At 41.4% G+C, this 71,039-nt stretch overlaps 3 protein-coding genes, 1 long non-coding RNA gene and 4 other non-coding genes across 10 annotated transcripts; 4 read left to right on the forward strand and 4 right to left on the reverse strand.

The window, feature by feature from the left end:
* Nucleotides 1-17,825: 17,825 nt before the first annotated feature.
* On the forward strand, nucleotides 17,826-27,357 carry ctps1a (CTP synthase 1a). 2 transcript variants are annotated; one of them, XM_085395201.1, is made up of 18 exons: nucleotides 17,826-18,016; nucleotides 20,588-20,770; nucleotides 20,849-21,019; nucleotides 21,111-21,211; nucleotides 22,482-22,598; nucleotides 22,881-22,964; nucleotides 23,878-23,958; nucleotides 24,042-24,193; nucleotides 24,293-24,425; nucleotides 24,746-24,834; nucleotides 24,938-25,032; nucleotides 25,145-25,207; nucleotides 26,083-26,126; nucleotides 26,216-26,312; nucleotides 26,392-26,447; nucleotides 26,635-26,731; nucleotides 26,830-26,974; nucleotides 27,053-27,357. In XM_085395201.1, the coding sequence occupies exons 2-18, from the start codon at nucleotides 20,602-20,604 to the stop codon at nucleotides 27,135-27,137; spliced, it is 1,779 nt and encodes a 592-aa protein (XP_085251327.1). In that variant the 5' UTR covers nucleotides 17,826-18,016; nucleotides 20,588-20,601; the 3' UTR covers nucleotides 27,138-27,357. The 2 variants fall into 2 exon arrangements, with proteins under 2 accessions (XP_085251327.1, XP_085251328.1); XM_085395202.1 differs by lacking the exon at nucleotides 17,826-18,016 and adding an exon at nucleotides 18,350-20,503.
* A 575-nt stretch (nucleotides 27,358-27,932) lies between these two features.
* Nucleotides 27,933-30,007, reverse strand: LOC146644213 (uncharacterized). The gene is made up of 6 exons (XR_014909212.1): nucleotides 29,918-30,007; nucleotides 29,230-29,280; nucleotides 28,924-28,982; nucleotides 28,705-28,748; nucleotides 28,378-28,446; nucleotides 27,933-28,211 (listed from the first exon to the last, which is right to left on the reverse strand). It is a non-coding gene; the product is annotated as an uncharacterized LOC146644213 (long non-coding RNA).
* On the reverse strand, nucleotides 28,274-28,345 carry LOC146644214 (small nucleolar RNA SNORD99). Its single transcript, XR_014909459.1, has one exon. It is a non-coding gene; the product is annotated as a small nucleolar RNA SNORD99 (small nucleolar RNA).
* Nucleotides 28,516-28,646, reverse strand: LOC146644215 (small nucleolar RNA SNORA44). Its single transcript, XR_014909461.1, has one exon. It is a non-coding gene; the product is annotated as a small nucleolar RNA SNORA44 (small nucleolar RNA).
* On the reverse strand, nucleotides 29,055-29,192 carry LOC146644216 (small nucleolar RNA SNORA16B/SNORA16A family). Its single transcript, XR_014909454.1, has one exon. It is a non-coding gene; the product is annotated as a small nucleolar RNA SNORA16B/SNORA16A family (small nucleolar RNA).
* Nucleotides 30,008-30,442: 435 nt separating the features above from the next.
* rab42a (RAB42, member RAS oncogene family a) lies at nucleotides 30,443-38,074 on the forward strand. The gene is made up of 2 exons (XM_085395203.1): nucleotides 30,443-30,898; nucleotides 32,748-38,074. The coding sequence occupies exons 1-2, from the start codon at nucleotides 30,540-30,542 to the stop codon at nucleotides 33,184-33,186; spliced, it is 798 nt and encodes a 265-aa protein (XP_085251329.1). The 5' UTR covers nucleotides 30,443-30,539; the 3' UTR covers nucleotides 33,187-38,074.
* An 882-nt stretch (nucleotides 38,075-38,956) lies between these two features.
* LOC146644218 (U11 spliceosomal RNA) lies at nucleotides 38,957-39,089 on the forward strand. The gene has a single exon (XR_014909467.1). It is a non-coding gene; the product is annotated as a U11 spliceosomal RNA (small nuclear RNA).
* A 254-nt stretch (nucleotides 39,090-39,343) lies between these two features.
* gmeb1 (glucocorticoid modulatory element binding protein 1) lies at nucleotides 39,344-55,128 on the forward strand. Of its 2 annotated transcripts, none has more exons than XM_085395797.1 (10): nucleotides 39,344-39,480; nucleotides 42,744-42,943; nucleotides 43,083-43,135; nucleotides 44,178-44,293; nucleotides 45,035-45,138; nucleotides 47,962-48,110; nucleotides 49,320-49,451; nucleotides 49,587-49,724; nucleotides 50,004-50,141; nucleotides 53,074-55,128. In XM_085395797.1, exons 2-10 carry the CDS (start codon nucleotides 42,804-42,806, stop codon nucleotides 53,928-53,930), a joined length of 1,827 nt encoding a protein of 608 aa, XP_085251923.1. In that variant the 5' UTR covers nucleotides 39,344-39,480; nucleotides 42,744-42,803; the 3' UTR covers nucleotides 53,931-55,128. The 2 variants fall into 2 exon arrangements, with proteins under 2 accessions (XP_085251923.1, XP_085251924.1); XM_085395798.1 differs by having other exon boundaries at nucleotides 49,326-49,451.
* Nucleotides 55,129-71,039: the final 15,911 nt, after the last annotated feature.

A 71,039-nucleotide genomic window follows, 5' to 3' on the forward strand; every position in this document is an offset into this window, starting at 1 on the left:
TTCAGAGTACCCAGCCTTCTTGAAGTCATTCAGTGTGGTGCTCAAGGGTGCTCCATTTAGTGACTTCTTCTGGAACACTTCAGTGCTCATGTGGGCAATAACAGGAATAGAATAGCCTTTTATTGTCATTGTACAGAGTACAACGAAATTGGAGTGCCACTCCCTTGGTGCAAGTTTCAATAATAAATATAAATGTAAAATATAAAAAGTACAAAAAAAACAATCGTAAGTACTCAAACAATAGTATGTACAATATATACAGGATAGCAGCATTAATATGATGACAGTATGAATAGCAGCATAATATAATGACAGTGACGGTATGGAATAGGTTCAGTTGTTTTTGTGCTTATTTACTACGGTGATAGCTCTGGGAAAGAAGCTATCCCTGAATCTGTTTGTCCTGGTTTTATGTGACCTGTACCGTCGGCCTGACGGTAATAGTTCAAACAGTTGGTTGCTGGGGTGAGAGTGGTCCTTGATGATATTGCCAGCTCTGCTGAGGTACCGAGAGTTTGCAGTGACCTCCAGGCTGGGCAGAGAGCAGCCAGTGATCTTCTGGGCTGTGTTGATGACCCTCTGAAGACCTGGAGAGACTGGATTGGGAATAACGGCCTGCCTGATCTGAAGTGGTGTTCTACTATTGGACTTCTGTGCAAAACAACTTATCAATAACAAATGCCATGTTCGAATATAAGGATATTCATAAGCAGAGATGGGCAGTAACGCGTTACTGTAATCTGATTACTTTTTTCGAGTAACGAGTAAAGTAAGGGATTACTATTGCAAAAACGGTAATTAGATTACCGTTACTTTCCCGTAGGAACGCTGCGTTACTGCGTTACTAAAACCGTGATTTTTTGCGAGAATGGCTCACGACAGTGACGTAAGCGAGTGCGCCGTTAGTGACAACAGCTGTGTGCAGATCAACAATGGATCACATATCGATTGTGGGAGAGAGTATGAGCGAAGTACTGACCTTACTTTGAGTTTGATTCCATAAAAAGTGACAAAAACATTAGCGTCCATCGTGCGTGGGAAGAAAACTTCTTTTTACAGCGAAAAAAAACCCTAAACTTCCAAGCAAGCACCGAGTGCGCAACGACGTAATGGGAAACTCACAGAGACACTGCCGTATCCTTCCACTGACCGCTGCACACCTGCACCAGGGTAAACCTCCGCCTACCGCAGTCCTGCTTTACAGGTGAAAATAGAGCAACAGGACCGCTGAGTCTTTGACTTTATTTATTTTCTGCTGTGTTTTACTTGCATCTATTTGAAAGAGTGAGTGTAAACACAAAAAATATTTTATTTTATGTGCTGGAATGTGCAGAAAATAGGTTTAAATGTTAAACTCATTTATTCAACTCAGAGAATGTTGCATATAATTAAATTTTTGCTTGATGCATAAAGTTAAAAGATTAAAACTGATAAAACAAGTTAAAAAAAAGAGACTTTTCCATTTGATTACATTTTGTATGATGGATTATGTAGAATTGGGCTGAAAGATCTATCGCTTTATCACCTCTTCAGGTTGTAAATCGTGTTTTTAAAAAGTAACTAAGTAACTAAGTAATTAATTACTTTTGAAAATAAGTAATCAGTAAACTAACGGGATTACTTTTTTGGGGAAGTAATCAGTAATTAGTTACTGATTACTTTTTTCAAGTAACTTGACCAAGTGCATGTTGCACCAGGAGACCCTATATCACAGGTCAGAGATCGATTTTGTAGTCATATCAGGTGATCTATGCAACCCATTTCTATTTTATTTATCCAGCGCCAAATCACAACAACAGTCGCCTCAAGGTGCTTTATATTGTAAGGTAGACCCTACAATAATAATAATGATCAATAAAAATGATCTGCAGCCATATGTTATGTTCTGGACCCTCAAGTGCATACAGGAGCTGAGCTATCAACTGATCACCGCCTGGTTAAGTGTTGAATCATTTGATAGGAGAAGATACTGGATAGACCTGGCACATCTAAATGTATTCTGACTATGCGCTGTGAATGCCTGGCAGAGGCCCTGGTCAGTTAGATCTTTATCTCCCACCATGACAGGGCTTCAACAGCATTCCAAGAGAGGCTTGGGACATTGAGTCCAAATGGACCATGTTTCACATCTCCATTGCTAAAGCTGCTGCAAGAAGCTGCAGCTGCAAGGTGGTTGGTGCCTGTTATAGTGTTAATCCCTGAACCAGGGAGTTGAAGGGAGATATCAAGCTGAAGAAGGTGTCCTTTCCAGCTTCTTTGGCCTGTTGTACTTTGAAAGCAGCTGATGTGTACCACGAGGCCAAGCACTATGCAGCCCTGGTGGTAGTTAAAGCAAAAACTGTGGTGTGGGAGCAGATAGGTGACATAGTTATTCAGTGTAAGGAATACTTCAAGGACCTCTGTTGGATGCCAGGGCGATCTGGGTACAACATCTGTCACTCAATTGATCACGAGGGCTGATTTGGCTAACTATGCGGATGTTCCCTTCTGAATCCCACTGACACATCTTCTGTAGAGGAAACAGGATCTAGGGACGAGGGGGGCAGCTTGCCCATCAGTGGGGTGAGGTCACCTGTTTGCTCTTTAAGAAGAGGTGCTGGAGGTTTATTCCAACTACCGAGCGATCGCACTTCACAGGCCAGGTAGCCAGGTGGAAGAAGGCTTCCACTTCAGGGAAAATGTGGAGGGCCTACTCCAGGTCAGGGGTCTGTACATGAGTGAGGAGAGAAAAATGGAGCTGCATCAGTCTGTTGTGGTAAAAGGAGAGCTGAGCATTAAAGCAAAGCTTTCAATTTACTGGTTGATGTATGTTCCTGCCCTGACCTATGGTCACAAGCTCTGGAATAACCTTGTGTTTTTAACTGATGTGTAGTTACAGCCTGTTGTTTTATGGTAAGATTTGATATGTTATAATCAGTATCATTATTCATCTTGCTGTGGATAAACAAGTACAATATTTCAATTAATATTAGCATTTTGCTATTTTTTATATCAGTAAAAACATTACTGTCCAGTTGATCTTTGCATGAATTTCCACATTGTATCGATATTAACCAAGGGTTAAAAAATAATCAAGGATCAATATCAAGAAATCAAGATACATAGCAGGATACATACAGGTCACCAATATCTTAAAGGCTAACACATGGAGTCGGATAATGTCTAATTCAGCTATCCATTCACATTGACAGCTACATTTTGTTTCAGTTTTGAGCATAAAAGCTGTTTATTTGTTTATCAAACAGCTAACTGATCATCTGCAGAGGAATGGTTTATTTGAAGAATTTCAGTCAGGTTTCAGAGCTCATCACAGCACAGAAACAGCTTTAGTGAAGGTTACAAATGATCTTCTTATGGCCTCTGACAGTGGACTCATCTCTGTGCTTGTCCTGCTAGACCTCAGTGCAGCGTTCGATACTGTCGACCATAATATCCTATTAGAGCGATTAGAACATGCTGTAGGTATTACAGGTACTGTGCTGCAGTGGTTTGTATCATATCTATCTAATAGACTCCAATTTGTACATGTAAATGGAGATTCATCTTCACCCACTAAAGTTAATTATGGAGTTCCACAGGGTTCAGTGCTAGGACCAATTCTGTTTACACTATACATGCTTCCCCTAGGCAGCATCATTAGAAGACATAGCATACATTTTCACTGCTATGCAGATGACACGCAGCTCTATCTGTCCATGAAGCCAGATAACACACACCAATTAGTTAAACTGCAGGAATGTCTTAAAGACATAAAGACCTGAATGGCCGCTAACTTACTGCTTCTTAATTCAGATAAAACTGAGGTTATTGTATTCGGCCCTGAAAATCTTAGAAATATGGTATCTAACCAGATTCTTACTCTGGATGGCATTACCTTGGCCTCCAGTAACGCTGTGAGGAACCTTGGAGTCATTTTTGACCAGGATATGTCCTTCAACGCACATATTAAACAAATTTGTAAGACTGCTTTCTTCCATTTGCGCAACATCTCTAAAATTAGAAATATTAGCAGTCTCAGAGTGATGCTGAAAAACTAGTTCATGCATTTATTACTTCAAGGCTGGACTACTGCAATTCATTATTATCAGGATGTCCAAAAAACTCACTGAAAAGCCTTCAGCTAATCCAAAATGCTGCAGCAAGAGTCCTGACAGGGACTAGAAAGAGAGAGCATATTTCTCCTGTTTTGGCTTCCCTTCATTGGCTTCCTGTTAAATTCAGAATTGAATTCAAAATCCTGCTCCTCACATACAAGGTCTTAAATAATCAGGCCCCATCTTATCTTAATGACCTTGTAGTACCATATCGCCCTATTAGAGCACTTCGCTCTCGCTCTGCAGAACTACTTATTGTTCCTAGAGTATTTAAAAATAGAATGGGAGAGAGCGCATTGAATCATATCTGTTATTAACCTCTGTCTCTCTTCCACAGCATGTCTTTTATCCTGTCTTCCTTCTATCACCCCAAGCGATCCTAGCAGATTGCCGCCCCTCCCTGAGCCTGGTTCTGCCGGAGGTTTCTTCCTGTTAAAAGGGAGTTTTTCCTTCCCACTGTCGCCAAAGTGCTTGCTTAAAAGGGGTCATATGATTGTTGGGTTTTCCTCTGTATCTATGAAGCGCCTTGAGGCGACTTTTGTTGTGATTTGACGCTATATAAATAAAATTGAATTGAATTGAATTATTTTGCAATATGTATGAATCTCACAAACAACAACACTAATAACATATGATTTTAGAGAATATAATTGTAGATTAAACATAATATATAGTTTTGGGGGGTTTTTTTGTTTGGTTTTTTTGCCTGTCCCATTTGGTTCTTTAGCCGTCAGAATTGTTGTCTGAAGGCCAACAAGGATACCCAATGGATTAGTGATGGGATTTCCGGCTCTTTTTAGAAAACCGGCTCTTTCGGCTCGGCTCACTAAAAAGAGCCGGCTCTTCAGGTTGTTTTGTTGCTTTAATTAATTTATTATTAACAATAATATAAAATTATGCACAAAAGGAATCAGTAATGTAAAAAAAAGACGTGGTTTTATTTATATATGCTTATATATAAACATATGCGGTGGCCCCTAGAGACAAAGCACGTACAAACTCCAAAACACATTCCTAGAGTTAACTGAACTTCCAAAACAGAGCTACCTAGATCACTTAAATTACACAACTGAAAGCATATGTGTATTGTTTGTGTATTTATACACAAGCACTCATATATATTCAAATAATTAAAAAAAAATGTTCATTTACCTGTTACTACCACACACCAAATCTGGTCGTTGGTACTTGCTGGCTTGTGTAGCCACTAGGTAACAAAAGCTCAACACTGCGCCCTAGCATCCTGGAGCACTTCTGTTGTGTTTTGGAGTTTGTACGTGCTTTGTCTCTAGGGGCCACCGTAAATATACTTTTATTTATTCACTCCACATAAAATGTAATAAATAAATCATATAATACAAAAACCAACTATTCACATTTCAACTTTTAACTATTTAAATTTTCAGCTTTTTCCTTTTAAACAAATTTAAAGTGAAACAACACAAAACACTGCAAACCACAACACAATTAAATATAAATTCCATCCATCCATCCATCTTCATCCGCTTTATCCGAGGCCGGGTCGCGGGGGCAGCAGCCTAAGCAAAGAGGCCCAGACCTCCCTCTCCCCAGCCACCTCCTCCAGCTTATCCGGGGGAACACCAAGGCGTTCCCAGGCCAGCCGAGAGATATAATCTCTCCAGCGTGTCCTGGGTCTGCCCCGGGGCCTCCTCCCGGTGGGACATGCCTGGAACACCTCACCCAGGAGGCGCCCAGGAGGCATCCTTGTCAGATGCCCGAACCACCTCAGCTGGCTCCTTTCGATGTGGAGCAGCAGCTGCTCTACTCTGAGCCCCTCCCGGATGGCCGAACTTCTCACCCTATCTCTAAGGGAGAGGCCAGCCACCCTTCGGAGGAAGCTCATTTCTGCCGCTTGTATCCGCAATCTCGTTCTTTCGGTCACTACCCACAGCTCATGGCCATAGGTGAGGGTAGGGACGTAGATCGACCGGTAAATTGAGAGCTTCACTTTTACACTCAGCTCCCTCTTCACCACGACGGACCGGTGCAGCGTCTGCATTACTGCAGCTGCAGCCCCAATCCGTCTGTCGATCTCCGGCTCCCTTCTCCCATCACTCGCGAACAAGACCCCGAGATATTTGAACTCCTCCACTTGGGGCAGGAACTCATCCCCGACCCGGAGTGGGCACTCCACCCTTTTCCGACTGAGAACCATGGCCTCAGATTTGGAGGTGCTGATCCTCAGTCCCGCTGCTTCACACTCGGCTGCGAACCGTTCCAGTGCAAGCTGGAGGCCCTCACCCGATGAAGCCAACAGAACCACATCATCCGCAAAAATCAGAGATGAGATTCTGAGGCCACCAAAGCGAAAGCCCTCTGCCACTTGGCTGCACCTAGAAATCCTGTCCATAAAAATTATGAACAGAACCAGAGACAAAGGGCAGCCCTGGCGGAGCCCATCACCCACCAGGAATGAGTCCGACTTATTGCCGGCAATGCGAACCAAGCTCTTACAATGGTTGTATAGGGATCGAATGGCCCGTAGTAATGGGCCAGATACCCCATACTCCCGCAACACTTCCCACAGGACACCCCGAGGGACACGGTCGAATGCCTTCTCCAAGTCCACAAAACACATGTAGACTGGTTGGGCAAACTCCCATGCACCCTCAAGTATCCTCGAGAGGATAAAGAGCTGGTCCAGTGTTCCGCAACCAGGACGAAAACCGCATTGTTCCTCCTGTATCCGAGGTTCGACTAGCGGACGAACTCTCCTTTCCAGCACCCTGGCATAGACTTTCCCAGGGAGGCTGAGGAGTGTGATCCCCCTGTAGTTGGAACACACCCTCCGGTCCCCCTTCTTAAAGATGGGGACCACCACCCCGGTCTGCCAGTCCACAGGTACTGCCCCTGATCTCCACGCAACATTGCAGAGACGTGTCAACCAGGACAGCCCTACAACGTCCAGAGCCTTCAGGAACTCGGGGCGGACCTCATCAACACCAGGGGCTCTGCCACCAAGGAGTTGTTTAACTGCCTCAGTGACCTCGCCCCCGGAAATTGGCGGGTCATTCCCCTCATCCCCAGACTCTGCTTCCTCCTCGGAAGACGTGTCAGTGGGATTAAGGAGGTCCTCGAAGTATTCCTTCCACCACCTGACAATTTTCTCAGTCGACGTCAGCAGCGCTCCGCCAGCACTATACACAGTGCAGGTAGAGCACCGCTTTCCCCTCCTGAGACGCCTGACGGTTTGCCAGAATCTTTTCGAGGCAGTCCGAAGGTCTTTTTCCATGGCCTCTCCGAACTCCTCCCACACCCGAGTTTTTGCTTCAGCCACTGCCCGAGCCGCATTTCGCTTGGCCTGTCGATACCTGTCGGCTGCCTCCGGAGTCCCACAGGCTAACCAAGCCCGATAGGACTCCTTCTTCAGCTTGGTGGCTCCCTTCACCTCTGGTGTCCACCATTTGGTTCGGGGATTACCACCACGGCAGGCACCAACCACCTTGCGGCCGCATAAATATAAATATAAATTAAAATATGAAAACAAAAAGAAGATGCATATTCTCTGTCATATGGGCATAATGATTTCCCCGTCCCCCAGGGCATGAAGCAGGCATGGAGGAGATCCAGGCCCCAGACATCCAGAGGCCCCAGAGTGCGAGAGCCCAAGGAGGACCCCCGGAGGGGCATCCGTGCCACCCTCCTGGGAAGCCTGACTGAGCAACAGGCGCCAGGCCCTGCCAAGTAGCCACCGGGAGTGAGCTGGTACATACATGAGCGCCCAGCCCTGGACACCAAGAACCACAAACGCACCGACCCCTGAGGGCATCAGCCACCGGCAGGGAGTGTGGTGAGGGGAGATAGGCCTCCATACTTTGGAGGGCCTGGGAGTTCCCAGAGAGGTGGAGTCTAAGACCCGACCTGACATATAGACACATACAAACAGGCACACACAGACACAAACATGCATTCCCACCCTCATGCACACATATACAAATACTCAGCACTCACCCAACGTAAAGATAGACACAAATGGACATTGTACACACAATCACGCTCCCCAAACATACTCTATACCCCGGGTCCAGTTACCCTCTCCTCCAGAGGGGGAAACGGCACCTAGACCCAGGAGATGTTACCCTTTCCCCCGGGGTGGAGGCAAGCAGACCGCCCTGGCTCCACAGCAGAAGGGAGGCCCCGCATCCCAGATCCCAATCGGACGGCCAACACCTCCTCCCAGCCCCCCCGCCCTGATGGCCAGCAGAGAACGGGGGTGTGTGAAGACCCCATACCTCTTATTGGTATGGGAGCTTAGTTAAAATATATAGTATTTTAAATAAGCTCAACCTTAAACACCTACAGCAGTAATATTAATCGACTTAACACTGGCGGAGAACATTTTTTTCATAATAATTACTTTTTGTTTTATTGATTTATGTAAAATTAGTGGGGTCTTTTCAAAATGATTTACTGGCACTTTTGCTAAAGCATTATTTTATTATTCCTCTACTACTCGTCATAGTCAGGAAGGAGTTTAAAAAGGTGTAGAAGATAAAGGACTAACACACAAGCAGCACAAAATGGTACGTTTTAATCTGCTCCGATCTGTCTTGAACACATTTAAGATTATTTTTAGGATGGCTTCAGATCGGAACAGGCAGTTTTGCATTTGTCAGCCCTGATTCCTGTTATTACACTGGAACCACCACTTGTGTTTCCAGGTAATCATCACATTACTTGAAGTTTGCTGTAATAGGTTATTTGCATCGAGCATGACTTTGATGTAGTTTTCACTTAGCTAGCCCTTGTATATTTCAAAATAATATGGTCTCAAATTATATATATATTTAAATCAATTTCTTAAGAGTAATAGTATGAGTGTAAAATTTGCATGACTTCATTAACTATGCTAAAGTCTGTTCATTCTTAGCAGACTGTAAACCTATCATCAGTGAGTCAAAGACAATACAGTATATTATCAAGACACAAATGTTGCTGCATTGGCGGCTTATTTTTAAGCATAGTGAAAAGTTCAGCAACATTATCCCTTTTTTTCAGCCTCAGCTTAACTGAGCTCCTCTCCTTTATTCTAATGGCTATGTGCTTCCTGCTGCTCATCCACAACAGAGCCGAACATTCCAGGGACCATGTGATTTTCCCCTCTGCTTCCCTCCCCCAATCTCTCAAAACCACCAAGCTATGTGACCACAGGGCTATGTCTCCCAGGGAAAATATAACAAACAGGCACTTAGGTGGTCTGCAGCAGCAGGAAGAACAACTCAGTGTGTTAAACAAGGGCCCGATTATACCTGCCGCATCACTTGTGATATCAGCAGGCACCTGCTGCACTTTTCTCCTGAATGATAGGTGTTGACACCCAGACAAAACCTCCACATCAGCAAGGGTACAGGAGGAAAAGAAGAAGTCCAGAAGCAAAGAATTCGTTTTTTCAACAAAGTCTCATCTTTACAAACTGTTTTTTTTTTCTCCAAGTAGATGTGTTAGAAGCAGGAAAAATGGGTGCGTGTGACTCACTTACCTGGGGAACACCTGACACCTGGTCACTTTATACACTCTGGGCTTACTGATGTGCAAGTTTATGCTCTGAAGTGTAAATATTTTCTCAACATCCAGAGTCCTAACTGAAGTGTGAATTTGCCAAGAAGAAAGTATCTAATATCCTTTAAAACAATACAGTTTATTCTGAACCAGTAAAAATCTCTACACCTTTGCCAACTTGTCTTTTTATTACATGGAAGACCTGTGTGTGCTGCTACATACAAGAAAGTCCTGTTTTTCCGTAAATGACTTGGATTGAGCTAATAAACAGTGGTTTATGGAATATGGCTTGATGATTTCTGGCTTTTGCTTTTTAATGGTCAATAATGCTGGCACTGAACACTACACTGAGTATCTTCCCATTGCTTTCTCAGCACGCTATGATGCTAACAAGTGGGAACATAGCTCAACAGCTCAAATGGTACTGATCTTATTCTGATTGGCATACCATGGTCATCATCATTCCTGTCCTCACAACTATAATACTTGATGACAAAATTCTTGAATTTTACTTTTTTCGGTTATGCCTAAGCCAGGTGTACATATGTGTATGTGCTCAATTCATGCACTGGCTACTAAGAAAGTCATAAGGGCAGTTCATAGAATAAAGACTGCTGGTTTTCTGACCAAGCATTGTGTAAAAAGATATAAAAGGCACAATTTATGCCACAAGACTTTATTGTAATTGATGAACAAGACTGATCCAATTTTGTGAGACAAATTAAAAAGTTCGCATTCATAAGTAAATAACAGTTCTTGTCAGGTGTTGTCAGGGCTGGACTAGGACAAACAATCCACCAAACAGACAAGCAAACAGGTTTTAATCAGGTTGGTAGTCGCTGATGGGTTAATCTTTAGTGTAGCATTTGACGAATATTAAAAGCTAAACTTTTGCTATCATCACTGGATCATGGTCAAAGCAGCTATTCATTTTACCTGAATCCTTGAATTTGTGACTTCCTAATTACTTCTTGTACTTGTATTTTCTTACCAAGTGAATTTCCCCTTCTTAGTTTCTTCCTCTCTTCTCCGCAGCTGGTGCCAGCAGCAACAGCCTCCTGTGACTGGGAGGCCCGGTTACTAATTGCTGCTGGTACTACTGTTCACAGTGCAGGAGCACTGACAGCTAACCTGTCGGTTAATTTTGTACATTTTGCTACATCTATTATTAGTTTCTTTTTATTGCTTTCTCTCAGCTTTCCAGCTCCACCTTTTCACCACTTCTTCCACACTAAACTTTTTCCCCAATCTACATGACGCACAACAAAGATAGGGTAGGGGCCAATCTCATTAAGAGATCTGATTGGGAAATCCAGCATCAGTCATGAAAATGAATGAAGGGGCTGCTGTCAGTGCTTGCACACCCCGTTTGCAGTGGCCCTTCAGGCTGGCCCGTCAGTCCAAAAGTGTGTCAACCCACCAGAAAATTGCCCGGTATGCCAGATTATCAGTCCAGCCCTGAGTGCTGTGCTGGATCTGGTACCTTTGTTGTCTAAACAATGATATGACCAAATGTAGTATAAAATGGTCACAGTCAGGAGAGTCAAAATGAGATGTGATTAATAGACACTAACCCTTCTCTAAGCCAAGTTAAAAAAAAAAAAAAAAAGTAATAAGACAATCAAGGACAGCATGTATGACTTGTTAACTATTCTCTCAATTTCTTTGAGGTCCTAAAATATAAGAAAAGATAACAAGAGGAGTGCTCACTTTTCCCTTCCCTGGGTCTTAGTTGATGGCAGCAGGAGAGGTTTTGATTTATGATTCCTAGGATTGGTGCTCTAGGAACAACCCCAGCTGTTTCATTGACACAGCTGAGGCCAGGAGAGAGATGAGTAATGTAATTAACAAGTGAATGAACGGAGGAAGATGGAGAAAGATCAGTCTGCATGAGAGGGGGGTATCGTTGCCCACTGATGTTCCCACACGACAGAGCTATATCTCAGTGTGTACTAATGTCCCACTCTGATGTCATCCTCTCAGCATAATTAAATGAGATAAATGTGAAAGAGAAGCAATAAGCCTTAAAGGGCAACAACCGCATCAGTGTGGTGCTGCTCTGTGGCTGGGCTTGTGTTTTCGTGGTACAAATATATTCTGTTACATCTCTGCTAGAGCAGCTCCACAGATTATGCGCATATTAAAGACAGGGATGGAGGAAGAAGAACATCTATATCTCCTTTTACCATGACTCTGGTCACCGTTTCATTTACAGTACTTAAATAAATTAAAGCTGACACAAACATGAAGGTGCAAGCTATGAGACGGACACTGCAAGCCCACGTGTAGCTACACCACAAAATAGCATAAATAAATCTAGTGGAATGACTGAATTTTATTCTCATAGACAGTATAGAATTATTGTGACTTTTAAGCTCAACGTTTCTAGGTTTAACTTTCACACTAGTTTAGATATAACAGTGGATTGTCTTCCAATTTGAAATAACCAGAATGACTAAACTCTGAGAACTTTAACAGCTGATAAATGTAATCACAACTGTTTCTTTACATAGCAATGAAACCGTGATTTTATATAGATAGATAGATAGTAGGGGTGCAACGATACACAAAATTCACGGTTCGGTTCGGTTCGATACTCTGGTGTCACGGTTCGATATTTTTTCGATACAAAAAAAATGTTCATGCCTTTTTAATTTGTCATTTATGAAATTTTCACGGCACATTCCGCACCACATCTCTGTGCGTTCATCATTTGTTTGAAGCCAGCTCACCTCCTGCAACTACTTTTCCGAGAATACGCGCTTCTTTTGTGGTTCGGACTCCTTCTAACATTTCTTTGGAGGTGGAGGAACACCAAAGTAATTGCTTAAAGGAGCTTCTTCGACATCTTTAAGAGTTCTAAACAAATGTCTGTCCTCCTCCTGAAAATCTTATGTACGCAAACACGCGTTGCAACTTCTTATCTTGTGCGCATTTTTTATTTTGACAGCGAATGCGCACCTGCGGACCACTTATGTGCAGCCCCGGTTATATAGCTCGTCATATTGCAGCCACAGAAATTCTTTTGTCCATGAAACCATAAAGATGCACTTTCTTTTTGCCTTATAGTCTGATTTGTCATAACTTTTCTGTTTTGTGGTAAGCTTTTCTTTGGCTGTCACTTCTTCACCCTGACCTGTCTTATTTGGCTCAGCAGAACTAAAATATATATCCTGCTGCTTTTACACACTCACTCACATAATGCTCAGCGATTCTCTGCGTGATCAACCTCTCACATGTTTAAGCTTGCTGCGGGAGATTTCACTTGTCATGTTTGCGTAGTAAGCTAACGATTGATAAGACGATGTCAGAGGAATTGGTGCGCAAATGATCGTCACTCACCAATCAGTGCTGTCACTCTCTATACACAGTTCGCGCGATTGCAAAGTGAAAGCAAAAAAACAAGCGCAAATTCAAACGCGATTTCAATATGTCACATATTGACAGTGGCTCACCGATGCCAATGACATAATTACCCAGCTACATTTCTGAAAGAATGCAAAAGCATTGACATATATTTTTCCTTCCTACGATAGGCCGACGGGCAGGGAAGAGATAGATTTTGGTAGCCCGACTGGAAAAAATTTGCGAGCCCTGTATCTGATTGAGGAATCACTCATCTTTGGAAAAGAGAGTTTATTACAGAGAAATGTCCCTTTCCAAAATAAAAGCTATACTATCCGCTTCTTCTGGGCTATATTCTCAGCAGCATATTAAACATATCAGGTCCCCATAAGGAGGATCATGTGCTAACGGCTGTCTAAATGACTCGGGTAAAGTTTGTAGCATGCGTGCTTGTTGTTTTTGTCGGCTTCCACTTGTCTTTGCACTAGGATGATGTCGGAGTAAATGTGCAGTCATATTCGTTGTGTTCCCACTAGTGCTGTCAGCGTAAATCTCGTTGAAATGACGTTAACGCCAAGAAAACAGTCCATAGCCAAGAAAACAGTCCTCATGAACTGGAAAAATAAAAATAATCTTAATTCTAACCAATATAGAAATTATCTATTAGATTACATTAGTCTTGATACAGCCTCTGCCACCACATCAGATCAATTGCTCTGGGCTCCTTTGATCAGCTCCATCACCTAGTGGGGGTGGGGGGTCATAGTTTGGTCCCGCCTTCACTGTTGTGATTGGTGTGGGGGTAGGGACAGGCTTAGGGCGTCGGGGGGTTCCCCGGAGGCATCTTCCTTGGGGGGCTCAACCCGGGGTAGCGGTCATGTCCGGTTAGGGGCTCTGTTGGCTCTCCGGTGACTGTTTCCTCGCGGCTGCGTGCAGCGGGGCTAGGGGAGGGTCTGTGCTGATGGACGTGGGTTACTGACCTGGTAGCCTGGCTGCCCCTGGGTGGGTCCGGGATGGGCGTGAGGTTCTGGGGGCGCTCCGTCTCTGGGCTGGGACCCGGACCGGGCCTCGGGGGCTTGGGTCCTGGTTGGTGTGTTGCCGGGGTTGTGGGCGGGTGGGTGCATGGGGGCCCAGCCCTGGAGCAGGGTGCCGCCGGTGCGTCGAGCCACCTGGGGGGCTCTTCAACTGGTGGGGGAGATTGTCACATCTTGCAGGAGCTTTCCTCTCCTCAGGAGCTGCCTCTGCAGGAGGGGGAGATACAGGAGAGGTGGAGGAAGATCTCAGCCTGGGTGTTTATTGTCTTATGTAGTCTGGAAGATGAGTGGATGGTGGGGTGGGTGCAGTTTTCTCTGTGGTGGGGTTGGGTGGACTGTCCCGGGCTCTGTGGGGCCGGGCGGCGCTGCTGCACTGGGCCCGGTCTGGATGGGCCTGGGCCCCCTTTCCCTGGCGGGTCGCGGAGTATGGGGGTGCCTACTGGGGTCAGCGGGGGAGCTGGCCCCAGGGAGGGGTCACTTGCCCCTCCCTTCCTTCCCTCCCCATCTCCAGCTGCCTCCCTCTTCCCGCTCCACCACAACCACCCACACATGCAGGGCCTTGGAGTAGGGGTATGTCACCAGGGTGCAGAGGAGGCTACCCCCCCCCCCTCTGTCCCCTTCTGGCTGCCTCTGCCTCAATTTTATCCCACAACTTAGACATTCACATTACTCACACTCTCATTACACATACATATAGGATCTTGGGGGTGGGCACGATACACGGAGTCCAAAGTACCATCAGGGTGTACACCCCACCCCTGGCATCGTTGCCCACCTCTCAATTTTAAATACACGTAGACATTGAGGGCTAGCAGGAGGGACCATGCGCTTACCTGCTGCTCTCTGGCAGGTAGCTCCAAGCCCTCCTGGGTTTTAAATGCACCTTAGAACACACATGCATCAACATTACAATGAGCGGGTGGAGGGAGGTTCGGAGTCTTCTCTCACCCCCGTTCTCTGCAACCTGCTGGAGCAGGGGGGCCAGGACTAGGAGGAGGAGTTGGCCGTCCGACTGCGGTCTGGAGTGTGGAGCCTTCCTGCTGCTGCGGAGTCGGGGCGGTCTGCCTCCCCCCACCGCAGGGAAAAGGGAAACACCACCTGGGTCTGGGTGCAGTTCCCCCCTCCAGGGGCGGGGGCACCTAGACCCGGTTTGTAGAGTACGCTTGGGGAGTGTGATCGTGTGTACAACGTCTCTTTATGTCTGTCTCCACTTTGGTTGAGTGTGGAGTAAGTGCATATGCCATATGAGAGCATGAGGGTGGGAATGGATGTTTGTATCTGTGTGTGCCTGTATGTCTGTGTCTATATGTCAGGTTGGGTGTCAGGTGCCACCTCTCTGGGGACATCTCAGGCCCTCCAAGGTTTGGAGGCCTATCTCCCCCTACCACCACTTCCCCTGCCAGTGGCGGACCCCCTCAGACATCGGTGCGTTGGTGGTTCTTTGTGTCCGGGGATGGGCGTCCAGGTACACACCGGCTCACTCCTTGGCGGCCGCTTATCGGGGCCTGGAGCCTGGGGCTCACTCGGGCCACTTCGGAGGTGGGGTGCCCCCGGCCTCTCGGCCTGGGGCTCGGTCACTCAGGCGCAGCTGGCTGCCGGCGGAGCTCACGGGCGCGTCACTGCAACTCCCCCTGGCTTCTGCTCCGCGGCTGCTGAGTGAGCCCTCATCTGGGACTCTCCTCAGCTCTTTCCGGGACAGTGGCGCAGCTGCCCCTCTGTTGGTCTTCCTTGGTCTCTTGTGTTCTGGGGGCCTCTGGATGTCTGGAGTTTTGATCTCCTCCACACCTGCTTCACGCCCTGGAGGACGGGGCTGTGGCCCCCCCACACCCTCTAGCAGATTATTACATGAAGGAACCTTTTAAAAAAACAAAAAACAAGCGCGTCCATGCTCACAGGTGTACACACGGGTGATCACACCCACAAACTACACCCTTTTTGGCTCCTACCTCAAAGCACACTGTGTTCTGTTGATCTTATGTGCTGCACAATAATGTTTAACATTTAGTATTTACTGTCATATTCCCATACATGCCAAGTTATAGGCTAACAGCTCTTTGACAGTAACTTTGTTGGTACAAAAATATTATTTTCTGCCTGTAAAAGAGTATAATCTTCAGTATTTTTGTGATTTGAAATGCAAATTATAAGGCATATTGAGAAAATATTAAAAGCTCAAAAAAGAGGGACAAAATTAAAATATTTAATCTTTTAAAAAATTACAAGATTAAAGATTAAAAGACCTTTAGAAAGCCCAGAGAACTATTGCTATTGTCAAACATGAAGATATGAGAGGTGGTTTTAGACTTTTGGACAGTATTGTATATTTAATATAATATTTGTGATGAAAACATTGGTCATTTCTTTTCCCGCATAATGAAAAGGTTCCTTAAAAATGTACAACAGAACACCATGCAGCTGCATCAACACATTAGCAGACCACAAGGTGAAGCTAGCAGCAGACACGTAAGCCCTGTTATATGTTTCCATAAAACACTACCCCCCAAAAAATACAGTCATATCAGACTGACCTGCCTCCCTGCCTGCTGCTTCTGTTACATCTCTAATAGGAGGAAATGGCTTGTGGTGAGGAGAGGATCCAGCCCTTCTGTGGGAGTTTAATTCAATCACAGCGCTGGTCAAAAATGAATTAAAACTCTCATTAAGCCCCCCTCCTGTGTTCCAGAGACTAAGCTGGTTGCTAAGGCTCACAAGTATGATTTGGGTGTTACACAGAAGCATCAGTCAGCTCTGGAGCTATCTGTCTGTGAGTCAGCCATCAGTCACTAAGTCCCTCATTTTTGTTATTTTAATTTGCAGCACTCACCCACACAGTGCACCCAATGAACCTAGTTGTGGATGATCCACGATTTACACCACAAGATCGTTGACCTTTCTGCAGCACACTGTAACTAACCACTTTGCACTCTGGCCATTTATTGTATAAAGTCTCATTCTGTGTCAGTGGGAGAAGGGGGAGCTGGTGTGCTGTAACCTCAACTCTGCCTCGAGCCATTTATGTGTTTCTGCTCCAGGACCAATTGAACTTTGCTTTGTTGCTTCTGTGAAACATCCATTATCACTGGATTCACACTGATACACTGTTACGTCTATTGTCAGGACACCATAGCTTATTCTATTATTGAACAATGATTGTGCTGTACTTATTCTGGTGTAGTGTGCACTTAAAAGAATGAATGCGGTGTGAACAAATTTGTTTTCACATAAATTGTGCAAGACATTGAGATTCTCAGCTACTTAAAATATGCACAATGCAAGGGGACTCCAAGCAAGATGATATAAGGCAGATAGATGCCTGGTGTGTGTGAGGGGGGTGGGGGTGCCATCTTTTCCCTCTCCGCCCATTAACCATGAAACATGAGCTCCCCCTGCTGATCTAAAAATACAAACGGTGTTGCCTTCAAGGGCCAATGATATAAAACAACAACAAAGAACAAAACGGTCATTGTAAATCTGAGGAATTGGACTTAATAAACATAAATACATTTTTTTAATCGCACAAAAAAAAACGACAAAAAAGTGGTTCTATAGACAATGTGATTAACAATTATTCTGTCTGGCCTCTCAGAAATAAAGTCCCCATTTTATTAATTAATTTGCATCAGGTAGGTTTTCTGTTTATTTTTCTTTTTTATTTAAGTATCAGCATTTTTCTATGATAATAGGTGTTTGTCTTTTGTCAGCTAGTCAGATTCCTCTGTGCTGAACTGCATACAGGGATGCATACAGGCTTTTATTTGGTCAACCTCGTGGAAACCAAAAACTCCCCCGAAGGCCGCAGTAGTTTCCGAGGCGTACCTGAAGGTAACATATCGTTGTCGTAAGTGTGTTGAATGACGTAGAACAGCCCTCAGTCGTGCTTCATACACGTGTGGGGCTAGTTTGTGGATAGATAGGATTTTAGGGAATCACAGTACCAAAATTCGAAATTTCGAAAGGTCCTGCTAACTGTTTGCGTCGCTGACGATCCTTTTACAGAGGAGTCTTTGGTTGCGGAATATTTCGGTGAGTTGAAATCTGATAGAGATACAGAGGTTGTGGTTGGCTAGGTAGAAAATTATGTCAAGGTAAACGAATACGTCTCGCTTCCGGTAAGAATAAAACAAAATAAAATTCTACTCGGAATTTCTTCTTAATATTATTGTAGAAATGATTGGTTATATTACGACTCACATTCTCGTAACAAGAAACATAGGGCTTAGTTTAGACTTGGATGGCAACGTTTAGAAATTTGAGAATATAAATTGTTATGTGCGCGTTTTTAAATACCCAACTTCGCTTTTATTTTGAAAGCCTTGTTGGGTATCGTAACAATTTGGCAGGCTTGATAGAAATGGAACATTAGCCACCCTTTGTAGTTAAAGAAACTAACGAAATTGGTACCTTGTTTAGCAAATCTTAAGCATCTCCTTTGTCTATTTTAGATACTAACGACCGCCTTGGTCTGCTGTAGCTGAAAATAACTCCCGTAACGATGTTGACCATTAGCTAAAAGCTAGTTGTACCGGCTGGTTTTCTTCAATTTGCAACTGTGCCGCGCGGTCTGCTCGTGCTCCCTAAGAGCCATGCTTCATGTATAAAAAAAACCCAAGTTTTTCAGGGTTGTAATACGACACAGTATGTTTTTAGACATACTTTGAAACACATTTAGTTGTCGACCTTCGAGCCTATGTAACGTTACTTTTATTTTTACTTAAGTTCTATTTACCTGAAAACAACAAAAGTGTGTTAGTGTGGGGTCCATTTTTTTGTACAAGGAGGAGGACATACGTGGTCTGGTCTGTTAACTTTACTGAGTTTTTCTTTGCTGAATACTGATTTGTTCATATTTAGCTTTCCTGTTAAACATTTGCACATCATACGTATATTGCAATGTAACGCAGCTCAATAGGCAGTATGACGATGTATGATAATGGCCGCAAAACTTTCTAACTCGAGGTTCACCAAATTCCAAAGCTTTTAACTACTTCATTCTTTAGCAAGTTGGCCTTTCCTTCATTCCAGTATTATTTTAATACACAATCAAGTTGAGTTTGGTATGAAAATGAAGAAAATGTTTTAAAATAGTTCTTATTTTTAGCAATGTATCTTGTTTTGACCAGCCACATGTCCCACATGGTTAAAGTTTACCTAAAAAGACAAAACCTTTTTTTTCCACTAAATTATTAGAACACAGACACACAACTGGTCTTATATATCAAAAACATTAAAATGGTACCATTAGATTATTCACTGTCATATATCCCACTGTATTAAGACTCAAGTTGAGGAAGAAAACAAAAAGGATTTTGCCATTAACTTGCAATATGGAAGTGACATCAGTTATTTTCATCCATTTTGCTCTGCATGTGGTATGTAATGTAACAAGTGCTTCAGCGACTCCCAGTGGAGTCATTTGTTTACAATGGGGTTACAATTATAATACACCAGCTACTAGCATCCCAGACTTTGCTGCCTGGTTGCACTTTATGTGTGATTGATGATTTTGCTATACCAATAATTTTTCAATACAACATTGTTATATAGCATAAAAATTTGTACAATATGATACAACACAGCCCTAGGAGGAAGGTAGCAATTTGCTTCACTTTATTTGATATGCTAAAGTTATTCTACAAAGAAGCCACACAGACGCACGCACACAAGTGAAGACACTCAGTGATTTTTTTGTTTTTGGTCATAGACTGAACAAAGGAGAATTTGGCTTGGTCACATGATAACTGTTTAAGGGAAACAAGATTGTAGTCACTCATGCTCAAAAGTAATGGCTAACCGCAACTAGAGGTTGAAGCCAATATATGCTAATACGCTACATCAGAATCAGAATACTTTATTGATCCCTGGGGGAAATTATTTTTTGTTACAGTGCTCCATTTTAAACCAACATTAAGACAAGACAGACAATACGCTAACTAAGAATAGTACAATATATACATATATATACATACATACATACATAAGTCACTTATAAATAAATAGTTGGAAAAGAAACATGTGTAGTTGTAGCAGCAAACAGTGTGTTAAGTGGATGCGTTGTACAGGGAGATGGCCACAGGCAGGAATGATTTCCTGTGTCGTTCAGTGGTGCTTTTCGGTAATCTCAGTCTCTCACTGAACGTGCTCCTGTGACTGACCAACATGTCATGGAGTGGGTGGGAGGTGTTATCCAACATTGTCTTTATCTTGGACAGCATCCGCCTCTCCGACACCACCTTGAGGGAGTCCAGCTCCATCCCATACATTGTTATAATCGTATCTTATCTTTGTTTTTGTCTGGCAATTCTGGTATTTCATCTTATCGCATGATATGATAATAGCCTATCTAGGAACCTTTACTTTGATAAGGTCTTAAGAGGAACAATGGTCAGTGAATGCATCAATAAGACCAAAGTGCCTGGAGAAAAGTGAACAGCAACTACAACTGAACAAATATGTTATCACAAACAAAGAATTATTAATTCACATTTAATGTGGGCCAATAAGTTACTGCAGGTAAGCTTCTGAAAATGACTATTTTAAATGTCTGACTAGTTATTAGTGGTTTCTGTTGCTTTCTAATCACTCATTTACCTCCAGGTATCAGAGCAACAATGATGAAGTACATCCTAGTAACTGGAGGAGTCATCTCAGGTATCGGCAAAGGCATCATTGCAAGCAGTGTGGGCACGATCCTCAAGTCATGTGGCCTGCATGTGACTGCAATTAAGATTGACCCTTACATCAACATAGATGCAGGCACTTTTTCGCCCTATGAGCACGGTATGTCAGCAGAGATATTCAGTATAAATGAACACGTGCAGGCTTGTCATCTAATTGTTTACCCCTCACTCTGTCCAGGTGAAGTATTTGTGCTGGATGATGGGGGCGAGGTTGATTTGGATCTGGGGAATTATGAACGCTTCCTCGACATCCGGCTGACAAGAGACAACAACCTAACCACGGGCAAGATCTACCAGTCAGTCATCAACAAGGAGAGGAGGGGAGACTACTTGGGCAAGACTGTGCAGGGTATGCAACGGTCAGGTCATTTAGAGAAGGATGGTAATGTCAAAGATGAGTCATTAACCGAACACGCATTTTATGCTTTGCTCTTTTCCAGTGGTGCCACACATCACAGATGCAATCCAGGAATGGGTTATGAAACAGGCACAAGTGCCAGTTGATGATGACGATATAGAACCTCAAGTGTGTGTAATTGAGGTAGGCTGGCTGCTCGAATGAAGTATGATTATATGAAAAAAGCATTTTTTTTCTATGCTGATTTGATTTCTTAATCCTAAAAACAGGTTTCTTTTCAATAACATGTATTATTACATTTGCATAATTACACGTTAGAATGGCGTGGTGGGTAATGCTAGCTAGCCAGGTAGGATAACCCGTGAAATACAGTGGCTTGCAAAAGTATTCGGCCCCCTTGAACTTTCCCACATTTTGTCACATTACAGCCATAAACATGAATCAATTTTATTGGAATTCCACGTGAAAGACCAACACAAAGTGGTGTTGGTCTTTCACGTTTGCACGTGAAAGCTAAACCAGTTCCACACCACTGAAGCTGCAGCATTTTTACAAACCAATTCTGGTTCATCCGTTTCATTCAACGATCCGCTTTCACTCTTCTCATTCTGCGTGCGTATGTAAACAAAGGCACTGCGCATGCGCATTTTACCCATATTCTATCGCGATATTTCATTTTCCTATCATTGCCCAAAATTACACCGGTATTACCGTGAACGGTATGATATAGCTCAGCCCTACTTCTGAGTATAAAACCACCACAACAACATCCAGTGTATTTTAGGGTTAACAGCTGGGAAGACCTCGTCTGCTACAGAACGTCCAAGAAGAGAAAATAGTAGCCGTGACGCATCAATCAGACTTTATGTTGCTTGGTGTTTGTTTACATAACTGTTTGGCTATACAGAGGGATGGATTGTGGGAATACAACTTGCTCAGGTGGTTGGGGGGGGTTCAAATAGTTACGCAATCTCCCTCTGTATATCTCTGAGCTTCTGTGCTGGAATGTAATTAAAATGGCAGTAAAAACTGGCATGATAATACATTCGTGTCTTCAGCCCAGCTACGACAGCTCCAGCCAAATGTGCCAGGTTTCAAAAATCGAGAGGTGCACGACATATGCGTCAGGGATCACACTGTGAGCATAAAAAAAACCACCCTTACTATTCAGTATTGAAAGCCAATTATAGTCCACACCATCGGTCTGCAGGAGGGAAAACTCATGAGTGTGGTAGGATAACCTGCTCTGTTATAGTGTCTCACTTGGTACATTTTCAGGAGTGTGGTATGCCATAAAGCGTAATATCAATAGGCTGTTAAGGGCTGAATAACTGTCATTGATCACCAGAGATTCCCTGTATTTTGATTAAATGTCATTAGGGTCTAGCTCTATTATTTTGTGTAACCCCCCCCCCCGCCTTGATGGTCACTGCCAGTGTTTGTGTGTTTGTAGCTGGGAGGGACTGTCGGAGACATAGAGAGCATGCCATTCATCGAGGCCTTCAGGCAGTTCCAGTTTAAAGTGAAGAGGGAGAATTTCTGTAACATTCATGTCAGTTTGATACCACAGGTAAGACAGCCATACTTTTATATCTCACCTTACATTTAACGAACATGTGAAACTGCTGCATACCTGAATGTGGCTTTAATGCAAATATGCACTCTTATTCAGCCCTGTTCAAAAAAGGTGAGTATTTAGTAAGAAAAATACTGAAAGTTGTGCCCAGATTTTTGTTCTGCTTTAATGAGGTGTTGCTTAGATACTTCTAAGAAATGAAACTAGCTTTTAGAGGGTGATTGTTGTAGACTGTCTCATTATGTACCGGTTTGTTGTTTGCATGGTTGTGTCCAGCCCAGCGCAACAGGAGAGCAAAAGACCAAACCGACACAGAACAGTGTGAGAGAGCTGAGAGGCCTAGGCTTGTCTCCTGATCTGGTGAGTGAGTTGCTATTACATAAACATGTTTGATGCCTCATTTGCATTTAAATTACATTTCTGAATTAAAATGGATTTTTGAGTGGCATATTTTACACGTTGAAACCCAAATGTTTTATGTGCAAAAGATTCTTTGACTCCTAATTCATAATTTCACTATAGGCAACCAGGGATTGGAGTGCCATGAAAGTATTTGCCCTCTTTCCTGATTATCTGGGGTTTTTTGTTTTGTTTTTTGCATATTTGACACACTTCAGGTGCCTGAACTTTAAATGCTGCTCCAATCTGCTTCTTCAAATGAAAAATGGATTAACCATTTATTACCGCTGTATGGAAAAATTGTGCAAACTCTTTGTACAGTCACCATCAACCAACCACGGACCCTTAACTGTGATTAGTAATTGGAGTGCTAGCATTCTGATAATATTGCAAGCAGTTTTGTGTTTGTACATGATGTATTTGCACTAAAACATGACCCCGTTAAAGGATAAAGCAAGACTATTAGATCACTGGTATAGTGGGGTGATGCGTTCATGCTGGTACTCTGCATTGATGATATGATGGTTTTAACTTCCTGGGAAGCTTTTCTGAAACAGAATGGACATGATCCTGCTGAAACATTAAATCAAGGAAAAATTAAAGCCTCTTTGCCTACAAGTCACAGTACAAAAAAGAGAAATTTAGTCAGAATGGAGATGGAGGCCATTGCCAGCTTGCACATAATCAGGACTGTAAGATTAAGAAAGGTGCTCACACAGATTTCTATAAATTTAAAAAGAGAAGTCATGCAAGAGGACACATTTTCTTACTTGAACCCAGCCTCATGTGTGCTACATGTGGCGAAGTTCAAATTTGGACAAACTCGGAATTGGATCTTTAAAGGTTTTTCTGATTGTTTGTTTTTCACTGGCAGATCATGTGCCGCTGTACAACTGCGCTGGAGAACTCTGTCAAGGAAAAGATCTCAATGTTCTGCCACGTGGAGCCTCAGCAGGTAGGTGAAGCACCTGTCAGGCTCGATTAAGCCATAAAGCTCTCTCCATAAACATCTAAAATGGATTACCTGTCTTCTTCCAGGTCATCTGTGTGCACGATGTGTCATCTATCTACAGAGTGCCATTACTGCTGGAAGATCAGGGTGTGGTGAGCTACTTGAGCAGGAGACTGAATATGCCAATAGAGACCAGACCAAGGAAGATGCTGACTAAATGGAAGGAGATGTCTGACAGGTGAGTGAGCACCTTTGTGGGTTGAACCTTTCCCATGAGAAGTCATTGTCCTCCAGAGAAGACCGAGAAATAAATGGATGCCCATATTTTTCCTCACAGGTCAGACAGACTGCTAGAGCACTGCTCTATCGCACTGGTGGGGAAGTACACAAAGTTCTCAGACTCCTATGCTTCTGTTATAAAGGCTCTCGAACACTCTGCACTCGCCATCAGCCACAAGTTGGAGGTTAAGGTATGTACACAGAATCATAGTCTTTAGTCTCAAATGATCTAGACATGGTTCAAAGTGAAGCCAGCTCCTCCTAGATTTAGTCCTTCCTCATTGTATTCCATGGCTATGACAGTCTTTGCAGTACCCTGAAGTTTAAAGGTATTACGGCTCTAGAGTAGGGGAAAGTGTTGATAGTTATGATTAGTGATTAAATAGTTGATTTTAGTTTGGGGGTTTTGTTTGGTTGTTTGTTTGTTTTTGGGAGGGGGGGGGTTGTTTTAAACAACTTGACTTGTGCCTTTAGACCAATCATGTAAGCTGTGAACATCTCTTCTTCTCAGTATATAGACTCTGCTAATTTGGAGCCAAGCACTCTGCAGGAGGACCCAGTGAAATACCACGAGGCGTGGCAAAAACTCTGCAGCTCTGAGTGAGTGCCCTGTAGGAGCACAATGTCCTGTCTCACTAGATAATCTAGCCTGAATATTAAAATGGAACTTTTATCAACATGACAATGTTTCCACTGTCCTCAGTGGCATCCTGGTTCCTGGAGGTTTTGGTGTGAGGGGAACTGAAGGAAAGATTCATGCCATCAACTGGGCCAGGAAACAGAAAAAACCCTTCCTCGGTACAAGAGTTTCTGTGGATCACATTACATGTTTTATTATCTTACTCCATATTTAATGTCAGTAAGTAGCAGCATCAGAAACACTACTTGACTGGTGTTCATATTTCTGCAGGTGTGTGTCTTGGAATGCAGCTGGCTGTATGCGAGTTTGCCAGGAACGTGCTCGGCTGGACAGGTAATGTTTTTGATATTATCTTCACAGTAAAGAAGAAGAAACAAAGCAGCATTACCTTTTAATGTGAATGCTGAGTGATGTAGGTAATTAATAAATGATTGAAATTTCATAGATGAAAAGTGTATATTGTTCCATGTATACAATAATTTTGGATGGATAGGTAATGAACATAGGATCTATATCTATGCTAAGTTTCATCATTGAGATTGTTTGTGGGTACGTATAGGTAGATCCAAAGAGGACCATTATAATCTGATTGTGTGTCCTTGTGTGTGGAGGAATAAAAAAGAACCACATTGCCTACTTCGTTTTTCAGTCAAAAGTCCCGATTTTCCTGCAATACCCTCGATCTCAATTGTTAAGGTTCGCCTGGAATTGGGCAAATTTTTTGTGCCAGTTGTGCCTGGAAATGTATTTGGGGGGGGGAAACAAGTACTTGTTTCTTTAGCAGCTTAACCAGCAAAGGTTCAGATGTCTGTTCCCGCTGTGCATCAGTCCAGTTCTTGTACATTTAGTTTTGTAAAGGCGGTTCCTATAATACTTAAACCTAGCCTTCTGATCTTCAAAAACGTTACTGCTAACTTCAATAAATTAATAAACTCACGCCATAAACACTGGTTCCAGCCAGTGTCCGCCTTCTTGTCAACTTTGCAGCAGCCGTAATGCTAACATTGAACCTTGAAAATACAGAAGATAGTCTGTCAAAACGTGTTTGTTACAGCATAGTTATTTGAGAGAGGTGTGGGAATGGGAGCTTTCTTCAAAGCATAGTCAGTTTTCAGCTTGAAATGCATCTCCTACTCATAAAAGGTGGGCACTGGTGGCTGACTGTTGATTAAAATAACTAATGGCATATTGTTCCGTTTCATACTTAGATGCCAACTCGACTGAATTTGACCCGGAAACAAAGCATCCTGTGGTAAGTTTTATGCATTGCACAAACAACCTGACTCCTGCATGCACTGTAACTGTATATTAAAATCCATCCTTTCATTTTAATCTTTGCAGGTGATTGATATGCCAGAACACAACCCCGGACAGATGGGTGGCACCATGAGGCTTGGGAAAAGACGGACCATTTTCCAAACCACCAACAGCACACTGCGTAAGAAAAGCTTTTAGTTCAACCTGGACCAGCCGGTGATGAACTGTTGCTCTGTGCTTACAGCTCTTCTGTATTCCAGGAAAGCTCTATGGAGATGCAGAGTATGTGGATGAAAGGCACAGACATCGATTTGAGGTAATGCTGAACTAATATTTCATCATCATTAAGTGTTCAGTGCAGAAACAGGAAATTGGATAGAGAGTTAGTGGGGGACAGACGTATAAGCAAAGGGCCAATCCGGGGTTGAACCCAAAGCGCCGCATTTAATCTTGGTCACCTGCTCAACCTGTGATCCAAATGTATACCTTGTTTTTGTGAACAGGTCAACCCTGAGCTTAAGAGCCACTTTGATGAGAAGGGCTTCCGGTTCGTAGGTCAGGATGTGGAAGGAGAGAGGATGGAGGTCATTGAGCTTGATGGTACAGAAAAGCAAACAGAATTATTTTCAGTTTTAATATATCAACCTTTTCTGTGAAACCTTCAACAGACTGTTTAAAATTGTTTTCTCCACTTCCAGATCACCCATATTTTATTGGTGTGCAGTACCATCCCGAGTTCACTTCACGTCCCATCAAGCCATCACCCCCCTACCTTGGTTTGTTGCTTGCTGCTGCGGGGAAGCTGCAGAGCTACTTACAGAAAGGCTGCCGTCTATCTCCACGGTAAATAGAGTGTATGTCTCAGTTTACTCATTTTCTAAAGGTATGCATACTAATTGAGACTGCTTCTGTGCCACACAGGGACACATACAGCGATCGGAGCGGCAGCAGCACACCAGACTCCGAGATATCAGAACTGAAACTTCCTTCACTCTCCAATGAATGACCCATCTGTGGAAGATATCTTAATTAAGTGTCCTACCATCAGTTGTCTCAAGTGTTGGAAAACTGTACTGTTCACAGATAGGGCTGGCATTTCCTAGAGTACAGAAGTGACTACAGGCAGCTGCAGATTAAGTTATGGGACTTTCAGCTCTAAACTACGCTCATGAAACAAACACCACTGAAAACCATAGTGTTTAAATAAAATTTAAACTGTTACTATTCATTTTTGCTCTTCCTATAAATGTTACAGAACTATGAATTGGAGTGGGTAACTTCAGTTGTCACTCATTTCTACAACAGCACTTTAGAAACTGGTTTAACATGGGAGTTATGGGTTTCCAGATTATCTTGTAAATTTAATTTACTTTAATGGATCATAGCTGAAGTTTAGCTTAACGTCGTCACATTTATTGCAACAAGTAAGCAATAATTGTGACTTTAGTCTACCTATTTTGCTTTTTGTACAACTCAAAGTCGAGAGGTCTCCAATTAGGTCACCTACTGCAGGCATACAACATGGTGTGTGATTAGCTTTCTACTCCTGCTTCATTGACTTTCACAGGGTTTGTCACCTGTGGCATACTGTTGTAAAGAAACTGTTACTTTTGTTTCTGATGCCACTCTACCACCACAGTACTGTTGTGGCCTTAATGTAAATAAATGTGCTACAAACGGTTTGTAGCATAGTTCAATGTCTCCATTCTTTTGATCATGTTACAGACAAGTTTCCAGAGGTAGTCAAGTCAGTTTTATTACAATCTGCAATTGTCACACACACAGGGTTCATTTTCTTAGGTTCAGCCCTTAACCTCTTAGGACCTGGCGTCCACATATGTGGATTTCACATTTTTGGCTTATTTAGACCATTTAAAAAAAAAAAAAAAAAAAAAAGCATGCCATGGAAGAGTTCAGGTCTTAGGAGGTTAAAGAGCCAGGTCAACTCATTCATGCATTTCACAGCTGCAAGAAAGCTCCGATCCAAGTTGGTTTTCTTCAGTAGTGTTTGTGCCTAGCCGGAAAGTTGGCAGCAATTCTCTCATGGAAATGTCACGTCACTCCCAACGTAGCACCATACCTGAAAAATAAACACCTCAGGTTAGCCAAATTCAGAAACTTTTTGTAAACATTCTCATTATGCACTGATCTCAGTCCCATATCCGCAAGCTTCATCCAGAAGTCAACAATGTATTAAGGTCATCATAGATCAAAATAACCACTGACCAATTTCAGCATCAACATACCTGTAAATTACAGATGTGAATGTACTTTGTTACAGCTCTGCAACACCAAGAGGTCAAGCGGATAGACGCCTAAAATTTAATAAAAAAAAAAGTGAGATCACAAGTTGCATGTTAGCTTAGTCTATTTTTCTAGCAGATGTCTGTTGGACAGCTGAGTGGCTGCTGATGGCACAGAGTGGCCACAGCAGTCAAAGACCACCCTGTTTTCTTGCATGCACTTGGAGAGCATGGAGCTACAAACAAGCACCGACCCTTAGGATAGCATGCTGGAACAGGGACATAAGTGGCCTTTTAATATTTTTTTTTTTTAAAAAAGTGAACTCTTACCTGAATGAGCAGTTTTCATTTACAAATGACAGATCTCCATTCACCTAACAAGAAAATTTGGTTAGTCGTTTTGCCCCAACAAACATTGATTAAAGTCAGTCAATCCCATCAAGTTTTAATAAATGTGGCTCAGGAAGAATAAGTCTCAATCAAGACTAGATCAGTGAGGGCAAGTTTGTCATCACAGCCAGGATTGTCTGAATTATTTTGAAGAGTTACCTGCATGTTGTGTTCTCATTTGATGGTTTTGGTCTTGCACCTTTGGTGTCACCCAGTACCTATTGGAAGACAAGGCAAATCACTTACATTTCTTTGAAAGTTTGCATTTAATCCTGGGATAACTCACTGATCAATGTCCTTCCCCTAAATGTTGCTGTAGCAGTCATTTTCAAAACCGAACAGCGACCGTCGGTGAAAGTCTTCATGTCGGCTTCCTTTTGACCGTTCACTGCTACATGGGAGCATGAACGGCTTCGATAGGAGCCTTTTCACGATGGGACAGCTAGTTTTAATTTAAAGACTCACCTGCATTCTGCATATTGGGAAGCAAGGTTGAACTGCCATTTCAAATAGACCCTAGAGACAAAATAAAGAAGATTAAAGATTAGTTATGTTGAAAACAGTTGCCTGTGCCATCACCTTTTATAACAAACTGCATTTAGTCTAATTTTGATTCTAAAGGTAGTTTAAGTTTGTTACAATGACATCAATGCTATTAACGTCAGAGGCCTTAAAGGCTAATGTTTATTAAAATGACCTAGCATAAATGGCTTTGATTTTACCACCTAGTCTGATTTCCATGCCACCCTAAGAAAATTTCTCAAGATCCACCCCTGGCCACGTGGTACAAACCCATTAGCGTCCAGGCTAAGCTATCAGCAAGCTAAGCTATAGCTAACCCTTAGCATGGTCACTAAAGCCTAGGTATATCTACTGTCGAGTTCCCAGTTATATGACAAGTCAGCAAGAAGTGTTGATTATAAAAACAAGACTATACTACATATCCCAAAGTATTAACTAGTCAAGCATTATGGCTGTAGATACAAGCTAACGTAAGGTCGTTCACTCACTTACGCTAAAAGCGCTATATTAATGTTATAAAAAAAATAATGAGTTCTGTGTCAAGGTGGACTGGATTTAAAAGCTGCGCATAATTAATGTAAATACCTGGACACATGACCTTAGTAATCGACAACACCAGCATAAAGCTTACCATAGCTCTTTCTTGGGGACTTCAGCTCACATGGAAGACTGCAGGAGGAAGAGAGAAAGCGGCAAGGCCCGCTGTTCTTATATACTCACTCTGATGTCCGGCAGCGGTGCGCTGATTGGCTCGCGTTACTCACGCGGACCGGTTGAATAGTGGGATATGTAGTATCACACTCCTCCTCCTTCTTCTGTTTTTTAAAGCAATGCCTGCTGTATTTATTGAAGTTTACTGAGACTCAGGCAATAGGGTTTTACACTTAACTAGCCACGCATTTTTCACAGAGTACAACGGCACAGAATAAACTGTGTGCAATTAGAGAAATATGCTGTAAATCCAGACCATCGTCGGAAGTGAATATAGGCTACTTCAGAACCACGGACAGCAACACACTGCGTGTTTTAGGTTTTGTGATATCAATAGCGGACGATATATTAAATAAATGGGGGTGGTTAAGGAAACTCTGTGCAAAACATGCCCAAGACGGACCTCATATAGATATATTGTTCTGTTTTTGCTGCTTTTAAACCCCCTATATGATTCTTTTACAACATACACAGGCCAGATGAGGTTGTAGCGGGTTTATTGGAGTGATATTCGACTAGTAGAGCATAGGTAAATCTATCACATGACTGCTGCGGCCGCTCTGTGCTCCGCGTCTCTTCCTGAACAGAAGGCAGTAGCAGCAGCTGGGGCTCCATGTAAACACGCCGCGCGCAGGGCTTTGTTTCACACACACTCACTCCGCAGGTATCTTCCCTCTAGTCATGCCATGGATATTTTGTGGCAATATCAGTTTCGAATCATTCTACTCGGGGATTCCACAGTGGGCAAGTCCTCGCTGTTGAAGCGTTTCACGGATGGAATTTACAGCGATGTGGCGGACCCGACGGTCGGGGTAGATTTTTATGCCCGCTCGCTTGACATCGAACCCGGGGTGAAAATAAAGCTCCAGCTCTGGGATACGGCTGGCCAGGAACGATTCAGGTATAGTGAGGTGAAATGTATCTTATATAGAATCTATCTGAGCTAAATATGTATACAACCATAGTCCTTCAAAGAGATTTTTAAATAAATAATTGCGAGCCCTCGGTTTAATGTCGTGTTTGGCTACTATTCTCAGTCCCTTTAAATTGAATATGGGCCATTTCCCCTTCTCGTTAGCATGTAATGAAATGAGTTTAGACAGCGGAGAAAGGAGGCCAATAGAAGATATTACGATGTCCTGACCTGTATAACAACAGGACACGGCGACTTACATCATGCTTTCATGGATGATGGGCAGCCTCCTCATATTTAGGCCCCAGTTTGATTCCCTCATATACAATTTCCAGGCCTTCGCGGGGATGACAAGTCCCGATCCAAATCTATTTGTTGTTGTTTTCATTCATCTATCCTGTTGCTTGCTCTGCTTTTCATGCCCACTGTCACGGACCATTTCCTTTAAAGAACTCCTGTGTCTGGAGAAGCTCTTAGATCTGCTTTCCCGTTTGAAGCCTCTGAGGGTGTTTTCCTCCAGGCTTCACTTCACTTGTCTTTCACTTCTGCCTATCTGCCTGTAGAATCTGTGGTTTTTAAAGCATCAAATGCAGAGATCAGAGTCTGTATGTGCATATATTTTTATAAATAGAATAGTATCATGCACCAGATGTTATGACCCAAAGGATCCTTTGTGTTTTTGTATTTTATTTCACTTGATGGCATTGTTTAGTTTCCATTTAATTAAGCACATTAATGTATGAAACGTTAAAAAAAAAGCATTCGCATTGCAAGTTTTGACTTCATAAAATTACAGAAATTGTTTTAAGAAGCCAAGAGAGACAGACCTTCCATAGCAATATGACTTGAATATATTTATTAGACCTGTACATTTCACAGACTTTGATCACAAAAAAGTCCCAAATGTTGGGTGAGGTCCAACTTTATTATCAAATTATGTATTATGCCATTCAGTGATATATTACCATCATAAATGAGGTCCTGACACAATTCACTTAAGTACACAATTTACACAATTTATTAAGTATGCTTCAGTTTTAACATATTTAACTCCCCTCATATTGAGCACACTGTCTCAATAAGTAGTTTCATCTGAATGGCAAGGCCAGCTAAAGCACAGATGTAACTCCATGAGTCTTACTAATGTAAAACACCAGTAACACAGCTTTGAAAGGAAATTCTTGTGTCATTTAAGTGGTTAGCTTGCAAATAGACAGTTGAAAGACTTAAAAGAGAGCATGCAACCACATTCCTTGACTGACTTGGAAAACAGTGTGAAAATTGATTTGGGATTGTGTCAAATGGGACTTGATCTTATCTTAGTTTCCGCTGTCTTGACATTTGAGCTTCACTTTGGCTATAATATTTAAGTTTGTTTTCTATAAACTGATTAATGGGAACTATGACTACTCTTCTATTGTAACTGAGCACTCAAAGCGCTTTTTTATACATGTCCCATTCACCTACACACACTCACACACCGAAAAACGCATCAGGCAAGTTGGGTACAGTATCTTGCTCAACAATACTTTGACATGGAGACTGGAAGACCTGCTCTACCTCCTGAGCTACAGCCACCCCTTTTCTTCAAAGACTTGATTTGACTCAGGGTTTGACTTGACTTGCTTTGGCAGAGAGGACTTGGACTTACCTCAAGTGATATGAATTTTCCACCACAAAAATTAAACTCATATTGTGATGTTACAAACAGCAGTATAAGGGTAGTGAACTGGTAGGAACCATCCAAGTTCATAGAGCTGTCCAAGACATTTAGAAGTTATAAGTCTAGAGATGTTTGTCTTTGGTTTCTAACACCAGTAATGTGTCTTTCCACCAGGTCTATCACAACATCATATTACCGCAACTCTGTAGGTGGCCTGCTTGTCTTTGATCTCACCAATCGTAAAACCTTCGACCATGTGAGGGAATGGCACAAGGAGGTGAGTGAGCACATCCTGCCTCACCACATGGTCTACATCCTCATCGGCCATAAAAGTGATCTCAACAAGGACCGGAAGGTGAGCAGGGATGAGGCAGAGCAGCTGGCCGCTGAGCTGGGCATTCGCTATGTGGAGACATCAGCCAAGTGCAACAGCAATGTGGACCGGGCCTTTGAGCTGCTGACCAGGGACATCTACGAGCTGATGAAGATGGGGGAGATCGTCACCCGTGATGGGTGGGATGGCGTGAAGAGCGGCCTGACTGCCAAGGTTCTCTACTCTGCAGAGGATGAAGAGTTGGCCCCTCCATCAGCTGAAAAAAGCTGCCACTGCTGACTGAGAAGTCTTTGTGTTCCAACACTATCCTATCACACCAAGAGCTCACTTTGTCTCACAGCCGATCATCAAAACCAAATCACTGAGGCTTAGCACCCTGTGATATCACCATCCATCACTTCCTCACCTTGTGTTTTGTGACCTTTCTGTGTTGATTTTTCAGACCACTGGGATTATTTTCAATCAGGATGCGAGAGTAAATACCAATGTGTACCTGTTGGGAAAGTATTGTATTGTTAATTTGATATGATGTAGCATGAGTCGAGCTGTTTTGAGCCTCATCTTGCTCAAGAAAAAAAAAAGAAAGCATGCCAATGTGATCAGGTGTTGTTGCTTAAAGTGTAGCCAGTACTCCTTTTCATAGCAATGGAGCTAAAGGACTACTGAGCATACGAAAGTACAAATGGACTATTATGGTCTGCCATCATCCACATTTCATATGGTACTATTATGGGTTTCTACTTGTCAAAAGTTTGTGCAATGCTTTGCCTGCAGTCTTAAGTGGCTGTAACATTGTAAATAATAGTTAAATCTATAAAGATGAGAGCTAAAGGTGACTGAAAGCTATTTAATTCATAGTGTGAACAGTGCACTCTGCAATAAGTGTCACCATATTAAATCAATGTGCTCCTCCTGCTACTGTAAGCTGTGTGTGCACTTATGCCAAATTGACCTTTGACCATTCTGTGAATAGATTAATAATGTGGGTTTTTTTTGTAAAAAAGTAGAGATTATTTGTAGTAAAAGTGTATACATAAACATAGATTATTGTAATTAGACTAAGTGTAACATACAACATTCACAATAGCAGTAAGTGGCAATGTGAGAAAAGGAAGTTTAAGGTCTAAATATGCCCCATTGATATAGACATAGATGATATGCACAGCAAAACCTAATGAGCTTTGATATGTTTATTGCAGGCCTCTAAACTGGCTTTAATTCAGCTTATCCGGGCCATCAGCCCAACAAATGTCATGTCATGAAACCATGACAAAGAATTTAGCTGCATTTTCTGCCTTTTTTGCTTTCATTTTCTTTTTGCTGTACAAATGAACCTGATAAAATTCTTTGTAGGGCCTTAAAAGTGCTTAGAGAATTAGAGAAAAGCTCCAGCTTAGCTTAGCATAAAGAATTGAGAGTAGTAACATGTTTAAGCAAATTAATTTTATGTTTACATTCATGGTTGCCAAAGTGCGGCCTGTGGGACAGTGGTGGCCCTTGGTAATGTTCTGTAGCTGGATCAAAACAGAATCAAACAAAGGGAGCATTTGTTGTCTGTTTTTGTTCTGGACAGCTTTATAAAACACAGTTACAGTTGTCAAAAAATGTAACAGACAAAATTGCAATTAACAACTTATAACCCCTCCCTCTGAACACCAACTAAAAGGGTTTGTGTGTATTTTTCCTGTACCTGTATCACTTGCCTACTGGTTCCCTAAACTGGCACTTTCTTGTTTAAACCATGTCTGAAAAGCCACTAAAACCTGTAGTTACCAAGTTTATCTATTACTCTTCAACAGCTGGAGGCACTCAACCAGTTAAGTTGTTAATACGCAACTGTTTTCCAAAGTCACTAATGTAAGTGTTCTGTTGTTATTGTGTTTTTTATGATGTTTTTAGACCTGTTATATAAATGTGACAAAGGAATTTCCCATTATTAATTTTCTCACGCTGATTTTACGCACATAAATATAATTCTAAAACAACAGTTTGGAGCTGCAATATACCTACACCCAAAGTCACTAAAATCCCTTGTTAGCTAACAAATGTGATAAAATCTTTGTTGTGACTTTAGTTTTTCTTTGCTGGCTGGAGACACTCAAAAACTCTCTCCAGAATCCCTGCTGAATTATTAATAAGAAAAATGATTTAGACTTTTTTAAACCACAGATTCAACAAGGAAGATAAGCTGTGCATTTTAGAGGCGCTAGTATCGCTAGCTATTGTGATAGCTGTCACTCCTGCTTCCAGTCTTCATGCTGAGTTAGCCTAGTTTGCCTCTTTGGCCCCCACATATCAGTATCTTTTCAGCAAAATCCTAAAGAATATTAAATGTTTTTTGTTTTTTTTAAGGGCTACAGTAGTAGGCTATTGTATTTTAGACCTGTTATATAAGTATAACAGAAGAAATCCCTTTTATCAGTGTTCAAAAGCAGAATTTTTACCAACCTATATATAGTTAAGAAGTGCAAGTTAATCTTGCTCACATTGTTTGTTAACTAACTAATGTACTGTAGATTTTATTCAGCTGTAATGGAGAATGATTGGGTGTCTGCACACATGACTTCCAAAACCTGCAGTGAATACCTTTAACAAAGAGGATCATGAATTCCTTTAAGGCTCTAGAGGCTAATAATTTGCTGCTTGCAAGCCTGGATCTTGTTGCGTACAGTTTGCTTTCCCTGGGGCTTCTACAACACACACTACACTGTAAACAGTAAGAAAATATGCATTCTAATGTTTTTACTTAGCATTCATGTGACCAGTCTGACACTTTTTTTTCATTTGTCTGAACCAGTTAATAAAATGTACATCATGTGGTTGCAGCTTAGTATTTGACAAGGAATGTATTCTAACTCATTTCTGCAATCCCTTTTCGTTTTTCATTTATTGTTTTGCACTAATTCAAACTGCATTTTTTCCCCTGGTGAAAGTCTGTGTTTGTTTGACAATCAAATGTTATCATTTTGAGTTCTTGGTATAGGTGAGGAATACAGTGTTGGGGTGGCAAGCCTTGAAAACGTGCTGAATGAAAACTAACAAGTCTGTACAACTACCTTTCTCACTTTTGCCTCTAAGGGTTACATTGTATTGTATGATACTGTGTGTTAGCACTGTGCTGTGAGCGTTACTGACGACTACAGACTCATGTAGTCGGGAGGAAAACACTGGAAAGACAGGAAGAAGTATTATTTTGAAAGATTGAATCTATGGGATAAAAAGACCAATTGAAAACTTATATATACATCAATCAACAACAGCACAAAAAATATGATTCATTTCCATCTTATTTGTAATCTTACAAGCTATACCAATACATCTGCAGTGACTGTAAGTAGTAATATTACTACAATGAAGGTGAATGACTAACTTTCAGTCCAACTCTAGCTTCTCTCTGTGTTCTTTGAAAACAATTTGTGGAAATATTCTTATTTGCTTTCTTTCCAATCTCTCTTTCCCAGTGAGATGACAAGACTGATGCGACATTATCTTCTAGTGTTCTGGAGTCAGGAGGCAGTTAGCATAGCTTAGGATAAGGACTGCCTCCATCTGACTTATTTCAACAAATGAACTGCAAAAACACCAAGCAGCGAACACTTCTGAGCAAACAGACTTCATAGTTTGAAGACATTAAGCTGAATCGTGTAGCAGACATGCACTTAGTTTACAAAATCTTAATTTTTGTCTTTGACTTTTTCCAAACCCCGAAAAATGATTTAAATATTGGACTTTTGGTGCCAACCTAACGTGTTCCAGGGGATACACATGTAGACAAATAATCTTTAATTATTCTATCTTCAAATAGATATATTTCATTCTGCCAGTTTTGTTGAACGTATGATTTAAATGTAGCTTTGCTGTAAAAAATATACTTCCTATCGTTCCTTAAGCATCACTAGTTTATTGGTTTAGTATCACTTTTTACTATATTACACTTGGATTCAGCTTCAGCATTATTTGTATGATATAATAAACCGAAATCCAAAGCTATTCTAGCATCTTTTTTAATGCAAAAAGGAAAACGGTAGCTCTATTCAGTTTATCAAAACCTGTGTTACTAGTTTGTCTTGCTTTACAAACTGTGCATACCCTTGGCTGTGCTGTTTAACTCCTGTTTACTTTCCACAAATTATTTTTATGTTTTAAACATATCACCAAAATTCTGTTTAATTTTTCTATATAGGAACATAAATAGTAAAAGATCATTATTCAATTCTGGCCCAATAATTTAGCTTCATAAAGTTCACCAATATGTAAATGTTTCAGTTTGTATATGTAAGTGGAGTTATCGTTCTGGAACTATTTTTTGGTCAATCAAGCCAAAACCTAACATTTTTATATTTTAGTTTGTGAGCAGCTTTTTGGAATACAATATAAAGAGTACCTTTTTGAGCTAACAGCATGGCAGTTCAATCTCTTTACTGACCACAGAGAATGTGTATATCTGTGCTTTAGATTTTAACACCTGTAGAAAGAAAAGGTAAAAAGAAAATAACCTTTTTTTTCTCCAGTATACACTTTTTCTTCTAACTGACTTAACCACTGCTGCTTTCTCTCTCTCGTCCCTCAAACTGGGCTTTAGAATCTGTAACCAACTATTTCCGTGGAACATAATAAACAAACATCTATTGCCAAGAGGAGCCAGAGGTGATTAACAGCATGATATGCTCCAAATATTCTATTTAACCAATCAGAAATGTCCTGCTCTAAAAGCCCGACCCCCTTGTAGCCCACTGAAACTTTGAAAAGTACTACCAAAGCTTTTTACATGCCTCTGTGTATGGACTTTTTGGTCGGTCAAATAATTCTTCCCTTTTCCTTACTTTGACAGCATAGCGAGTCCATCCAAAGGTCATAGTCACTGTTGTTCCTGTTGTGGAAAAGCAGCTATTGATACCAATTATCTCTCATCAGTCTTAGAAAGAAAACAAATAAGAACATTTAAAAAAAGAAAGAAAAAAGAAACAAATCACCCATGTAATTAATAGTGTCATATCCAGTGAACTGATCAAAATAATCACAGGTAGGGTTTCTCTACCATGTAACATCAACAGTACAGCTTCTGATCCCCCGATGGTCATGTTCCACAGTATTACTGAATAAATGTTATTTATTTTTATGTTATGTATAAGGGATATTGGTTATTAAATGAATAAATAGATGTACGTTGAATATTGTTTGGACTGGATGGTCTTCTTAACAAAGATTTGGCGCCCTCTTCTGACAGATTTAAGAAACATAATCGTTGCCTGGATTTGATTGATTTATGGTAGTTAGGTAAAAATTTGGACAAATGTTGTTGGTGAGGCCGATCCAAACCAAGAATTAGGACCTGTATTACACTAGGTTAGCTTTAGAATATTACTGATTTTCTTCAGCTATGAGAACATCATAAAAGATCATTGCAATACTTAAATGTATATGATCGTATATGCTACTATTCAGATAACTTAGTAAATGTCCTCAAGTTGCGCCTGGGAATCTGAGCAACAGAGAACACGAACACCGCACACACACACCACAGTATTATGATCTTTCTATTGATGTGTAATTCACTTTTAATTCAGCGTAAACAGTATATAATAAAATTAAATATAACAAAGTTTTATTTTTCAATTAAATTCGGTAATCTATGTAAGGCTCAGGGAGAGGTCGAAAAACTATCAAGATTCTGTAATCGATCTTAAAGAATCTCACAGAATCTCACGATTACGATTGTAACCATGTAATCGACTTTCCCACATTGCCTGAATGCAACATTAATTCGAGTGCATGTAGCATCCAATGGCAGCATTCAATGTCAATTGCCCCGCCCTCTTTACCCATCATGCTTTTCGGTGTCCAAAACTAAATAGCCAAATACGGTCAAGTTTTTATTCCCGTTGACTATATAAATATATAAATGAAAGATAAAGGGTTGATTTGCCTTATTTAGTTATACAAAATATTGTGAAACTTTTCTGTGCCGACTTGAGGTTTATACATCATGAACCCTGAGTGAAGAACAGGTTACCTCTGGTCAGGTTGCAGGATGTCCGGCGTACATGGTAAAAAGGGCTTCTGCCATGCTTGGCACAGGAGAGGTGGGGTCTCCACTTCTCTTGCGGAATCGCCATCAAGAGATTTCGGAAGCATAATTTTTACTTCTTGGGCTGCCGATGATCACATATCTTGGCGCCCTAATTTCTATTGTCAACAAAAAGACCAGCCATGTCGGAATACACATAACTCCTGCGTTGCAGAAATAAGCATTTGTCTTCTTAAGTTTAATGCAAGTATAATAGTACCAAAATGATCTATGTAGAGTACACACTGTCATAAATTAACATACAATTCTTTGAGATATGACCAGATAAAACATATATCAAGGTAATACCCACTTATTCTCGCCTGCATATATAGGTTCGCTAATAAGGAGTCACAGTGGTGGTTAAAAACCTGCGGTTTACACAGGGTTTACACGAGAGTGAAAACAGGGCGAGCGCTGTTCAGCAGGAAGTCGAACTATAGCTACTGAGTGCGCATGCTCCGCAGCTCTCCTCTATCTAGGGATGCGTTTGGCTTCTTAAAACGGTAAGAACGAGCTATTTTTTTACTGTGTGTTTTTAAATATACACAACTGTAAAATAGCGACCGCTCTCGCCACACAAGCTGTAGTTTTAGCGGGGTGGTTTGGGTACATTGCGGAGGGGGTTCAGTCAGTCAGGCTCGAACTGAATGGAGGGGCAACGCCGTCGCCGTGCCGTTGTTTGCTGTACGTGCCGCCGCACAGGGAGACGTCATTTTGAGGGGGAGCGGAGAGTTAAAATGCAGAGTTACGAAGGGACGTACGGTTCATAGACAAGCGGCACGTAGCCGTCACACTGTAAATGCAAAGCTTTACCCGTCTCGGGCAGTGGAGTTCACGCTATTGTTTGGATTCCCACACATCAAGTTACGCCCTTGTGTTAGCAGTAATGGCTACCGTCGAGCCTGGTCTGAGGAGCTCCGACAGCGAAAAGTAGTCAGCCGGCTACAACGGTAGCGATAACCAAGCCAACTTAGTAAAAGTAATTTATCTGCAGCAAAACGTAAAGGTGTAGTTTTAATTGAGCTGCGAATGGTTTTGTAGCCACTTGTTGGTTAGTAGCCCCCAAAACACGTAAAACTGCGGTTTCTAATGCCTAATGCGCGTGGGAAAAACCCACTCTTGCTGTATTCTACTAAGAAAATGTATCCGTTTAAAAAAATAAAAGCTTGCTTTTCTGGCTATCGTGGTTTCACATTTCGGCAAAACACAGCTTCTGAAAATTTACTAGCCTATATAATCTCGCGTGTAACCCTTACGTGCACACTAGCAAACCGTTACGTAAAAATGACTTATATTAATCCAGTTAATATTAGTCTCAAACAAGTGGACCAGTCAGGCCATTTACAAAACGCGGCATTCTTTGGTTTGAATTAGCTAAGCTCACCTTACTTGGAAACAGCACCTCAACATTGAAATAAGATTTATATTTTAATCTTGGCAGATATTTTTCCAATCCAATTTAAAGTAACATGAGTTCAACTAATGTCAAAGCAGAGTTTCGCAAAGAGTGGGCCATGAAGCCAGGAGCTCTCCTTCAAGAAGTGGTCTCTAAGAAGTCACTAACAATGAAGTAAAAGGAAACGAGTAGTTTTGTGTAATTTAGTTTTTAAATTGCATCAAATATTTACATTTAAACAAAGAGTTATTAATAATAATAATAACAGGATTTGAAAATTTCACATTACTCATCTTATGAGTATTCCTTGGGGCACAATTGTCAGATTTTGAAGCAGGCTACAATTGTCTGGATAATATATACAGGGTGAAACAAATAGTGTTAGGTTGTTTTTGTTGTTTATTTTTTAATCAGCTTGTATATAGCTGCAGAAATATTAGAGATGGCACGATACCACTTTTTTTTTATGTCCGATACTATACCCTAAATTTGGATATCTGCGATCCCGATATAAATCCGATATAGCATATTTTATAATCAATAAAATGTTTTTTTTAAATATCTTGTTGCATTTTGTATAAGTTCATACTCAAGTTTAAAAAAACAAAACAAAACTAAAGCTATTCTGTTATACCTGTATGCAAAAAATACACTGTACCCCAAATATGTCATAGATCAGCAATACTGATCAATCTAATAAACTTAAACCCACACCATCCTCCCTATTCTGGTATTTTAAAGAGTACTTAGTGGAAATATTAAGCAACCTAACTAATAAGGTTGCCAACTCCGAACAAAAAAGGAAAAAAAAATAGGGAACCACCCCCCACCCTCTGCCCTATAATGCTTAATTGATATAATCAACTCTAATTTAATGCACATGTAAAAGAAAACGCACAGAAATCAATAATTTTTCTATAATAATTAAATAGATTCAACATCCTCCTTCAGCAGAATTGCAGACTGCACAGATGGTACCTTCCCAAAGGAAAAAGTACTATAGCTTAGTAGGTTATAAATTTGACTTTATAGTTAATAATGGATTTCTATACATTTTACATCAGATGAAAACTTTGGTTGTAAGATTCAGATAATTATTTATTAAAAGCTAGACATGACAATAAGAAAGAAAAGTATGTCTTTGTGCCCTCCTTTTCCCTGTTAATGCCCTATCGGCCCCCCTGGCAAAACTTTGCTAGACCCGCCCCTGCACAGTTACCAGCCGTCAGCTACGTAGAAAAGGATCCTGGTGTAGAAAGTAATATTAAATACATTCTAACAACAGCTTGTCTTTGTGGCGCAAAGTGGGCGATACACTAACAAGAGAGACGGACTCGCGACAGAAAAGCCGATCAGCTGATCATTGATCAGTTTCATGATTGAAGTAGCAGCAGGAGAGGGAGAGAATGAGAGGCAGTCGCTCCCAGCATTCGCTGGGAATGCTTCACAAACATTCAGAGATGAACTTACACACATGCTTTACTCATCTGGGATAACTTTCTCGGAGATTAAATTCCGGTTTGGTAGCGAGGCTCCAAATCCTCAGCCAGACCACCGACAGGTCTCGCATGCCATAGCCGCTCTATCACAACGCATACTCCTCCGACGTGCTAAGGTTATGAGCTGGGTTACGCTATGTCGCAGGTTTTGTGAGGTGCTTTTGAGTGGATCGGATTACATTTTTTATTTCTCTCCGATATCCGATCCAGTAATTTAGGTCAGTATCGGACCGATACGTAATATCGGATCAGTCCATCTCTAATAAATATTTGAAACTTACCAGGATTTCTGTTATCTAAGCCACTACAATACAAAAACACAGCTGAAAGTGATGACTGACAAAAGCTTATTAGGATCTGGCCTTACACAGTAGTCAGCCACAGTAAAGAAGTCGATTGTAGTAACTAAGAAAATCTTTTTAGTTGGGTCAAACTTCATCAGGCGTTTCCTGTTCTCCAAGCACAGTGGTAAAGTTTTATGGAAAGAACAATGAAGGCCCCACAGTTCCTGTCAAAATAAATAAAGGTAGTCCAAATCTTCAGGTACAACTTCTGCTGTTTTAGCCAATACAGCTGACTAAATCTGAGTAAATCCAGCTGATGCCAATAAATGTCACATAACTAGTCTTTATTTGTAGGCACGTGTGCACTTACATTCTTATCTCAGCTGGAACGCCTCAATGAATTGAATGTAATCAGTGCAGAGGCTCATCTTTTAAAGATGAGTTAAGGGCTCAGATATTCAGCTATTTGTAGGTGAAGCATTTTTTTCTTAATTTCAGTTTGAACTGAAATGCAAACAATCAGAAAAATGTACAGCCTTTTATAACCATCATCTGCCTTTCTTTTTAATATATTTATGGCTTTTCAGATGAACAAACCCCTAGGTAGCTGTTGCACAGAAGTGGCCCCCTCCCTCTAGTCTACTTCAATGAGTGTGATGGCGACCACTGATGAGGTCACTGTACCTATGGGGGAAGTGGTGATGGTAAAGGACGACAGTGGTGAAGGTGACCCCGATGACCCTAATAAGACTCAGGTCATCCTCCAGCTCCAGCCAATCACCACTGGGTATGTACTGAGAAACTACAATTCACTTCAAAGTTGTATAACACCACAATCAGAGCTACAGAGATTCCAGATGGTCAGTCATTTCCCATGCTTACTCTGCTGTACCAGGAGAAAATGTCCCAACTATCTATCCTTTCAGAGACGAGTCTGCTGAAACAGATGCGGCTGTCATGGCTGTTGAATCTCATTCAGGTAAGTGGTTGTCACTAGAGCAGGGAGATGTGACCAAAAATATTTATCACAATATACATTTGAAAATTTGCGATAATGATATAACTGACGATATAATTGACACTAGACAAAATACTTTACAACTCCACAACTTTATTAGTGCAAAAAAAAAAATCAGTGTATTTTCACATAAACAAGCAGCTGTTTTTATGTGCATTAAAGTTATATAAAGACGTAACAGTGCAAATTCCTTGCTGACAGTTTAACCAAAAGACATTTCCAGTGGAAATTGGCTGACACATCCTCAGCATAACCATGTATAATATCCACAACACTTAAAAAGAGGTTATACACACACACAATACGGTAATATTATGTTGAAGCACAGTACGTATCACTCCGCGAGGCGCCTGCCTACAATAGCTGTAATGCTCCGACAATCCATCAAGCGGTGCGGGTTCGTAGCTTAGCAAAGTCGTACTAAAACATTTGACAGATTTTCGAGCGCCGTGTACGACATAAAATCGTTTCGAGGTCAGTAAACACAACCAGAATTCATACATAAGGCACACGGGATTATAAGGGGAACTGTCGATTTTCAGAAAAATCAAAGGATTGATTTCAAGTGTACCGTATTTTCCAACAAACACGGTAATAACGACGGCCCGCTAGCATGCTGTACCAAAAATAGTGCTTTGTTGTGTATCTGACGGACGAAAGCTAAACCTGTTCCACACCACTGAAGTTGCAGCATTTTTACAAACAAATTCTGGTTCATTTCCTTCAACGATCCGCTTTCGCCCTCCTCATTCTGCTTTTTCCTCCATGTGCGTATGAAAACAAAATCACTGCACATGCGCGTTTTACCCATATTCTATTGCGATATTTCATTTTCTTATCGTTGCCCAACATTATACCGGTGTTACCGTGAACGGTATGATATGTCCCAGCCCTAGTTGTCACAATGATTCAGACAACTTGAGGGATGTAACGATCCATGAGTTTTGCAGATTGCATTACATAAAGCTTGTTGGTAAATGTTGCATACATTTATTCCCTGTAGAGCAAACTGAGGGAGACGACGTTGAAATTGGCTGCCCTATAACGTGTGGTGACTGTAAAGCTGTGTTGCTAGTGAAAAAGTTTGTGTGCCCAGGAATCAATGTGAAATGTGTGAAGGTTAGTATCCCTTTTTTTCTTTTGGCTCACATGGAGTAAAATGACAAGTCATTAAAACATTGCCAAATATAGCAACGTGACAACTAGGTCATTCAATAGACTCTGAGCAGGAAATAAACATGTAGCACTGACAAGTGTCCCACTATATCTACAGAGTCATCCAGTTCATTTCTTCTCACTGCAAGTAGCAGGTTTCAAATAACCATGCTCCAAGCAGACATGGATGAAACGACCGAGCAGTTATGAGATAAATGTTCTCGTTCATGCTTTCACAACAATGCTCATTTTTTGATCGCAGTGTTATGAGTTGAATTACATAGGTCAGACTGTATTTGTAATGAACTACTAAGTCCATTCAATCTTCTGATCCACATGAAATTCTTTGTTGTCTTGTGAGCATCGAGCATACACTTCCATTAAATAGGAAGTGTAGCACTGAAAAAACAGAATTCAGTACATCACATGAAAATTATTATTTAAAGTTGAGAAAACTTATGCATATTTTATATTTTTTTCTCCTGATATAACACAGTAAAAAAATATTTCGCTATTCTAGCTGCTACAATTGCTCATGGTTAGAAGTCTACCATGATTCTAGAACCACAGCATATCTATTACATTTTCATATTAAAGGCCAAAGACAAGACATATGATACTGTAATGTGTTGCTTTTAGTTATTTCTGTTGTTTCATCATTGCACTTATTGAACATATTTACTAAACTGGCAATCTCTCCACTAGTATGAAGACCAGTTGATCAGTCCCAAGCAGTTTGTGCACATTTCTGGAAAAGCTACTCTGAAAGACTGGAAGAGAGCCATCAGGATGGGGGGAGTCATGCTGAGGTGAGGGGATTTATTTTTGAGACAGAACACTGACATTCTATGGCCCTTAGATGAGCAAGTGCTGGTTGGTTGCGCTGCACCACATGGTAATGAGCTGAGATGTGACTCATCCATCTAGAATAAATATTCAAATGTTCTTCTGTGGCTCTGTGACAGGAAACTAACAAGCCACTGTTGCCTCACTTCTGAGTGTGAGTGAGATGATAACGATAAACCACGGGCCTTCCTGTCTCTTTGACTGGTCGAAATAGATTTTTCTATATCACGTTTAAGCTGCGCTAATCAGTATTACAATGAAATGTATGTTGCCTGTAGTGGAAAACCTGACTGTGATCATTGTGTCTTGCAGATAAATTCATGGATAATTATTTAGTTTCAGGGATACACTACCGTTTGGATGAGTAAAGTAGACTTATTTTATTAATGTAAAAAACCCTCTGTGTGTGCTGTGACTTAGCCGTATATTGCTTCAGTGATCACATGGCTTTTGGAAGACTGCACTGCAAATAATACAGTTTGCGTTATTATACACACTTTTCAGTTTCTTGGATTTATTTGACATCATTTGACAACAATATTTCATCTATGCTTTACATCTTGTGTAGTGATCAACTCAATTTGACAGATATTGAATCATTTTCATGCCTTTGACATTTGTGTCTGGACTTGGATAAAATTAGTTGTTGGTTTCTAGCAGTGAAAGAATGAGCAAAGTGGGTTTTTTTCACATTGAGTTTTCTATTTCAAATTGATGAATTGTGTCACAGCTATTTTCAATCTCTCTTGCAGTCTAAAGGTTACTAGTCTGTCACCAACAATGTGCAGGGTTAAGATTCTCTTTACTGGGTAGAACATCTGTATATGCGCCTCTAATTAAAAGCACAGGAGAAGCAGAGGATTTTGACTATCCAAAAAAAAAAAACTGCAGCTTTACATAGATGCAACAGTGTCTCCTTCTGACCAGTGACTCTTATATGGTTACTGGCAATGGCACAGCATCTCCTGTCATGTGGACGCACTGCAGGCAGTCAGAGCCAGAAGGTAGTAGCACTGGGTGATCCTAAGTCTCAAAAGCAAGAAAGCTGTGAGCCAACAGATTCTTTTTTTTTTTTCTAGGTTTGAAGTGTTTGAGAAGTAATATAGCTTCTATAATATAGTTAATAATAAATTGTTTACTAAAAATAATCCCAAAATAGACATCCATAAAGAAATTACCCTTACTTTAAGCCCTGTACACATTTCAGGGGACCTGTTGTTTTCTGATCCAAACGAACTATTTGTCTCAACCTTGGTTCCAGAAATGGCAGATGTCCAAAGCTAAAGCTGTACATTATTTGGTGCATGTGAGAAGGCTAACTCTGAAGAACGTCTTAAATATTTAGGAGTGAAGATATTTTTCCTCATGTACCGGAGGAGAGCAGAAACAATCCAGATAAATGTTTCTACCTTCATCACAACAACAGCTTAGGCTAAAGTAACACGTGCCAGACGCTGAAGTGTATATGACAGTAAATATGTCATTTATAAGGATTTAAAATATGATTTTACATTTGACCTTTCGCCTCTGGTTCAAGAGCAAAATGTTAATCTGAAGGTCAAAGTGATAGTTACACTACATAGAGCTATTTAAACTCATTCTTACTGCCACTGTGTGTACTGACAAGATGTATGTATATAGGAAATATAAATATATGATATAAAAACACATTATTTTATTATAACATTACAGTAACAGGTTAGATAACCACTGAAATATAAAAGATGTGTATAATATTCCTTGTTGAGTATTGTTTTGTTTTGTTTTTTTTTTTTTTTTGGGGGGGGGGGGGGGGGATAAACTTGTGATCAAAACCTTTTTTTTTTATTTGGGTTTTTTTATTGAACATTTAAATAAATTTACTAAACAATGAAATGAAAGCTACACATTCGAAATAATACCAAAATAAGATTTCATTATATTAAGTAAATACAGAGAGTGAGCTGCCTTGGTAGAGGGTTGTGCTCTCGCAGTGCTTGTTGTTTTACAACTGTTTTGGCTGTAGATCAGTGAAATAATGCAGTCCAGCAAAACTGGCAACAATCAGCACTAAAACACAGCATTAAATTAACATGTGGAATAGCCCTGCAGCAGTGTTAAAATAAGAAAGTGGAAATAAATGCAGGAATATGCACACACTTAAACCATGTTCTTGTCTCATGTTCTTGTCTCATGTTCTTGGCATGAGACAAAATAGTTGGGACACATTTTATGAAGTGTCTTAAAGCAGTGGGCATAAAACTCCCTTTTTTTTTCTTTTTTTTTTGAACTGTTGTCGTTCAACCAGGAAATACTTTTGAGAGATACACAAAGACAGAGAGACTGTCACACTAAAAAGCAGCAGCTTTAAAATATGCACCTTCTAAAGCTTCTATCAGCTGCACAGTAACTCTAGAATACAGGTTTGCACAGAACACCAACTGTGGATTTTGCCCTGCCAGTATGGAAAGGACTGCTGTAAGCAAAACTTGATTTAAATGCATACAGATATTGCATGTATTGCAGACGCACTGCTTAAGTCTGTTGCACATTTTATGTAAACCTCTTCTAATATTCTCTCCAGGATATCTGTGTGGGCAACTCTCAGACACGACTTAGTTGTTGCACTTTACACAGTTGCTCCTGTGGTTATTAGTTCCAAACAGAATAAGTGTACTGAAAGAAAGGCACTGCACTGGATCTTCACTTCTAAAAGATGCAAATGTTTTTGACAACGATGATAGCATCTCTGGTCAAACAAACATGTTTTCCCCTTTTTTATATATTTCCTCATTTCTGTTCTCCAGAAAAATGATGGATTCCGGTCAGCTGGACTTCTACCAGCACAGCACTCTGTGCACTAACACATGTCGCAGCACCAAGTTTGACCTTTTAATAAACAACACACGCTTCCCTCCTGATGGCACCGGACTTACCACACCTACATCCTCTCAAGGTAAAAATCTGAATATAGTGTATTATTGTGCCTTACAATATAAAGCGCCTTGAGGCAACTGTTGTTGTGATTTCATGCTGTATAAATACATTTGAATTGAACTGACTAGAAGGTGCAGTGAGTCCAGATTTGCTCATTTAAACAGCAGTGATGTTATAGTCCATAACTGAGTATTTTGTTATATTTGTTGTGTTTTTCAGTCAAAAGATAGGTTTAACATAAGGGCCACTGACTGTTTCTACTAGGCACAGTTACAAGTTTACTTCTAAACCCTTATTTAAAAGTCCTTTATGCGGTCTGCGTTTTTACAGAAAAGAAACATATGAGCTTGCTGAAAGAATGTGGAGGTTTTTTAGTGTCATGGAAAACAGCAGGAGGATGATGCTGGTGGTGGAGCTCTCCACAATACAAGCGTTTCTCTAGACTGAAAATAAATGTGTGCAAACTGCACAATGTGTTTAGGTGCACCTGTGCTCATGTAAACTATTATAAGAGTCAACAAAAGCTGCTTCTGCTTTTCTAAACAAAAATCTGATAACACAACAACAGTGAAGATGACATTGTCATTAGTGGTGTAATTTACAGCGCAGCCTCTCCTCTCTGTCTGACACAAACAGCACAAAATCGAGACATTGAACCCAGCTGGAGAAAACGATAGCGTCCTTCTAGAGTTGATAGCAACGGGGCTCATTGCTGTTACCTTCATGGCTACAGAGCCAACAGCAGTATTATCAAACCACCTGTTCAACAAGCTTAGTGGTGAAGAAAAGCAATATTTTCACCTGCTTTCATCCAACACTGACATGTTTTACAGTGACAGCGCAGCTGAATGAAAGAATAATTAAAAAAAGAAAATCTGTCTGTCTGCAGACAAATTGCTTATTTAGTTTGGCTTGATCTTCTAAGTTTTTATAATTTCCTGCAAACTACTGCTGGGTGTTTAATACACTGCATATCATTTAATGCTTTAGGTGATAATTATTCAGCCCACACAGAGAAATGATATGATACAGAAAACTGCTAATTAACTGTGAGACATGATGAAAGCTGCCCAGCAGGATATAAGGTAAAATTAACAACAACAAAAAAAAGATCACTAAAGATAAAGAATTGTGGTGGGGGAATGTGACACTGAAGTTTGGCTCCCGCTTAAATCCAGAATTGCATTTAAAATTCTTCTCCTCAGTCATGTCTGTTGTCTTGTACAAGTTACAGGTCAGGTGATCCTGGGTAATGGTGGGGCAGCTGCAGAAGACCGAGCAAAGGTCCTGAGCGGGAAGTTGGACTGGAGCTCAAGTTCATCGGAGTCTGCAGACAAAAAGGGATCAGCTGAGATCTCTGGTAACACTGAGCACATATCCAAACACAGATTAAGAGTATAATAACAGCACGGAGATGGAAATCATCTCCAACAGCATGGATATATGTAACACTGTGTGTGAGTAAGATTGCTCTGTGTTGTCTGTTTGTCCGCAGAGGACACACTGAACTTTTGGAAGGGCATTGCAGATGTGGGTTTGTTGGGTGAAGTGGTGACCAACATCAACACGGAGCTTGTGGAGCTGTTAAACAGCGTGCAGCAGCGCATGGATCCGGCCAGCCTACAGGACACAGGTGCAGAACGACGCCAACATGCACTGGGAAACTGCATCGCCAAAACAGAGGCGTTGTGTGGGACACACTCTGACCTATGTGAATAAGAAATGCATGGAAAGAAAGAGCAAATTCAGCTGCTGTTGGAAACTGAAAATGACTGTCCAACAGCAGAAAGCTTTTTAGAAAAGCTTCTTTTAGAGTAATACCACACTGATTTACTGTGCAAACAGCTGAATCTGTTCCTCCTTTCTGACTGACCAAGTAATTTTTTTTGATTGCTTGCTGCACTGATCCCAGATTCCTGTCTGGTAGAGGTGGCCGTGCTCAGTAACCTCGCCCAGGTCTTCGATCTGCTCGATGTGGTCAAGAAGATTGTGGAGAGGAGAAAGCAGCAGACGGATCCCAGTCAGGAGCAGGTGCTCAGCATGCTCACCAGTGAGTACAGAACACAAACAAGGCTCTACTTCAGGAGCTGCCACATAGAGCCGCTAAATTCATACGAATTTTATTTAAATCATTTTTATAGAGCCAATTGTTAAAAACAATCATGGCTTTACGTAATAAAGTAAAGGGAAATTGAATTAAACTGCAGTAATCATGTGAGTCTCAGTTAGCAAGCACTTTTGCAAGAGTGGGAAGGAAGATTTCTCTTTTAACAGGAAAGGAGGGGCAGCCTTCCGCTGATGGGGATTGAGGAGAGGAAGAAGGCAAAAAAAAAGAAAGAGCACAGAGAGTGACCCTGAATAGCTTATAGAAGACATGCTTAGCGGATCCTAGGAAATCCCCTAGCAGCCTGAGCCCAAAGTAGCATAACTAAGTGATGGTTAAGTGACAGTTGAGGTTTGAGGCTAAATTCAAAACCATCGAAAGATTGAATTTGTCTCCTGAATCCAAACTGGCAGCTGGTTCCACAGGGAGGGGCTTAACAGCTGAAGGCTCTGCCTTTCATTCTACTTTTGGAAATTAGGAAGTGTAAGTGTTGTACTGGGATAAATTGGTACTGTGAGGTCTTCGGGATATTTAAGGACAATCTTTTAGGACTTTGCACATGCCAATGAGAATGATCTTGAAGTAATTTCTGGTTGGAAGACATGTGGTCATATGGTACACTTGTGCTGGTGTCCTGGATGAATTGTAGCCTTTTCAGGGACCTTTTAGAGCACCCTGATAATCAGTAGTTACACTAGTCCAACCTCTATGTAACAAATGCATGAACTAGCATCCCTCTGAGTCAGGATGTTGTCATAGTGCAGAGATAAGTGAAGGTAATCCTAGATGTCTATTTAATGTGTCAGTTAAAGAAAAACCCAATCAAAGATGACTCCAAGGCTCCTGACAGTGCTATTGAAGGTCAAGATAATGCCAATCATAGTAAATAGTTGTTTAGGCATGTTTCATGCATCAAATCTAGCAGCTTGGGTTTGAGTCCAACCTGCAGCCCCTTGCTGCATGTCTCCCCATGCGCACGCTCCCCATTTTTCCTGTCTACTCCTCAAAAAGGCAAAAAGCCAAAAGTCAATGGCTTTATTGTTACATATATGTGGGAAAACAAGTTACTTTTGTTTGTTATTGGTGAGAGACATGAGGTTTAAAAGAAAAAGACAAAAATAGAGAATCAAAATTTGGTTTCAGTCCATCTTGAGTTCCACTCTTTGATTAAGCAAAATTCTTCAGACAGTTGTTCTAATTTGCAATCTTTCAGTTCCTGATTGTGAGGCTTTTGCTCCCAAATGCACTACACCAGCGGTCCCCAACCCCCGGGCCTCGGACCGGTACCGGTCCGTGAGTCGTTTGGTACCGGGCCGCGAGAGTTGATGCTCAGGTGTGAAATGTATAGTTTTCAGGGTTTTTATCGGTTTTCAGCGTTATTTTGTTATCCTTTTTATCGTTAACTCGGTTTTCCTGGGTCTTTTCACGTGTGTTATGAACAACTCTTCTATTTTTCAGTACCGGTACTAGTTTTATTTTGTTGTATTTATCCGCGACACCTTAAAGGCCGGTCCGTGAAAATATTGTCGGGCATAAACCGGTCCGTGGCCCAAAAAAGGTTGGAGACCGCTGCTCTACACCATTACCCAGCAATAATTAAAAGGTTGTGTGCTGCAGATCATCATTATTATCACTATATCATTTTAAAAAATAAAATGCAGCCACAGTCACACTATAACTGTTCTCTTTACACATTTTTCTGATAAAATGAGCAGTGACACAGGTCAGTGACAGCAGCTGTGCTTTGAGTCTGACTATGTTGATAATGAAAAAGAGTGATGACTCCCACTGCTCCCATCCGAGGTAATAACAGTCAAGATCATTTTCCCAGATGGTGTACAGTCTTGCTTCCTCCATGACTGGATATCATTTTTGGGTTCTTATTTTTTTATTTATTTACCTCTGTGTCCAACCTCCCTCCAAGTCATTTTTTATTTGTCAATTATGGACCAAGTTTACGGAGAATTTAGGGGTATTTGTTTTAGTATTTTTTATTATTATTTTTTTTTTACAAACAAGGTAGGATCATCGCTGTATAGAAATTAAATTAGATTTATCATTTGCCTGAACCAAGACAGTGATGGTCTCGGTTGGCCCTCCTTGAACCCAGAGGGAAGCAAATGGAAGCTTTGCTTTTATGCTGAACACTGATGGAGAGTTAACTGGCTACATAGAAAATAAGGAAAAAAAATAATTACGTGAATGCAGAAAGACAGTTTGTATAAAGGATCCAGAGAACACATAAGAGGTTTGGATATCTGGTTAATATTAGTCACTTTAGAATCACCAGTTAACCCAACTCCATATGTTCTCTTTGGACTGTGTGAGGAAGCCAAAGTCCCAGCAGACATGGAGGGAACATCCACACAGAAAGTCCGCGACTAGCTGGTGGATTAGAACCCAGTACCTTCATGCTGTGAGGCAACAGTGTTAACCACTACACCACTGTGTCACCCAATGTGACAAAGTTTACACTAAATACTTTCTGTTGCCAGTCAAAGTTAACAAATAACAGCTCTGGTGCGTAACGTCGTAAATCAATTCAGAATCCTAACAGATAGTTCATGACTTTTGACTCATAACAGTCAAAATTTCCGTGTGAATATATTTTTATTTCACACATCTATCATGTTACTCAAAACTGTTTTTGAATACTTAAAATGAAGAATGACGTTTTTATTGAGTTAGGGTTTTTGTTGTGAAATTAGATTTGACATTTGCTGGATTATACATGCCTAGCCTGTCTGACGAATGTTGATATTAGAGATCAATATAAGAACGTGCACGTTGTAATCTTGTAAAAATCTGCCCGGCTGAAAATGAATGCATTCTTGTGGTTGACTCAGCCCTCACTGTCAGTCCTGTCATGTCTCTGCAGACCTGGAGGTGCAGCTGGAAGAACAGAAGAAGCAGCAGCAAGTACGAGCTCTTCTCACCTGCCCCCAGCCTGCCAAAAACAAAACTCCCACTAAACGCCCGACCAAGCGGCCTCGACTCCAGAGACCTGCCTCCACCACCACCCTCCTGACCACCCCTATAAACCAGCAAGCCACTCTGCAGCCTCAGCAGTTCACCGTTCTTTCACCCATCTCGCTGTCCTCAGTGGGGCAGCCATTCACCGTGGCAGGCCTACCTATTGCCTCGCTGTCCCAGTCCTCCAACACAGTCACATTACTCCCTGCCGGCTCGCAGGTCTTCACCCGCTACATGGTGGCTGGAGATGGTAAGACAGAAACCATCACCCTGCATCCGTCCTCAGGTTTGACACTGGTTGGCACCACCGCTTTGCAGGACTCCAGCCAACTGGGCACAGTAATGAGCCCCATGGAGCTGGTGCAGCTAAGCCAGCAGGCCAGCGGTGCAGAGGTGGTGCCCATAGAAGGCCAAGTGGTAGACGGCACCATGCTAGTGCAACAGGAGGTGATGCAGGGGGAAGTGGAGGGCAGCCAGGAACACACGGTCATTGAGATCAATCCAACTCCTGTGGAGCAGGCAGTGGGAGTGATGGAGCTCCAGCTGACCGGGGAGTCAGGCAGAGAAGGGGCCACCATGGTGGTCCAGAGTGGGGTGGAGATGACCATGTCGGCAGAGACGGAGGAGGAGACTCAGCACCAGCTGCAGGAGGCACACACTGAAAGGGTTCAGGAGGTGCAACTGGATGCTAGCGGACACCTGTCGCACGTACAGATAGTGGTGATAGGAGAAAACACTCAGGAAGAAAACAAGGTCAAATAAGACACAACCATCTTTATCCAGCACAGCAGGTATGAACTCATGGACTGAGCCATCACGGACTCGACAAACTGTAAATACACAGGATTTCCAAATCCACAAATTGCCTTGGACTAAAACCAAGCTTTAGGGTAGCCATTTTTCCTTTTTTGTGTCTTTGTACATGCTCCGCTAAGCTTGTTCATTTTTATTGAAGCAAAGAGGGATCTGCAATATATGAAATGCTTATGTTTGTTTTCCAGTTGAAGGTTCGAGCATATAATGACTTGGCTCTAAAATTTATAGTTTTGGCCATTATTTCTGTTCTTTTTTTTATTTTAACCCTGTACTCACCAAAGTAACTGCTACTGAAATCTGGGAACACTGGGACTGTGACTTCAAAGAAACTTGTACGCTTTAAAATCCACAAATTTTTGATGTGATAATTATGAAGTTAAAGATAAATGTATTTAGAAGCTTAACACACACAGCAAAACATGACGCCTGCATGTGTTAGATGATGTTGAAGTGAAGCAAATGCTGTGCGAAATCCCCGCTTTTACTTTGATTACAATGTCTACATAGAGTTTGGGACAGCACATACTTTGATCTTAAATCGGTGCACATGTTTTGTTTATGAGCTGTTCCACACCATCAGTCCAGTTCACATCAAACTGTTTCACACAATGTCTTCATGTCTCTTTTTTCCCGATTAACCAGACAGGCACAGTAAAATATCCATCAAACGTTGTTTTTCCTCAGTAAAAAGAAAAGTTAAATATTTCAAATCCTGACAGATAAGATAAGAGAATACTTGGATGTTTTACTTGAAAATGACCTGAATTATAAATATATTTATTCAATTTTCTGCTGATGGACTGATGGTCCCTGGGGGTCTAATAATAAGGAAAATAATGGCCAAAAGTATACAAATGGGATCATGTCTTTATGAACTATAATTTTACTTCAAGCCTCTGCGAACAACCTGAGGTCAGGAGAAAGCACTGTAACAGTAAAGTCAACATGGACGGCTTTAGAAAAGGTGCTGATGATCAGTCAGATTGGGCAGCGGCAGTCTGCAAGTCCCTTCTGTTCATCAGACTCGTTACCAGTAACAGTGTTGGTGTTACCTGAGGCTAGGAGGAATTGCACTCTGTTTTGCGTGGTAGTTTTGCAAACTGTTTTTGTTTTTGCACTGTGTGACATCCTCATGGGACTATAGGAGGATGTTGGCAGTGATGCCTGCTCTCGCTCTCAACACTTCAGAGGAAACAGACTGAACTCCTTACTGGAGCGGTATCATTTATCCACATACTGTATTCTCATCAGTTTCATGCTGCCTGATAAATCTTCTCCACTCTTCATTTATTGTGAACACCTGTTGCTTTTTTTCCGTATCTTGGATAGTGTGAGCTACTGGACTGATTGTTCAACTGAGGATATAAAAGAACATAATATACTCAATGTCAGACTTGCCTGTATTTTACACTTGTCAAGTAGTATTTTATTTATTAGCTTTCAAAACTGAAGTTTAAGGAGCAGATATGGGTTCATTTGAGCTCTTGGTTAAAGCTCACATCAACAAAAACCTGTTCATGACTTGTGCTTTTTCCAATAATTTAATTTAAAAAGATAAGAGTATTTGCATACTGACTTTGTAATGTGTTTTAATATCAGATTAAAACAAACCAAAAAAAGATAAGTAGTATTTTTTTTTTATTTCACCACCAGAGTGCGCTGTTTGATCACTCCACTACGGGCTTTAGACGATCTGCATTAGTAGATGGTGGAAATGGTCTGCTGCTATAATCTCCAACTCCATGTGTCAGACTTATTGTGGAGCATGACTTAATCTGGGCTGCTATGGACTGATGTGCAGGCCTTCTGGAGGATGAGTCGTGCTGACAGGGCACAGGGCTTCACTGGTTATTACGTTTCGCTGCTCTTGTAGCCCTTAACGCTCTCCGACAGGCTACATAAGGGGAAGGCGTGAGGATTTTGGTTGAGCGCAAAGACAGACAAATACACAACCACGAGGCTGAGAAAGACCTAGACGAACTTATTATATGTGGAGTACAAAAAGAGAAAAGGCATCAGTGGTTTGATTGTCGAGCAGCTGGGGGGCCCGGTTAATGCTAAAAGGCTGAGACACTGAAACAGTATAAACACTGTGTGGTGTGGAAAAGGAATAATCATGAAGTGTTCAACAGACTGCGTTGCATGTTTTGCACAAGACAAAGAAATCAGGCTGAGCGCAGGCATCAGTTGCATGTCTGAAATGTCTTAACGTCTCTGGAGGCGATAAAAGGTTGTTAAAAGAGAGGTTACCACGGCTGACATGTTGTCGGTATCACCTCGGCCTTAACAGCTTTAGCTGAGAATAAATCCTTGAACTTGACATCTGGTAGTCAGTGTGCCCTACAGGCAAGGTGGCTTCAAGCTATATCTATAACACCAGGGGAGGAAAAATCTGCCAGAACATATCGGACTTGGAATTTTGTAAAAATTTATTTATATGTGTTCTTAGTCATGAACAGGAATTTGTAACAAATATGTAACTGATGTAATTCAATATATTTCACACCATCAGCACATATTTTGACCAGAAAAGGGGAAAGATACATTGAGATCTTGAAAAAAATACATTAATTCGTAAAGTATTGAAAAAGTGACTGAACTGAAGTGTGACATGTGTTATCCAAACCTGGGTCTCTGGGTTAAGTGGCAAATTGAATAACCCCACCACTAAACCGTCCTTCAGACCTCCAAATGTCAGCTTTCTCGCCCTGTAAAAGAAAATCTGAATTACATGGACACAAATCAGTACGCATGAGACCAGAGAGATGAAAAATCATGTTCCAGGATAAGAATCAATAGATCAGAGGTCATTACTGCCTTGAGCCTACGTTGCGCAGTCTGTGTTTACATGTTAAAAAGAAGCTGACACTCGAGAATGAGAATCAGTTATACTGGAAAAGTACACTTAAGCCATAATAGCCCCCCAAAAATCTGTAAGATTCTCACCAGGAAGCCTGTTTAAAAAAATGTTTTAAATAATTTTTTAGGAGAGTCCACAGAGTCAACAAAGTGGTAGTACTGTTTTGTAAGAAGCTAAAGCCTGGCCATTTAGTATGTTAATACAAGAATTCTAAAACTAAAATATATCGGGGGAAAATTATAACAAGTAGAAGTAGAAAATAGAAGTGATTTGAGCTCACTTGCTAGAATGTTTTAATTGTCTGGCTGCAGCATTTTCTATAGCTTAGAGGCGTAAAAGAGACGATTTGTCCAACACAGTAAATACAGCACTGCAATAATCTAGACGCAATGACACAAATGTATGAGTAATTTTTTCCAGTTCAGTTGAGGAGACCATATATCACAATATAGAAATGTTCCTTTAATAAAAGACACACAAGTGAGACCCAGAGAAATATCAAATATTACACCAAGTAACAATAGGTATTGCTAGAGAGCCAGTTACTAACTTGGGTGAAAATAGTGGGCTAGGGCAGATAACCTATCCGCCTGAGGCTTAAAAGACATATACAGCTGAATGTCTTCACCATAGAAATGATAAAAAATGGCATTCAACGAAGGAATGATGCCAGATAAAGAAAGCATATAGAAGGAAAATAATATTGAACCCAAGACAGAACCTTGTGGAACCCCACAGGTTAAAGGGTTGGAGGCGAACTTGCTTGTTCTAACAGATAAAATCCTACCAGATAAGTAAGAAAACCAATCTAACGTAGAGCCAGCGATACCAGCTAAAACCGTAAGACTGTTAAGCACAATGTTATGTTCAATGGTATCAAAGGCTCCACTGAGATCAAGTATTTACCTATTTATTTAGGTAAATACAAGGTGAAACAAGTTTAATAGGCTGTAATTGTATCTAAATGTCTCTACCAGATTCTTTTCCAACAAGAGTTATTTTTTTTCCACAAGCAAAACTTGACCAACTAGAAATTTTAAGGTTACAGGAAGTGTTTCCATTTCTCTTTCCACTGGATCTTTTCATAGTGTTGTAGTTATCTGGTCATCTTTGAAAAGCAAATTTCTGTTATTCCAAGGTTATGTGGGATTACTGGACAGCAAGTGCAGGCTAAATTGTGTTGCTAGCAGTACTGTAGTAAAGTTCACAGCAATGGAGTCTGCTGTACTGGTGTAGGACAAGCTGCAGTGATAATGGTCTCTAGTCTCACTTGCTATATTTATCATTGTACTAGCTTGCTAGCTACAGCAGGTTAACATACAGTAGAATGTAAACCCACAAAGAGAAGTCAACCTCAGAGCCAGCAACAGCAAATCTCAACAAAATATCTAACGGACAATCATTTTTCATTATTTTGTAAAAATATATTGTGACTTATTTCTAAACTAGTAATTTTCCAACACCGCATTGCTAGACAGGATCTTAGAACCCCCAAATTAGTAATTACCACTTTAACTATTGCTTACAAGTGACAAACATTTGAAGTCAATCCAGATCTGAACCAGAAATATTTATTCATTACCTTATTTAGATATGTTATATCTTGATTAAAACAAAACACATCACATTGGAAAAAGAACAAATGGGAGGCACTCTCTTGATGTTTTCAAAAATAAATATGACTAAATAATCCAGATGCAAATATTGTTTTGCATTCAGGCACCAATTTCATGTATGAAACCAATTTTCAGCATTTACAGAGGTATTCTGAGCCTTGTACCATCCCTCAGTGTCAAGATCCTCTGTTGGGTTGTTGTGATTGATATTTTATTGAATGCTATTTTATTTATCATACTTTATTGTTTATTTAGACAAAAAAGAAATAAGAAGACATCACCTAGGGCTGTGTGAACTTTCTGTGGGTATTTTTGCAGTTTGCTAATGTTTTAAAGAAAAACATTTACATGATTAATTGAAAACTAATCTTCAAACTGAGAATTTAACAAAAATAATTAGTTGCAGCTCTCATTTAAAGCCTACAAATTGAGCATTGTGGCTCGCAGCCTCGGCCTTCTTAAGCAGCACTTTAAAGCTTAACTAAGCAGGATTTAAACCTCCCTTATCAGCCTCAAGTGGCAATTATGCAGACGAAGTGATGGCTGTTGCTGCTGCCAAAAGACTTGACAGAGCATCTTCACCCCTACTTTTGCTGCTTGTAGTATACAATTTAATAATGTCACATTAGCTCTATGTTTTCTGAGTGACATATTTTAAAAAAATCCTCATGAGGATCGGCCTTTCAGGACAGCCAGGTACAGCTCTGGGGGTAAGGTGAGGCGAGTGTCACAAGAATCTCAAGAGTTAAAAATTCATATCTGAACCAAGCTTTAGATGATGAAGTGCTCTGTATTCTAAAACGAATCCTGATCAAGCATGCTGTACCCAAAATCTCCTTGCTATTGTCTTGGTTGATGCAGATTGCTGCAGTGTCTTGTAAATGCATTGCTTACACCAGGGGTGTCCAAACTTACATAAAAATATAGGAGGGGCTGGGCCACTTACTAGAAATTAGGTATATAACCTTAACTTTACTGTATTAAAGTTAGAAAAATCACTTAAAAGTGGTCAAATGTGTTATATTGTTGAATATAATTAAAGACAAAACTGCCTTCATCACAGCTTTCCATAAATGGATCTTTATTGATTTATTCAGAAAAAGCTTTGGTTGCTCATTCTCAGAACAGCAGCCTCAGATTTCTTCTTAGAAGATTTACAGAGAAAAAACAATAAAGGGGAAAATGGGACGAGTACATTTCAAGCTTGTTATTTAAGTTATTAGGCTTAGCAAAACATCTATTAACGTCCGTTTGAAACAATTATCAACATTAGACTCCACCACACCTCTCACCCCCTTTTCCTCCTCCCTGAAACTCAGAATACACACTGAGGATGTGAGCCGACTATTCCAGAAACAGAAGCCCAGGAAAGACCCCGGACCAGACGGCGTCTCACCCTCCTGCCTCAAAACCTGTGCTGAACAGCTGGCTCCCATCTTTACTCGCATCTTCAACAGATCCCTGGAGCTGTGTGAAGTTCCCTCCTGCTTCAAACGCTCCACCATCATCCCTGTTCCCAAGAAATCCACCATCAAAGGACTGAATGACTACAGACCTGTCGCCTTGACGTCTGTGGTCATGAAATCCTTCGAACGACTGGTGTTAGCCCATCTGAAAGACATTACAGGCCACCAGCTGGACCCTCTGCAGTTTGCCTACCGGGCAAACAGGTCAGTGGATGATGCAGTGAACATGGGGCTGCATTACATCCTGCAACACCTTGACCGCCCGGGAACGTATGCCAGGGTCCTGTTTGTGGACTTTAGTTCGGCTTTTAACACCATTGTGCCTGAACTTCTCTCCTCCAAACTCTCCCAGCTCAGCATGTCACCAGCTACCTGACAGATAGAAAGCAACAAGTGAGACTGGGGGAGAGCACCTCTGAAACTCGGTCCCTCAGTATTTGATAGGTTTGTAGCTTGAACCCATCCGCTGGAACGTTGAAGACAATATAATTACACTGCAAAGCAAGACACAAGTAGGCAAGCTTCTTCATGTTTCTCGTGCACGGGAGAGAACCGGACAGGCACCGTTCCTTCGCTTGACCCCAGTTGCTCTCGTCCGTTCTCCCGTACCACTGTTCTTTTATTGAGGTTACATGAATATGCATAAGTTCATTAACATATGATGTCTACATACACACAAAGAGTACCGTGTGTGTGTGTGTGTGTGTGTGTGTGTGTGTGTGTGTGTGTGTGTGTGTGTGTGTGTGTGTGTGTGTGTGTGTGGACTGCTGATCAAAGGGTCAAACATCCTTGGTCAGGAAGAGGGTAGCCTCCCCCTCACCCTAGATGGTTCATCCTAGATAACACGGTGAGGAAGTCCTGCAGTTCATCTAAACAAAGAGCACTTAGACTAGAACAGACGCAACTACGTTAATCCTACCATAAAACAATAAGACACGGTATGACCTCTCATGCTCCCAAAGTGCTGTCTAATACACACAAAGTTTGCAGACTATCAAGGATCAAAACCTCTACCAATCTACAACTAATTACAAAACTCTAAGCATATATAAGTAAATATTTCTAAGCATAAATGACAATCAACAATACAAATCTAACATTTCCCCCCTTTTTGACCTTTATGCTAGAAAAGTTCCCAGGTATGAATACCTCGTGTCTGACAGTTTCAATGCAAACCTTTTTATACTCAGCATATGTCAAATCACCCTAAATTACTGAAAAGGTACACAGTTTAACAAATGTATTAGCAGTTACCCCATTCCTCATTGATCTCATCTCATGGCAAACTGCATCCCACAAACAAACAAATTGTTAATTTAATAGTGAAAATAAGAAGATAACATTTCCAAAAACATCTCAGCTTGGTGATGCTTCCTCCGGGTGTGCACATCACATGTCTCTCTGCAGAGTGGTTTAAGCTCTGCAGGGCGTCATGAATGTCTCTTCCAGTTGTTTCCATCACTGTCCATAGGACCAGAGTCCAAATGTATGTAGAATAGACATTCAAACATACCAGTTGGTTTTGTTGTTCGTCAACATGGGTCTCAGCTATTTCCAAGCTGCAGACTTCTCAGCACTCTAGTTTTATGGCCTCTTACCAGCCCCCATCACCTGACTTCAGACCTTCGTCTTGTGAGGGGGATATTTATGACTCCTTAATTGTCCACGCTCTGCAGAAAAGCTCTCTGTGGAAAGGGTGCTGGGTTCCGTCATCTTACTGCTGTTATGATCCCAGCAGCCTTCAGAGTGTCATCGTATGCACAGTACAGTGGCACAGCGTTAGGTGATGTTCATAGGAAACTGCTGTTATCACCACCATAGCTTCTGGTTCCTGTGCTTTTCACAGAATCATGACGTCATCCTCGAACTCCTTCTGCGCTGTCGATGGAGCTTGGCACGCTCCCCTCATCCCTCGAGTTTTCATATCCCAACGCTGCTGAAGCTTTAAGGCAGAGCACGTCGTACACCTTAATTGTCTTTCTCAGCGTCAATATTGAATGTTTCATTTTATTTAACATCTTGCTGTGGGAAGTCTCCTCTTGATCTCCTGGAAGCTCAGTAGCACAGCTCTCTGTGTGATGTCTGCTGTGCTGAAGATGATCTCTGATCCTCCTGAAGCCTCTCTCCTGGCCTCAGCTCCCATCCTGTGGACGATCCTCTCAGGCACTCCTTCTCGTCATGCATAGTCCTGATTTTGGGCCTGCTGGATCTGTCTCTCTTAGGTGAGAGTTGTCATGTGTCCATCTCCTCTGCCTTCCTCCTGGTTCAGCTGTTTCCGGCACCAGCTGGGGTCCTATAAGGATGAGCGTCGTAGTCAAGGTAACCAAGAGGGTCCTGGTCGCACACAGGTCCGTCACGCCTCGCACTTGGTTGCCCTAGAGTTGATCAGAGGCTGGAGGTTGAAGTGCGAGCTTACCCTACGGGGGCTCAATCAGCACTCCCCCCTCACCACTGAAACAACCAAGTGTGAGATTTCTCTATTGTGCTGTCTTGAGGGTGCCGGGGTTTCCTGGGACCTCGACCTCTTGCAGTGGCTCTGATAAATCCAGGAGGGTCTCTCGCTATTTTGCAGGCAGTTAAAATGGTCCTTGCTGTGGCTCCAAGGTCTGATCTCATGATGGGCCCCAACCAGCTTGACCTTTGACCTCAACCACTGCCTGGTCCTGTCAGCTATGCGCTTCTCACTGGGCCTCTGAAGATTTCTCAGGAGATTACTGCTGCACCTGTATTTCCTTGCTAGGAAGACAAACTATTTGGAGAGTATGTCAACAATCATCAAACCACATTCTTTAGTTCAGTGAACTTCACTTATAGGCCATCAAAGCCTCATCTGAACATGGGTGCACCACTTGCATAGGTTTAATATTTGTAAATAAAACGGCTAATCACACAAATCACTGCAACAATAATAGTAAACATTGCTTAATGTTACTCCTTGGACCCCACCTCTTGACGCATGGACACACCCATGCGCCAACACACCAAACCTGGATTCCTGTCTTAAAGAAAAAGATTAGCTAGATCATATCCCAGGCAACATCAGGGCATCTCCTCCCCTGGAGCAGCACCACCCTGGACCTATAATCCTGCAATAAAAATGTTAGTGTGTTTTGCATATTAAGTATGCTTAACACCGGGCTCTCCCAGGAGCCTGCATACACACCATCATGGCCTGGAAAGCAAAATCTGGAAGTAAAATCAAACTTCATACCTGTAAACAATTGTATCATAAGAACAAGAAGCATTCAACATCAGCAAGACAAGTGTCATGTGCAGGTTTTCTCAAATCAGTAAACTACAATTATTTTCATAAGTCGCCTCAGACATGGATCATCCCATGTACTCAGGCAACATTAATGTAATCGGTGACTGCTCTTAAGCAAAGTCACTCCACTCATATATTACTATGGGCTCAAAAGTGGCCAGCTAATGAGCCCATATCAAACTATCCCAGAAACACTGTATCTCTTATTTGTTCTTCTCATGTCACTTGTCCGCTTCTGCCGAATCCTCTACACGCAGTCATAGAAAAACAAACATTAGCAACACAGTGACTATTGGTGGTCAGACGCAGGTCGACAGGTTCCAGAGGTGCCATAAAAAGACCATAAAGTTAGCCATCTATAGCTGTGGAAAGAAGTAACACCAGTTCTCAACACAGGAAATTTCACACATGTTATTCACATTATCAAAGTAACCTTCACATTTTCCCATCAACACAATGCAACAGCATCACCACTCATAACCTGTAAACACAGTTTTCCTCACACATAAACCCAGAAATCCTGTAGTAGGAAAAAACATCAACCAGTTGTCCTGGTATAAATCGCATCATCAATTCACATGAAGAACTGGCATGCTGTAAGAAAAGAAAATGCAAATATTAGCGCTTGCGCAGGCGTATGCATACTTTGTCACAGTTATCTCTGTGAGCAACACAAGCCTATGAATAACACACCTGATAAATGCACAGACACAGAAAATGGCATTTAAAAGGTTAAATCATCATGCAACCTCGAGTGTTGCTGTCATCTTTCTGCTCCTGTAAAAGGAAACACATGGGTTCATCTGCACCTTTGTCAGGTGGGGGTTAACTTCACACAATCATGTTCAGTCAGTCAGTTATTTTAAAATTCTTACTCATTCAGTCAGTGGTTCCTTCTTTTGCTAATTGTGGAAATTATCATCGCATTCGTTTCCACGCTCAGCAAAACGACGTTATTTCAAAAAGAAAAATAATTTAGACTGGATTTCCTCGTTGAATCCTTTTTGGGGGGGACTCTCATTTCCTAATTGTCCCAAATAAGTGGCTTTCTCCTGAGCCCATTTTAAATGTGGAGAAACTCACTTGCAACAATTGTCTTGACGACGTGTAACGCTTTTAATTCCCGACTTGCAGATCTGCTCAAAGAAAAGAAATTCACAAGCAAAAATCAGTGCTTGTTCAAAAATGAAAAATAAAAAATAACAGAGATTATCAAACCAAACTTTCAGTGCACTGTGAAAGTATCAAAATAAAAAGGCCTTGTTAAGTCATGACACAAACTCCTCATCAACTTCACAACAGGAGAAGAATCATCAGCTAGATTCACTCCAAACCAACCATCAGCTGCACAACACACCACACCACATAACTATGAGTTTAATCACCAGGTCTGTGCTCTTCACTCATTTAGGCCACAGATCTATTTTATTCAATTTTTCCTTTTTCCCTTCATCATAAAACATGTGACATGCTGTCATGCACTTCACAAAAGAAGTTTGTTCTGACGTATTCAGAGTTGTGTATCTAAATACAGGATTCACTCGCACATCAAAACAGGAAACTCAGTGTTTTAGAGTCTCCACTCTAACAAACTCCAACACATCCCATTCACTCGTGCTAGAATTCAGTCACCTTTCATTAATCTAAAAACCAATCAAATAATTTGCATATCGGCTATTAACCCACTAAGTTGACAGGACGACAGAAATGCATGTTCAAAATGTTATCACTAAAAGAGAATTTCCCTCATACAGTAAATTTAGTAGTAAACTTGTGCTGCATCAATCAAGCAGGAAGCTTCTCCCAATTTACTATATTAACACTAAATTTATTATCTGATCACTAGTTGGTCAAACCAGAATCTTTTTTCCCACAAAAGTTTAAATTGTTGTCCTGCAACCTAGAGAGTCAATTTTTTGCATTGGATAAATTCAGCATTTGATAACAAGTGTCTGCTAAATTGACACTATTTTAGCACTGATGAAAGATAACAAGCTAATTTTCATTACATGTGTGTTTGTTATTAGGCAGGTTTAATGCATGTCTGTGGAGCTGCATATCCAGCAGAGCATGTTCTCTGCCTTTCCTACACATTTCTCTGCTATTATTTGATCACTTCTTAACTAATGTGCTATGAGTCCACTGGTTTTTGCATCACACGAGGTGACTTGGACAAGATGATAAACAGACTCACACGCTTAAGATGTTGTCTAATCTTCATAAGCTCTCTTGTGTTTGTGTTAGTAGGGTTAATGCATGTTGTGCTTGTGTGTGTGATTTTGTATATGTTTCTATTTTTGCAGTGTTTCAGACTCCTTCACAATTTTCCAACTTAAGCAGTCAGTTTTGTTTTTCCCAGGTTTGCTAACCCAAATTTTGATTTCCCACATTAAATAATTCCTATGTGTTCTCACCTAGTCTTCTCACTCTGTTGTCCTCTCACTCTGTTGTCCTCTCCCACTTCAACAGTCCAACAGCCGGCAGTTCTCCTTCAGCTTTGTCCTGTATTCCACTGTCTCTTCTTGCCATTTTACTCCACAGGTGGCAAATGTCAAACTCCAACTGTTCAGTTCTCCTCAAACGTTTTCTTCACATGCACAGTGAAGTTTCAGCTTGTTGTAGACACAGTGCCATCCATCCGATCAGTCAGGATGATGGGTTTGCTCTTCTTCTCTGATGCTGTTTGTCCACATTGCTGCTGCTTTGCTGGGACTCTTTGCTCAGGACTTGCTGCTGTCTCTTTATCATGTTATTGCTTTGGAGCTGCATTCCTTGTCTTCAGGGAGGAGTGAGAGCTTGCTTGTGAGGTTGAGAGACACATGGTGCTGTAAATAAGTCAGCCAGAAACTTGGCCTGCATGTTTCCAATGATGTTGAAATATAACTTTCTTCCGACTGCTGCATGTGGAAAATTGATTCAGGTCTGCTTTTCACCTGAAAGTGACAAACTAAGACATTTTCATTATTATCATCGCTGCTTAATCAACACACATCTCTCTCTCTGTTTTTGTGAACAATCCTTTCTTAAAAGCAAAAAATAAAATCGTGGTTGTTTTTGGCTGATCAACACAAAACCTTTTCCCTATGATTTATTTTTCATCTACAATATAAATTCTTCCTCTTTTTCATTTGCATAAATAAATCACATGGCCGATGATACCATGGTGATCCATAAATATAATCACCAGTTTATTAAATTATTTTTAACCCAACAAAACAAATAAACAAAAACATGATGCTGATGCTACACACACACACACACGAGTCAAGGTGCAGGAAAACTGCTCACGGGAACGCTGCACACTCTCTGTTTCCCTCTCTTTGAGTAGTTCCCAGACAGCTCTTGATCTGATAATGTGTAGCTTGCTCATCAGCTCAGAAAAAAAACTGCAACGCAACATCACACAGTAGTTGCATGCTCTGCCCACAGCGGCAAAGTCTTACACTTTCATATTCAACACAGCTTCTCCATCATGTACTTTTAGATGTTTCATACAGGGTTCAGCATATTAGTTGTTTTCACAGGTGTGCTCCATATCTCAACAATGGCTCATAACAAGACGACCGTCTTTCACACAGGTCAAGTGCCTCTATGCACTTCATTAGTTTAAATATTTACCTATATCACTTCACCTCACATGTCATTGTACTGAATTTAAGCAACCACAAGCTTAATGTAGATGACTTTTAACAACTATCCACCTCAATTACGTCTATGGTCTGGCACACAGGCTGTTGTCGATCAGGGCAAGCTAAAGAGTTAACATTTTGTGTCAGCTGCCAGGAGCAAAGTCCAGCACAAACGTCTGTCTCCCTCCAACTCACTCTTGGTTGCTTAGAAACCCATGATAACAACAACAGTCGGTGTCACAGACCACGTGTTCTGCTCCGCACACACTCACACAACAACAACAACAAAAACGACGACGACGACAACAATGACAACAACACAAAATAGGCCTACTCCGGACTCACACCGGACCGCTCGGGACCCTGACCCAGTTGTGGGACGCTCACCCACTCGCGCGACAAAACCCAATGAAGGGACGCTCGGGACACACACCCAGGGCGATTTCAAAACCGGACACTCACCGGACGCTTGGGACCCTTGGGCGATTTAACCAAAACCTCTTTTTCGGGACACAAACCCAGTTATCGCTCCACAAAGCAGCGAACTTCTCAACGCCTCACAAAATGGCGGAGACTGCACAACGACACGGTTATAGAGTCGGCCTCTTCAAACTTACTTGGCGTTGCTTAGCGTGTAATATCAGCTTCGAATCCCGCCGATCGCCATTCATCGAGGAGAAAGATAGACCGCGAATCCACAGGAACTTCCTGGCTGACGTCAGTCTTTCAGCGTGTCCCTCCTCCCCTCGGTGAATGCGATTCCAGGGCTCCGGCTCTCGAAGGACCAATTAATGATAGGTTTGTAGCTTGAACCCATCCGCTGGAACGTTGAAGACAATATAATTACACTGCAAAGCAAGACACAAGTAGGCAAGCTTCTTCATGTTTCTCGTTTCTCGAGAACCGGACAGGCACCGTTCCTTCGCTTGACCCCAGTTGCTCTCGTCCGTTCTCCCGTACCACTGTTCTTTTATTGAGGTTACATGAATATGCATAAGTTCATTAACATATGACGTCTACATACACACAAAGAGTACCGTGTGTGTGTGTGTGTGTGTGTGTGTGTGTGTGTGTGTGTGTGTGTGTGTGTGTGTGTGTGTGTGTGTGTGTGTGTGTGTGTGTGTGGACTGCTGATCAAAGGGTCAAACATCCTTGGTCAGGAAGAGGGTAGCCTCCCCCTCACCCTAGATGGTTCATCCTAGATAACACGGTGAGGAAGTCCTGCAGTTCATCTAAACAAAGAGCACTTAGACTAGAACAGACGCAACTACGTTAATCCTACCATAAAACAATAAGACACGGTATGACCTCTCATGCTCCCAAAGTGCTGTCTAATACACACAAAGTTTGCAGACTATCAAGGATCAAAACCTCTACCAATCTACATCTAATTACAAAACTCTAAGCATATATAAGTAAATATTTCTAAGCATAAATGACAATCAACAATACAAATCTAACAGTATTGGTGCCCCTCATGGATGTGTCCTCTCGCCACTACTGTTCTCCCCCTACACTAACGACTGCACCTCCAAGAACTCGGCTGTTAAACTCCTGAAGTTTGCAGATGACACCACTGTCATTGGCCTCATTCAAGATGGTGATGAGTCTGCAGGAAGTTGAGCGGCTGGTGCAGTCAGCACAATCTGGAGCTGAACACTCTTAAAACTGTAGAGATGACAGTGGACTTCAGGAGACATCCCTCAACTCTGCTCCCCCTCACAATATCAGATAGCCCTGTGTCGACTGTGAAGATCTTCAAGTTCCTTGGTACAACCATCTCCCAGAACCTGAAGTGGGAGACCAACATCAACTCCATCCTCAAAAAGACCCAGCAGAGGATGTACTTCCTGAGACAACTGGGGAAGTACAGTCTTCCACAGGAGCTGCTGATCCAGTTCTACACTGCGGTCATTGAGTCTGTCCTGTGCTCCTCCATCACAGTCTGGTATGGAGCAGCCACTAAACAGGACAGGAGCAGACTGCAGCGGACTGTACGGGCAGCAGAAAGGATCATCGGCACGCCCCTGCCCTCCATCCAGGATCTGTACCTCTCAAGAACCAGGAAACGGGCAGGGAAAATCATCACAGACCCCTCACACCCTGGACACAGACTTTTTGATCTGCTGCCCTCTGGCAGACGGTACAGAAGCCTGCAGACCAGGACCACCCGACACAGGAACAGTTTCTTTCCCCTCGCCATCTCCCTCCTAAACAGTTGACCTGTCACACTGCTCCCACTGCCAGACTGCAGCTGCACCTTATGTACATTTTGTAGTATTCATTCCACCTCATTCATTTCTGTATTTTATGTATATAAGTTTAGATTCGTTATTTATAGTTGGTTTACACAACTTTGTGTAGGGGAGACCGGGGATAGTTGTAACATGGGTCAGTTGTAACACTTCCAATTTCTCCAATCAGGGCTAAGTTTCAAATGATGTGACTCATCCTGTGCATGCCCAATTCAGTTCTGCTATCACATGTGAAAAATCAGCACATTTTGTCAAACACAGACAATTTAACACGAAAAAAAGCAATTTGTATGCCAAAAAGTAAGTTTTTCTACTTTATTTCATTTTCTAATAGCATTATCTGCTTTGCAGTTAAACTCATCAAACTTAAATTATGTTATTTGTATGTCTATGGGGATATATTCTGTGTAGGTCTTTAGTGCTAATGTTTTAGCCGTTGGCTGTAATGTTAGCTAGTTCATGGCTATAGGAGTCTGGGTCAGTTGTAACAGCAACAGTCTGGGTTAGTTGTAACAATAATGCAGATGTTACAACTTACCACACTATTACTTTAACTTATATTAAACAAGTTGGGGCAACGACATCAGCAGAGAGAGGTTCACTGGTCACATTTGTATATGTGGTTAATGCCATTGGCAACACAATTACTCCACTGTTTGTGTTCCCCACACATACATTATGCAGACCACTGTGTCAGAGATGGACCAGTAGGAAGTACTGGTAGTGGAAATAAATCAGGATGGGTGCAAGAAACAGATTTCCTCATCTTTCTGAAGCACTTTGCAAACCACGCCAAGGTAAGCCATGATAAAAAGTAATGGAATTGCGATGCTGGTGAACAACTACATTTTTTCAGCTTCATTGTTATGTTCAAAATTGGTGCAAGAGTTGTAGGTTATAATGCCCACTGAGCCAATGAGGCCAAACTCAAGGAAGACCAACCAAAATTAATGAAATATTCAGTTGCAGAAAATTCCATAATTTGTCTTTTTTGGGGGGTTGGAATATGTTCAAAAGCTAGATTTCTGCATTCTGTCACACACACACACAGCTACATAAATGGCTCTAAGTGCATTCATGTGTTGAATAAACAAAGATTACATGTTAATGTTTTGTTAGTACCCTTATTTCATTGTGTTACATTTTACCCCAGGATATGTTACAACTAACCCAGACTATGGGGTTAATTGTAACATTTCACTCTTCGTGTTTGAGACCATACCATGCAATGGGTAATTGTGCTGCAGAGAAAATAGCTGCACTATTTAATAGCAGAGACATGTAAATACTTTGCATTACATTTTGAATCCACTACCTTAAAAGAGCTCCAATTTACAGACAGAAATGTCAAAAATGTTACAACTATCCCCGGTCTCCCCTATGTATGTGTATGCATGTGTAATGTGTGTATATAGACACGTGTGTGTGTGTGTGTGTGTGTGTGTGTGTGTGTGTGTGTGTGTGTGTGTGTGTGTGTGTGTGTGTGTGTGTGTGTGTGTGTGATTTACATTGCTGTGCTTGAGAGCCACCATCTACCGGAACCAAATTCCCTGTATGTGTCTGCACATATACTTGGCCAATAAACACGATTCTGATTCTGATTCTGATTAACAGCCTGAACTGGACTTAATAACAGGAGTCCATATAATTTTAGTAAATTATTCTGGTGAGTATCAGCTGCGCTGGGTATGTAAATCGGGCCATCCAGCTGCGGTGCTGATCGCCACTCGTGGCAAAAATCCAGACAAATGTCACTTGATCAAGGAGCAGATCTGCATCAGATGAGATCAGCTGACTACGTGTGCGTGCGCTGTGCATATAAAGAAAGTGGTGCGAAAAAGCAGGTTAGTGACATAATTGATGCGCATTATTGATATTTGAAGCATGTGTACCTGCACATGCATGCTTATTAACACATCGCATGCGATGGAGTAAAAATCGAAAGCACAGCTTTATCAGACAGT

This window comes from Rhamphochromis longiceps, linkage group LG22, assembly GCF_057381845.1.
Source record: "Rhamphochromis longiceps isolate RC_006_pf linkage group LG22, R_longiceps_female_GT1.1, whole genome shotgun sequence".
Classification (NCBI taxonomy): Eukaryota; Metazoa; Chordata; class Actinopteri; order Cichliformes; family Cichlidae; genus Rhamphochromis; species Rhamphochromis longiceps.

What these genes read in the sequence shown, in the direction of transcription:
- ctps1a (XM_085395201.1), top strand. Translation starts at nt 20,602, where the DNA reads ATGATGAAGTACATCCTAGTAACTGGAGGAGTCATCTCAGGTATCGGC. An exon ending in TGGAAGGAGATGTCTGACAG is followed by an intron (nt 24,194 to 24,292) that starts GTGAGTGAGCAC and finishes TTTTCCTCACAG; the next exon opens with GTCAGACAGACTGCTAGAGC. An exon ending in CGGAAACAAAGCATCCTGTG is followed by an intron (nt 26,127 to 26,215) that starts GTAAGTTTTATG and finishes TAATCTTTGCAG; the next exon opens with GTGATTGATATGCCAGAACA.
- rab42a (XM_085395203.1), top strand. Translation starts at nt 30,540, where the DNA reads ATGACTGCTGCGGCCGCTCTGTGCTCCGCGTCTCTTCCTGAACAGAAG. An exon ending in GCTGGCCAGGAACGATTCAG is followed by an intron (nt 30,899 to 32,747) that starts GTATAGTGAGGT and finishes TCTTTCCACCAG; the next exon opens with GTCTATCACAACATCATATT.
- gmeb1 (XM_085395797.1), top strand. Translation starts at nt 42,804, where the DNA reads ATGAGTGTGATGGCGACCACTGATGAGGTCACTGTACCTATGGGGGAA. An exon ending in CACACCTACATCCTCTCAAG is followed by an intron (nt 48,111 to 49,319) that starts GTAAAAATCTGA and finishes GTCTTGTACAAG; the next exon opens with TTACAGGTCAGGTGATCCTG. An exon ending in GGGATCAGCTGAGATCTCTG is followed by an intron (nt 49,452 to 49,586) that starts GTAACACTGAGC and finishes GTTTGTCCGCAG; the next exon opens with AGGACACACTGAACTTTTGG.